The following is a 51300-nucleotide window of genomic DNA, read 5'->3' as shown; positions in this document are numbered from 1 at the left end:
CAGAACCAAATGGGATCACTTGTTCTTTCTACTTCGCTGTACCCTAAACTTATTCCCGGGTGCCTACATGCAACCTGTTCGTTTTCTCAGAAAACAGAGGTGCCTTCCCCCACTCCCTCCGCCCCCATGCATTGTCCCCACCTCGGGGCCCAGGCCATCCAGCCCTCTTGTCTCTCCCTGTGACTCCTCAGTCTTACATTGACCTCCTTCGCTCTTTATTAAAGTATGTTTTTAGGTCTCCCTAACCTGTTTTTCTCTCATCTATCTTTTTTCCTTAATTATTTTCACTGGCCACTTTTTAAGACTGATGCTGCCTGCTCTGCAAAGCAATGCTTTTTTTTTTTTTTTTAAAGCAATGCTTTTAAAGCTGTTTCTTCTATCAGCCTAGCCTTTCTAGCCCTGGTGGGCCTCTGTGGCAGATAATAACCTCTTTTTGGAGCTTTCAGATTCTTGTTTCAGGTCTAAACAGTGCTTTCATCCCTCAGTTCATTTACAGATCAAAGAGAATATTTTTCAGTTAATTTTTTATTAGGAAGAAATCCAAATACCCTGAACGGAATATCAGCTAGTTTACAATTACAAGCTTAGCCATTTTCCTACGTTCCCACTGATCCATCATTCTCTTGTTCTTAAGGGATTACTGAGATTGATCCAGGGAAGGTACTTGCAAGAACTTTCCTAAAGTAGATGACAGTTCTTTCAAAATCAATAAATACTTGTGTTAGTGCCTGAGACAAAGAAGGAAATAATCACCTGTAATCCTATCTCCCAGAGATTATTTCTGCCATTCAGAGCCCTCCAACACATGATCAGGAGCAGGTTTTTGAAGTGTTTTGATCTTTAAGTTTGAAATAGGACTGTCTAAAAGTATGTTTGAGTTTTGAAGGGCTGTAATGAAACTTCTGAGTAGGTATCTCATGGGTCTGAAACACAGGAGAGATCTGAGCTGAAGATACAAATTTGGGAGTCATTAGCATTTAGTTGGCCTCGTTGGAGGCCAAACCATCGGAGTAAGTGGGGTAGGGAGAGTAGGGAGTAGGTAAAGTGGTTAAACTGGAGAGCCTCAGATGGTGCCATGAAGACAGTCCACATTCAGGGCATGGGCAGAGGAAGAAGAGCTTTCCCTACAGGGTTGGGAGGAAGGCCAGGAAAACACAGTATCCAGGGGAGATGAGAATGGAATTAAGTGTCCGATGCTTCCAAGAGGTAAAGGAAAATAAGTCTCAACTATTTCATTGAATTTTGCCATAATGGTAAGTATATGTTTACAGTTCCGTTGCCCCTGAAAGATGGAGACTTTTCAAGGGTTTGGCCCTTAAGGGTATGACGTTAGTCATCTTTGGTGAGACAGTACTGAGTTGTGTCTCTACAACGTGGACTCTGGCATCAGCATCCCGTATCTACTGTGTAATAAATAGCCATGTGACCGCTAGCGAGTTACTTAATGTCTCTGTGCCTCCGTTATCTGTGATATCTGTGACACGTGACGGTGATGGTGTCTGCTTCATAGAGGAGTGAACGTTGTAAAGTGCAGAAAAGTGCCTGGCTCACTGTAAACACTACATGGTGTTTGTTGGAGGTGAACTGGATGCGGTAATAGTATCACTTTTAGCCCAATGCCTGGCATTTAACAGGTATTTTAACATGAAAATTCAACAACTTGTGACTGCAAAGCAGTGGATTTGCTGTGGCTAGTACAGTCCCAGTCATTTTAAACTCTACCAGCATATACAGAATATAATCGTGCCAGGCCAGAGGAAGAACTCAGGGGACTGAGAATTCGCTGCATGTAGCTTTTAAACTGTGTAAAACTCAGATAGGAACTTGAACCCACATGCCGAGACTTGAACCCAGCCTAAATCCTGATTGGGACTGAACCCAGCCAAAACCCACAGTCTTCCAACTGAGATCACACACCTGCTTTCGGGACTTACTGAAGTTCAGGTTCTTGATGTCTCATTGCAGAAAGAATTCAGTGAGAGAGAAAGTGATGGGTAAGTAGTGGATTTATTTAGAGAGAAACACACTGCACAGAGTGTGGGCCATCTCAGAAGGTGAGAAAGGCACCAGGGTATGGGGCTGTCAGTTTTTATAGGGGTGGATAATTTCATAGGCTAATGAGTGGGAGGAGTATTCCAGCTATTTAGGGAAGGGGCGGGGATTTCCAGGAATGGGGCCAGCACCCACTTTTTGATCCTTATGGATCCTTGGAACTGTCATGGCGCCTGTGGGTGTGTCATTTAGCTTGCTGATGTGTTACGGTGAGTGTATACTGAGGCTCAAGGTGTAGTGGAAGTCGACTTGTCTGCCATCTTGGACCCATTTGGTTCTAATCAGTTTATGTCATGTCCTCAGGCTATGTTATTCTTTCAAAGGTTGTGCCTGCCCCTTTCCCTCCTGTTTCACTGGCAGAGTATAGCACTCTAAGCAAAGACTGTGTGAGCCGGGAAGGTGTGTGATGTGTTCTGTGTGGGTGAGGCTGAGGGCTGGAAGGGATGTTGTCAAGAGGACTGGAGAGGCCAGGCCAGGTCTTGCAGGCAGGATGAGGAGTTTTGTATTATTAAACCCAGAGAAGCCTTTGAGTGATTTTAAACCATGACTTGATCCAATTTGTGTTTTGAAATCCCTTTTGCTGCTACAAAAGACTTTCTTCCTCTCTAGTTGTAAAACACTTAGGATAGATTTAATATATTAAATAAAAGAAACTGATTTCTTAGCCCTAAATACTAAGATCTTTGAGTTGTTTGCCAGAAAGAGTTCCTGCGTTAAGAATCTACATCAGTTTACATCTTAGATATCAGAAACTTGAGTTATAAAAATAAAATGATTTACGTCTAAAATTTTTCATTTCGTGTCAGAGGGATAGTCTTAAAACTTAAGTCTGAAATCCTTCTTCTGCCTGCTGGAATCAGATTACCTTCACTCCCTGTTGTGACTGTTGGTGTATCTGAAAAGTGATAGCCTGAATGTTGATGTACTATGCATGCAATTTCCACAGGAATTTGTCTTTTCCCATTTGTTCCATTTTAAAAAGAAATGGCCTTTTATGGTCCTAGTTGCATTAAAAGCAGTCACAGGGTGTTTCTTTGAATTAGAAGTGCGTTCTCTGTTGCACGATAAATTTCTTTCTTGTAATTCTGATTGTGAGCAACATCTTAGATTTCAGTTACTTCATTTCAGTAAGTATTTGCGTGCCTACTCTGTGCCAGGCACCGTTTAGCATCTCGGGCTGCCTTGTGAACTAAACAAAGATCCCTACCTTTGAGGAGTTTATATTCCAGTGGGAGGAGGCAGATGGCAAATAATAAGCGTAATTAATATCTTTATGATACTACTAATAAATATAACTAGTGTACTGGGGGTGGTATGTGCTATGAAATTAAAAGTAGAGCAGTTGATGCAGTGAGTGAGGAGCCTGCAGCTTCAGATACGGTGGTCAGGGTAGCATCATTGAGAAGGTCTGACGAGCAAAGGATTGGAAACTTGTGCGGATTTGCGGGGGGGCGGGGGCGGGGGCGGGGGGGGGGGGGGAGGTGAGGTGGTGAAGATCCAGCAGAAGGAACAATCATACAAAGAAAGGCCCCAAGGCCAGAGTGCTCCAGGCCTGTTTGAGGAACAGTAAAGAAGCCAGCAGGTCTAGAGGGAGGGAGGGAGTTCCTCAGCCTTTTAGGAACAGGCATCTCAGTCAAATTCAAAAGTTCATAAGCCAAAATAAGTGAATAAATTAGGGAAAGAATTTTCATTCTGTGAATGCTCTGCAGGTAGTAATCTATAAATACCCTGACTCATGTCTTAACTTGATTTAGGTAATTCCAAAGTAACATGAAAGTTTCTTAAATTCATTTCAAAGGGCAACTAAACAAGCAAAAAATCTCTTTTTCTGTGAATGAGAAACTGATGTTAGAGCACAAGCTCATATATGACCTAGCATTTAGTAAAAGCTGAAAATTTACCTTTCCAATTTAGAGATCTCAGGTTAAAAGCCAAAGGCTTTGTTTTACAGCAAAGGATGGCAAAGGTGCCAAATGCACGTATCTCCAAGAGGGGCAGTGACGGGGGTGAAGATTGGGCCGAGTCTGGGAGAAACTGCCCTGTAAGAGTAGGTTTGGTCACCTCCCTTATTTCTTTCAAGCTCAGTTGCTCCAGATCCTTTTTTAACATTTTCATTTGGTGATCTATATTTTCTGTTCTTTGACTCAGTGAGATTTTCCATGTGTTTCTTAAGTTTGCGACCTAAATCAGGCACACTACTTTCATAAGGTCCTGTTACCAAATCAGGTCTGGCTGCTGGCCACTCAGAAATCAATTAAGAAAGAGAGAAATATTGGTAGAAAGGAAAGTTGCTTTTAATTATAGAATGCCTGCAATCTGCAGAGATGGTGGACTCAGTGTCCCCCCAAAACCATCTCCAAAGATTCTGATTGGCTGTGAAAGTTCTTAAAGGGAAAAAGGGAAGTAATCCCAGTCAGTCATTCACGTAGCGGGTCACAGTCATCGACATCCCACTGTGTGCAGGCTTGCTGATGTCTTGTGATGATCCCTCCCCGCCCCCCTCCCCAGCTGTGCAGCGTGTGGGAATCTTATTCCCCCACCAGGGATTGAACCTGGGCCATGGCGGTGAAAGCGCCAAGTCCTAACCACTGGACTGCCAGGGAATTCCCTTGATTTTTCTTTAGATGCTATCGTGTTCACAGTTTGTTCGCCAGATTACTGAAGGGGAAGCTGGGGATGAGATCTGGTTATCTGTTACTTATTCTTCATTTCTACTCCTTTGATCTATGGAAAGAACCAACAGACTAGGATTAGGCAAGGTATCACGTGGTCAAAAGATCTGAAAGGTGTACTAGGGCTGGAGATGAGCAGAGCTGGGGTGGGGGGAGCGGGGGGCGCTGGGGGCTGGTTTAAGGTTAGTGACAAGGCAAAGAGACCTCCTGCAGAGAGCTCTTTCCTGCCAAATGCTGCTTACAAATCCCCACTTGTCAGAACATCATTCCATTTCTGTGGGATCATGGGCAAAGGTCTGTCTTCTGTAACTTCTTCCTGCTGACTTCCTGTAGGGTGTCGTATTCTTAGAGTGGAAGATGTTGACATGGGTCTGTAGCATCTCTTTTCTTACAGTTGTAGTTGCCCGTTTCCATACAGGGGCAGAACAAGCTACAATTATTTTGATGCCCACAAAGATGCAGATTATTTTCAGCAGTAGTGTTAATCCCATTCTCTTAAAGTCAGTTCTTGGCGCTGTGCTAGCCGTAGATTCCGTACTGCTCAAGATGGAGTGGTTTGTCACAACTGCAGTCTGGCCATCATGCAGTCAGCCTTTCCCCTCTGGTGGCAGTTACGGTGTCTGTAAAACCACTCAGGAACATGCATCAGACACTGAGTCTGTAACTCTATTGTCCTAATTGTTAGCTGCTTGAACCTGCTCCTTTGTGACTCAGAGGCCTGGGAGACTTCAACTTCTCTACAGACAAGAGGCAGGAGACGGGGAGGGGCGTTTGTACTTGGGCGGGGTTGGGGTGCAGGTTATGTGATCAATACTAATATAGAAGAATGCTGCCACAGTTGCACGCATGTCAAGTGTATTGTGTTGGTGTGTATATTCAGTATCATCTTTGTTTTGCATATACAGTATTCTTTATAAAGAACCAGGCTTAGTTTATCCAGGAAGGTGTTCTGCCGTACTTGCCCATAACTGATCTTTTCCCATGTTTCTGAATTTTATTTTTCAGAGTATCCTTTTGTGGTTTCTTAAACTTCTTTCTTACTGATTCCTTTCCCAATTTGTCATGGTTGTTTCATACTTGAGTCCTCTCTGCGAAATTGCTGTTTATTGTTTTGAGTTTAGTTTCCCATGAGGTTAAATATGAGGTATGATCACTAAAGAAAATGCTGAGAAGCACACGTCTTTGACTGTCTGAAACAAAACATTCTACATTCATCTCACAGTAAAAAAGGAAAATGGTACAGGTTAATATAACTGAGTTAGACGGGCCCTAGAAAAATTTGCAAGGCCTTTTCTCTCCTTCCTTTAGGACTGCATAAGCATCACCCCAAAAGGTAATGGTCTGCCCTCTTTTTCTTTTTTTTTTTTTGCAGTACGCGGGCCTCTCACTGCTGTGGCCTCTCCCGTTGCGGAGCACAGGCTCAGCGGCCATGGCTCACGGGCTCAGCGGCTCCCCGTGTCCCCTGCATCGGCAGGCGGATTCTCAACCACTGCGCCATCAGGGAAGCCCTGCCCTCTTTTTCTTTGAAAGGAAATGCCATGACCTCTGCAGACCTCCAGTTCCATTGCCATCCTGAGTGGGAAGTTCAGGAGCGAGCACTTCATAGACATTTAATCTCTGTTGAATGACAGAATGAAAAGATTGAATGCACTCACAGCAAGCTTTTTGCGAAATCCCTCTTTACTGGGTATTTTGATAATTGAGTTTTAAACATAATTAAGAGCCCAAGATGGGTGTCTATTCAGTTCTTTTTTATCCGTTATGTCAGTTTAAGATAGTGTGCAAAGACAGGTCTATTTTGTGTATCCTTCCTATATTCTGTCCTTGGTTTTACTGTGAACGGGTTTTGGATTACATGGCCACAATGGACTTTTGAGATGTCTCACACGGTGTTGACAGTTCACTTAATCACTATTAACATTCAGCTACACTTGAAGTTTTTAACCATAACATTTGCCAAGCTCCGTGTCAAAATGCAACTTGAAAACAATTTTTTCAAACTCAGTGCTGTTTAAGTCAGAAATCCTCAAGAAAGTAAAAAGGAGTGGAAACTAGGTGGGATATTCTTACTAAACATTTTAATTTTTATTATGACAGGAAAGTCTTCCCTTTACAACTTGTCAAATTTCAGCTCATAGAGAAATCCTCTATAATGGTGACATGGCCTGAGCTCGCCCAGACTTGAAGGAACCTATGTCTGTATGTGGCACATTGTGTGTCCTCTTGGTGGCATGAGAAGCAAGCAGTTGAGGGTCCAGCCATTCATAATTCACACTGTCTTAATAGGGGACTTCAGTTTTCAAGGACTGGCTAGAATGTAAAATCTTACCCTTGAAGATTTGTTTAATCTTATTTTTAATGAATTGCCTGGGTCACTTGTGATGAAATTGTTTGTATCATCGTACTACTTGATACATGGAAAATATTATTTTTTAATAAAGACCATATTTCTTTTTTTTATAAATTTATTTTATTTATGTATTTTTGGCTGCGTTGCTACGCACAGGCTTTCTCTAGTTGCAGCGAGCGGGGGCTGCTCTTCGTTGCAGTGCTCAGGCTTCTCATTGCAGTGGCTAGTCTTGTTGCGGAGCATGGGCTGTAGGCGCAAGGGCTTCAGTAGTTGTGGCTCGCGGGCTCTAGAGTTCAGGCTCAGTAGTTGTGGCGCACGGGCTTAGTTGCTCTGCGGCATGTGGGATCTTCCCGGACCAGGGATTGAACCTGTGTCCCCTGCATTGGCAGGAGGATTCTTAACCACTGCACCACCAGGGAATTCCCCATGGAAAATATTTTTATTAAATATTTTTAAAGTCTCCTTCCTTAGCAACATGTGTCATTGTTTTCAGGATATACTGTCTCAGATACAAGCTTCTCAGAAGCTTCACAGGAGGGAAAGCAGTGACAAAGAAGGAATTTATTAGTTATCATTCTTTGCATGGTAAAATCATGCAACTTCAATCACCAACTTCTAATTCAAAGCAGATTTTAATTTGGATGTTCCATTTACTCCTTATTGAAACACTTTTGTTCCCTGTACATGCTGTGTTACTTTGGTCTTATAATTGAAAATAAATCTCAGCTCTTGAGCCTGGAATACCAGTGTAGTTTATTTTGGGACTTGAGTTAAAAGGCTTTCTGGAATTTGTGATTATACGTCTCAATCCTTAAAGTCTTTCCAGAAACCCTGTATCTTATGAGTTCATTCTCACATTTTTCATTGATAGGTCATTGTTTGCTGGTGAAATCCCAAGAATAAGTGGTATCAATCTGGCATTTTGTCAGTGACTGTATTAAAGCAAATTTTCAGGAAATGAGTGTGATACAGATCTTATCTAACAGAAGGTAGAGGGTGTCAGGCACATACAATTGAGGGATAAAAGTAGGAGCAAACTAGGTTAACCAGAGGTAGAGGAAAGATTTCAAGACTGGGGTACACAGAGGGATCACATCCTGGCACATCTAGATACAGTTCTTATATATCAGTTCCATTTCTTTGTATGAATGAGAAGGAAGAAAATGGAAATTTTGTTTTATTCAAAACAAATAGGATAGGCTGCAATCTACATTATAGAACTGAATTCATCAACTGCCTTAGTAAACTATTTTAGTTAATTTGTTACATTGTCAACAAGCTTGTCGGGTGCTCTTTTGTAGTACCTTACACTGGCTATCTTTTTCTTCTTTCGTCTCCCATAGTTGCTAAAAAAAACAGATGAGTTGAAATTAGTCCAAAAGCCACAATCAGAGGGGCTTGGTTTCTTCCAAGTTGGAGGATGACTGTCTTTTCCCTTAAAAAACAAAGTTAACCCTTTTCTATGTTTATGATAGAGAAATAAACCAGTCTCTATTTCAGTCACTGTTTTATTTTATTTTTATTTTTAATGGAAGAGGGGAAAGCTTGCTATAAATACAACTGATCTTTTAAAACAAGAAATGTACCATCTTTGCAAGCTAGTCATTTGTAGATCTTTTATTTCCAGGCAAAAATGCCATCATTAGAACTTTTCTCTCCTTTTTATTCCATCCACCCATATCTGAAAGTGTATTATTCTGTGTTCCTTCTGGCATGTCAGTGGTTTGTTTGGGCTGAAGACCACACACTGGAAGCACAGGGAGACCCCCGGATCAGCGTGAGGAGAGCGGCTGGGAGACCCCACTCTCATCCCTCCATGAAGAAAGCAGCCAGATTTTGCCACCTTCGCTAGCACCAAGATGTTGTGAAAGGAGGAGCTGGAATTCTTTCATGTTTTCAAATCTACAACTGCTAGTTTATATGATCTTAATTTCATTCATATAACCAATCCTTTTTCTCTTATCTTTTCCATGTTTCTTAATGGATTTTTCCTAGAACACTTGCCTTGATTTTCCCCTTTTTCACCCATCAGATATAAGCATTCTATTTCTTGCCAAGCCGACAGATTTCAAAGTAGAAGTATCCTATCTGATATGAAGACTTAGGCCTTAAAAAGTTTGTTAATGAGGTTACTTGTCTTGGCATTTACCGAACATCTAACTTTTATTTTGCTGAACTCTGTTGGCCTTAAAGGATTTCTCAGTGGCTTATTAGCAGTAATTGGGGTAATGAAGACACTGGCACAGGTAATTGCCTTTGTTTTCTTGTGGCAGAAAAGCTTTTTCCACCTCTGCTAAGTCCCACTAAAATGAAAACTCAAATAGTGATCACATAAAGAAATTAACGTGTGAACTAGTTGCTGCATATTAGGAATTCTGTGCAAGGTTTTCGCAATTAGCTTAGAACCTCTAAAGCAGTACCTGCAGATTGTTTAGAGTAAACAATGGGGTAAAATAGATTTTTTTTTCCTGAAATAACACTCTAAAAGGAATAAGATACGGTTTATGCTTAGATGTCACTGAGGTATACATGTAAGATTGTATCATATGAGGCATCTTTTAGACTGAAGAAAAGATGTTATCCTGTTCGAAAACAGAATGAATGTATGGTCAGATTTAATGTGGGCATATTGAATTACCTCTCGCTCAGTTCCTAAGAGGACCGAGAACATTCCAGTAACAACTTGTCAAGAGTTGTCGGCCATATTTAATTCTCTTAAATTATGTAGATGGAATGGACCTTCATAACAGTTGGCTCTGTAAAGAAAAAAATTAAAAAGCTTAGTATTCAGGTGTTGACACTAAGAATTGACCATCTGTCAGAAAAGAGAATCCAGCAGAATGACCTTGCATACTTTCCAGGAGAAAATGATGGGACCGATCTAGGGCTCTGGTAGGTGGTTGGTGGTGGGAGGTACGTGACAAGTAGTGCTTATCACCGGAAGAAAATGGCTTCATTCAGCTCCTGAATTTAGCCAACTGCCATGATTGCATCAGCAAAGCACCTAATCACGTAGCCGCTACGAAGCATCACAATTATTTCAAGTAAATCTGCTTTCTAGAATGGGGGAGCTCCGTTCTTTGAAAGTTTGGGACTGTAAATTAAAAACGGGGGGGAAAAAGCTGAGAAGCTAATACTTGGAGAATGTTTTTAGGTTGTAATAGTGCGATTAAGAGCATGAACTTGGAAGGCAGATCGCCTTGGTTTGAATTATGGTACCCAGCCTTTCCGTGCCTCAGTTTTCTCATCACTAAAATGGGGCAGTAATAGTACTTCATAAGGTTATGGGGATAACATGAGTTAATATTTGTAAATAGTGCTTGGCACGTGGTAAGCACTATATAAGAGTTAAAACTCTGGTTTAGTAGCTGAATTAAACATTGGATTATGAAGATGTCCATCTTCAAAACTTAATGAACATTAAATTAACTTTCCTCTATGTTTTACTTTCAGCTTTCTCAAGACACAGTGTTTTCTACATGAGTGTAGTTTGTCCAGATTGCAGATGGGTTTATAGAGCCGTATTTAAGGAAAGAGCATAAGCATATACACTTTTCATTGTGTTCTTTTAAAAAACATCCCCAAACTGCTGGGTTGTCGCATATGTGGTAGAAATTCCCACTCCTGCCACGACTTCTCCAGTCTAGAGCATAGGTAGACTTCAGAGAAATAAAAACCTCATGGAAATATTTTAATGGCAGTTAACGCCTAACTCTTGGTATTGGTACCTGGGAAGCTGTGAGACTGTAATAAGTGATGTGTACATGTAAAAGAAGGGAGTGTGGCATGTGGTGTGCATCCTTTATTTAGCAAAACGTTGGACTGTGGGGAAATGGTTTGTATTTCAGTTAGGTGTTCCCTGTTTGTCTCATCATAAGAGTCCCCTGAAGATTGTGGAGATTCTCGTTCAGTAATTGAGGAGTAGAGCCTGGGAACATATGCTATCTTTTAAATTAACTAATAGACTTTATCTTTAAGAACATATACTTTTAACAAGCATCTCAGATGATTATGAAGGTAGGGCAAGGTTTATTGAGTTAAGTAGTTCGTCTGTCTTCTCTTGAGCCCCAGCTTTCTCACCAACAGAACCAAAGATTTGACTGGAAAGATGGTCTACTTCCTCACTCACTGTTAGGATTTTGTGATCCCTATTTTCCAAGTGATTATGATACCAAAGAATTCCAGTATGTGTGATGGAATATGAGTTGAGGAAATTAGCCTTCTCTTTACCAGAAAAACTAATTCAGCAAACTTCTAAAAATGTCTTAAGAAAGAAAAAAGCTTTCTGATAAAACAGCAAGCTTCAAGTAATTATTAGTAGTTTGGTATCTAAGTACTGACAATGTAAGGTAATAAAACATCCAGGGACTTCCCTGGTGGTGCAGTGGTTAAGAATCTGCCAGCCAATGCAGGGGACACGGGTTTGAGTCCTGGTCCAGGAAGATCCCACCCACCGCGGAGCAACTAAGCCCGTGCGCCACAGCTGCTGAGCCTGTGCTCTAGAGCCCGTGAGCCACAATTACTGAGCCCACGTGCCACAGCTACGGAAGCCCGCACGCCTAGAGCCCGTGCTCCGCAACAGGAGAAGCCACCGCAATGAGAAGTACGCGCGCGGCAATGAAGAGTAGCCCCCGCTCACCACAACTAGAGAAAGCCCACACGCAGCAACGAAGACCTAACACAGCCAACAATAAATAAATAAATATAAATTTTTTTAAAAAGTCCAAAAATCTGGCAATATGTATTGTCTTCTGTTTATTGGGGGGGACAATATTTAATGTATTGCTATTTTAGAATTAACAGTCCTTATATTTAGCAAGTTTAGTAAACTTTTGAGCAGTTAAAACTTCTCTTTATTGGTCTTATTCTAATCCACGATAATTCTTTCACTTTGTCTAGTTATCACCTGAATATAATTGCTTGGTAATACCTTTCCCATTCTTCATAGTGTCTCAGAACCCAGTCTTTGTTTTGCTAGAGAGTCATGCCTCACTGCCCGTGAGGACACAGTTGTCCAGCAACAAGGGATGTTCAGCAATCAGCAAATTAGTATTGATTATTCTATTCTTGAGCCAGTGATTTCTTTAGGTGAAAGTAAAGGATAATTGGGGGCATTTAGCACACTTACCCGTGGGTTAATTTTAAATCTTTTTTTTTTTTTTTTTTTAATTTATTTTTGGCTGTTTTGGGTCTTTGTTGCTGTGCCCAGGCTTTCTCTAGTTGCGGAGAGTGGGATCTTCTCTTTGCTGCGGTATGTGAACTACTCATTGCGGTGGCTTCTCTTGTTGCGGAGCACGGGCTCTAGGTGCATGGGCTTCAGTAGTTGTGGCACGCGGGCTCAGTAGTTGTGGTGCACGGGCTTAGTTGCTCCGTGACATGTGGCATCTTCCTGGGCCAGGATCGAACCCCTGTCCCCTGCATTGGCAGGCAGATTCTTAACCGCTGTGCCACCAGGGAAATCCTCGTGGGTTATTTTTATCCTCAAAGTCTTCCCCAGGCCTGTCTCATGGGAGAATAGCAGGTATTTCTTAGGCTCCACAAAGTGATGGCCAACAATTGACATGAGTTGATGTTGGTTTTGTTTGGTTTTGGAGGGGGAGGGGAAGCCTTCAGAACTTATATATATCTGTATACTTTGGATAACAATATAGAGCTCCAAAGTCATAATTTTGAGGTTACTTTCCTTTGGATGAATTTAATTCCTTAAATTTGGGACACATTAATTAATGAATTTCCGTTAAGCCGGTTATACCTCTAGAACACTTTTTAGGATGTACAGCTTATTAAAACTGTTTAACGCATGTGCTATTTTGAATGATACACTTTACACATCTAACTGTGGTCCGTGGTGTTCAATCTCTTTTAGAAACTGGATGGCTTCTACAGGGAGCCAGGCCTCGGATATAGACCAGATTTGGGAGCTCTTGAGTGATGGCGCACCTCCCACCAAAAAGCCCAGGTAAACAAGGGAAGGGGATCCGAGGAACAGAGGAAATCACCACTGATGGTAGATAATGAAAAATAACAAACTTACCCTACATCCCAGTTGGCATCACTAATTAATATTGGCCTTCATATAAAAATTATTTTTATTTTGCATTTAATTTCCGTTTTTTGTCAAGATCAGAAATGTATATAATTTTTTTTTTTTTGTGGTACGCGGGCCTCTCACTGTTGTGGCCTCTCCCGTTGCGGAGCACAGGCTCCAGACGCGCAGGCTCAGCGGCCATGGCTCACGGGCCTAGCCGCTCCGCAGCATGTGGGATCTTCCCAGACCAGGGCACGAACCCGTGTCCCCTGCATCGGCAGGCGGACTCTCAACCACTGCGCCACCAAGGAAGCCCAGAAATGTATATAATTTTAAAAGACAGTTCTTTAAGGCTCATGGTGCCTCACCTCCTCCTCAGAGGTAATCACTTTCAACTTTGTCTGTTTCTTCTAATATTTACATCCAGATTTTTAATACTGTATGTGTACTGCTGTTTCTTCGTTTTGGGTTTTACCTGTTTCTAATTATGGAAGGTAAGGATTAGGCTTGCTGTCCTGAGTCCTCCCCTCATCCATGCCCAGCTGCCCTCCCCAAACACACCATAGACTCTCCTCACAGCCTCCTAGTGTGTTTTATATCACAATTTTTGGTTTAATATTTACATTGTATGACTGTATAAATAGTATTCATAGCTGAGCCTAATGTGTTATTACGTTTCTTTCCTTGTCCATTTTTTCCTCCAGGTTATTAAAGATTGTCTTTTTTTTTGGTTTGCTTTGTTTTCTTTGAACCTATCAATTTAAATTCAAACTCTGTGATAGAGCGTAAATCTCCTAATCTGCTGACACACGTCAGTAATGTGCAAGTTTAAAGCTGCTCCATGGGTCCTTCCCTCTGGGCGGTTGTGCTCCAGGCCTGCCACATTGCTGCTGTCTGCCGTTTTCCTTTCCTGTCACCCTGGGAATTCCTTTCACATCTCTCCTGTATTGGATCCTCTGTTTCCTGGATCTTATGTCTTCCTTTTTGGTGTACTCCTTCATTTTGCTGAAAAACATCTCGTTAGCTTCCTTAGTAAGGATTCAGAGGAGAAAAGTTTTGGGAGACATTTGAAAATGTCTTTATCGTACTCTTACATTGATGATTTGGCTGAGTGTAGAACTTTAGATACAGACTCATTTTCCTTACAGCTAATGAAATCATTGCCCATTCTTTGCTAACATCGTAAGTGTTCCTGCCACAATAGCCACTCTCTTCTAATTCCTAGTCCTTTGTATTATATGACCTCTTTTTCTTTTCTCATTAGAAACTTGTAAGTATGGTTATTTTATTCTCAGTAATCTGAAATTTCACAGTGATACATCTTCATATGAATCTGGATATCAGGTAACGCTTTCAAGCAGGCTACTAATAATTTCACTTTGGAGGAATTTTCCTGGGTTACTTATTTGATAATTTCCTTTACAGTTCTTTCTGTATTCTGTCTTTGTAGAATTCTTGGTATTCAGATGTTGGGCCTTTTGGATAAGTCTCTAATTTTCTTACAGCTTTCTATCACCTTTGTTTTTATCATTCTGCTTTCTCAGAGATTTTCTCAGTTGTATCTCCCAACCTTATGAATTTTTTATTTCTGTCTTTTTTTATAGAAATAAGAAATCTTTTCGTTTGCCCAGTTTTTTTTTATAGCATCCTGTTCTGTTGCACAGATGCCATTTAAAAAAAAAATCTATGTCAGGATGTCACTGTTTCCTTTTCAGTTTTTCTCCCCTTTCCCGGATTGTCTCTTATTTCCCCCAAGTTCCTTTCTATCTGCTAGTTTGTTTGGGTTTAACTCTCATGCTCGGGATTTTGTTCAAAGGTAAGGTGACCCTTATTTTTCTGCTCATATTTAAGAGAAAACACTGAAAAGCCAATGGAGACTCTGTGTGTGACGAGGGGCTTGGTGGCTGGTGGGCCTCCCTGTGGTTAACAAGCATGGGCCAGGTTCCACAGCGTGCCGGACTCTGTGGGTCTTTTCTCTCATGCTGGCCATTTTCCCCAAAGGGAACTCCTCCCATCTCCTGACCCCACGAGGTTAAGGTGCAGGCATAAGGTTGACTGCCAACGTCCGGGAGTCTTCCTTTAGGAGAGGGGGGCAGGGGAGAGTCTCATATTTCTCATACAGAATGTACACAGTCCCCCTCCCCAAGCTGTGCACGGTGTTCTCAGATACAGAACCCTCTGGTGGAAGCTCTCTGGAGGACAGACCTCCTGTCCTAGAGTTCTGACCATTTCTGACACAGCCTTGCAGTGAATTGACCCTCCACCTTCAGCTGTGCCTGAACATTTCCAAGCTTCTGCAGAGGGGATCAGCTCCTACTTGACCGCTTCTAAAATCTATTGACCTCTTTCGTCTACTTTTCCTATTTTTGTCATCTTTTCCTATTCTGCTTTTTATGAATGTATGCCTTCTTAAAAAATTACTACTACTTAGTGTTTTAGGAAGAACCAGAGGTGAAACATAACTGTTAAATTTTTCCCTTTTAACTGGAAGTCTTAAATTTGGAAAAATCACATCTCAGATCTATAATGTATGAGGTAAAGAATTCAAATAGTACAGCACATTCAAATGGAAAGCAAAAATCCCTGTTCTCCTCAGTCCCCAGAGTTAACCACTATTTACAGTTCTTATGAATACTTCTAGAAATTTATTTTTCTTTTCCATTATGGTTTATTAAAGGATATTGAATATAGTTCCCTGTACTGTACAATAGGACTTGTTTATTCATACTATGTGCAGTAGTTTGCATCTGCTAGTCCCTCCCTTCTAGAAATTTTAAGTATATGTTTGTGTGCGCTTCACTTTCTTGATCCCCTTGAACTGAAATGCATTTTTCACTGTTTGCTTCTAATGTCTATTATCAGTCTTCCCCAGCAGACTAAGCTTTTGCGGCCAGGGACTCCATGTGTATGGTGCTTTATGAGTTTTTCATGGAATTGGGAATAGGGAAGGCAGTTCTAGAGGTGGTTTCTTCAAAACCAGCTTTCTCAAGGCTAAAAGTACCTTTCCCTTCTTGCATTATGCCAACATGCATATCCTTTTTCTGTTCATTGTATTATGTGAGCAAAAGGTCGAGAAGGGCAGTTTCTTAGGAAAACACATGCCATCAGCATGTGTTTAAATTAAAGTGCATAAACATATTTCAAACAGATTTTAATATAGTTTCAGGATGAAGGGGGCGTGGAGAAACAAAAATTTGTACCAAAACACAAAAATTATCTCACACAGAAGTCAGGACAGAACTCAGTGTTTATCACGGGAAGAAAGGAATGTTTTTCACCTTCCGTCATATCCGTTGAATAGTTGTTTCTTTATTTAGGTATGTAAGGCTTTTGTGTTTTCAGAATTTTGTTGGCCACTATTTTTTTTTTTTTTTCCCTGCTTGAGGATATCTAGAACAAAGCCGAAGGCAAATGTGTTCCCATATTTGACTATCTCATACTCAGCTTTAGTCATGTTCATTTTCGTCTTTGTGTTCACAAACTCTGGGCTTACGTTTTTTTTATTGGCTTTTCTTTCATCTCCTGTTTTGCATTTCTCAACAATAGGAATTTCACATGTGGGGGGTTTCTTTTCTCTCTGGAATCCAAATCAAATCAGACATGTTTTTTGAAATTTATGTTTGTTTAAAATATAGTTTAGTTATCAAAACTCAACTGAGTGGTGATAGTTGGACCTTTTCCTGATATTGGGTTTTCTTACGTTGAGAGGACTACAAAGGAGAAGATCGGTCTTCCGATGGCTCTTTAGGATTTCCACAGTAGGGTTATTACTTTCTCAACACGTACTGGCACTACTGTGCTCACACTACTTTGGAAAGGCATCAAGCCTGTGCTTGTCATCTTTGCGGCTGTAGGAGTTAGAGCTGAAAACCGTGGCTTTGGATGGTCTTTGTGCCTCGTGTCTGTTGGACGTTCCCAGTCCTCTCATTTGTTTGACTTTTTCAGGAAGCTGCTCCCAAGCCTGAAAACGAAGAAGCCTCGGGAGCTCGTGCTGGTGATTGGAACAGGCATCAGTGCTGCGGTCGCACCCCAGGTCCCAGCCCTGAAATCCTGGAAGGGGTTGATTCAGGCCTTACTGGATGCGGCCATTGATTTTGATCTTCTAGAAGATGAGGAGAGCAAAAAATTTCAGAAATGTCTCCATGAAGACAAGAACCTTGTCCATGTTGCCCATGACCTCATCCAGAAACTCTCTCCTGTGAGTACCCTTGTGTGAGCCCTGGCATTCGATCTTTCCTAAAACCAGACACACATGCTGAATGCAATAAGGAGATTTATGTTTCTGGCCTATAGATTTGCATAACATTTGGCTCTTCTGCAAAATGTCAGTTTATGGACCCGAATCATGGTAGTTACCTTGACCTCATTTCAGTGTGTTGTGGTGGTGGTGGTGCGGGGGGGTTGGTGATGATGGTGATGATAATGTTGTTGAGGCCTTTATTTGTACAAAATGAGACCACTGTCCCATTATTGCTGTGTTTTAAATTTACTTTTTCTACACTCACTACTATAAAAGCTGTGTTCCCTGGCATCCATGCCTTTCAGGGAACCTCAGAAAGATTAGAGATAATTCTTATTTTGTGGATGAAGCAGTGCCAGTTTTTAATGTTCCTTTTAAAGGCAGTCATACATATATATATATATATATATATATGGGATTTTGCTGCGTTTTAGCAAACTGAGCTGGAAATCAATTCCTGAATGATTTAAGGGCCTCTTTGTCTTGCTTCGTTTTAAAAATATCTTAAAAATCAGGATTCACTTAAGATATATTTGGAAATAGTAGAGTTAGCCAAAGCATATTTTAAAGCTTAATGAATTAAGTGCACCTTGAAAAAAAATGTAACTCTTACGCCTTAAAAAGTCAATTATCAGAGTTGATTTTTCCCCCTACGCCCTAGGGCCTATAGGAAAGAAGTGTCATTAAGTGTTAACCTGAAAGGCATTTAAAAGTATTGATAATTCCCTCCTAGATCATGACTCATTCAAAAACTTAGGACCTTTTACTTGTCTTTTCATTTCTTTGTGCTTAATTGGGGTAAAATGTTACGAACCTAGAACAGTATAAAAAATTAATAGACTTTAAACAGCTCATGGGACCTCCATCTCATACCATATACAAAAATTAGCTCAGTGGATTAAAGACCTAAATGTAAGAGCTAAAAACTATAAAACTCTTAGAAGAAAACGTAGTTTTAAAGCTTCATGACCTTGGATCTGGCAGTAGCTTTTTAATCATGACACCAAAAGCACAAGAATCAAAAGAAAACATACATAAACTGCACTTCACCAAAGTTGTAAAAACTACTAGGCTCGCTGAGCATTATCAGAAAGTGAGAAGACAGCCCCCAGAATGGGAGAAGATGTTGACAATTCGTATATCTGATAAGGGTGTAGTGTCCAGAATGTATTAAAAAAACTCTTATAACTTAATAAAAATGCAAGTAATCCAGTTTTTTCAGTTTAATTTGTTTTTGAAGTATAGTTGATTTGCAGCGTTGTATTAGTCTCTGGTGTACAGCAAAATGATTCAGTTATACATATATTCTTTTTCACATTCTTTTCCATTGTAGCTTATTACAAGATATCGAATATAGTTCCCTGTGCTATACAGTAGGACCTTGTTGTTTATCTGTCTTATATAGTAATTCGTATCCACTAATGCCAAACTCCTAATTTATCCCTCCCATGCTTTGCCCTTTGGTAACCATAAGCTTGTTTTCTATGTCTCTGAGCCTGTTTCTGTTTTGTAAATTAATTCATTTGTATCATTTTTTAGATTCCGTATGTAAGTGATGTCATATGACGTTTGTCTTTCTCTGTCTGACCTACTTACTATGGTAATCTCTAGGTCTATCCATGTTGCTGCAGATGGCATTATCTCATCCTTTTTTATGGCCGAGTAGTATCATTGTGTATATGTACCACATCTTCTTTATCCATTCATCTGTGGATGGACATTTAGGTTGCTTCCATGTCTTGACTATTGTAAATAGTGCTGCTGTGAACATAGGGGTGCGTGTGTCTTTTTGAATTAGAGTTTTCTCCAGATATACCCAGGAGTGGGATTGCTGGGTCATATATATGGTAGCTCTATTTGAGGAACCTCCATACTGTTTTCCATAGTGGCTGCACCAGTTTACGTTCCCACCCCCACCCTCTCCAGCATTTAAAATAATCCAGTTTTTAAATGGCAAAGGATTTGAATAGACATTTCTCCAAGGAAGATATACAAATAACCAATAAGTGTATGAAAAGATGCTTGACGTCATTAGTCATTAGAAAAATGCAAATCGGAAACTATGTCAGATACCACTTTACACACACTGGGATAGCTAGAATCAAAGAGTTAGGTAATAAATGTTGACGAGGCTGTGGAGAAACTGTAACCCTCGTACGCTGCTGGGATTGTGAAGCGGTGCAGACAGGATGGAAAATAGCCTGGCCGTTTCTCAAACAAATAGAGTTGTCATATGACCCAACGATTCCACTTGTGCATACACACACACACACACACACACACACACACACCCAAGAGAAATGAAAGTGTGTGTCCACACAAAAACTTATAAACAGATCTTATAACATTACTCATAATAGACGAAAGCTGGAAATAGTGCAGATGTCCATCAGCTGTCAAAGAGATAAACAAAATGGGGCATATTCACACAATAGACTATTACTTGCCAATAAAAAGGAATCAAGTACTGATACATGGTGCAATGTGAATGAACCTTTAAAACATTATGCTGAGAGGAAGCCAATCACAAAAGACCACATGTTAGAGGATTCCACTCATACGAAATGTCCAGAGTAGGGAAATCTGTTAGAGCAGAAAGTAGTTTAGTAGTTGCCTAGGACTGGAGCAGGGATTGAGGGCAGGAGGGTGATAGTTAAAGGGATGGGATTTCTTTTTGAGATGAACATTTTCTAAAATTGACTGTGATGGGGAGTTCCCTGGTGGCCTAGTGGTTAGGATTTCGGGCTTTCACTGCTGCAGCTGGGGTTTAATCCCTGGTCGGGGTACCGAGAACCTGCAAGCCGCGTGGCACAGCCAAAAAAAAAAAAAAAAATTGACTGTGGTGACAGTTGCACATATCTGTGGATATACAAATAACCACTGAATTGTATGTTATGTGAACCATATCTCAATAAAGCTGTTAAAAATAAAGGTAAGAGGATGGAAAAGCTGTATGATTCAAACAGTAGTCAATGAAAGTGAGGGTGGCTGTGTTAATATCTGTGAAGTACACTTGAGAGAAAAGAAGAAGAAAGCATAATTTTTTAATGTTCAAACAAATACAAAATTGTTGTCGTATAAAAAGGTAATTAAAGAGTATATAGACCCAAAATATAAGGGAAAAGTATTAAAGAAGTGTGTCAGCCCGGTAATAAAAATGTTGTCTGTCTGGGGGAAAAAAGAAAGAAAGAGCTCATGAGGGCAAAGAGTGCTGTATTAGTCCAGCAAGTCTTGTCTGCCTGGTGCCGTGCCACTTGGCTGTACCCTTCATTCATCCTTTGAAAAGGTCTCCTGAGACTAGAAAGCATGACCTTGCTAGGTGGGTTAGTTATGATTGAAAGTAATGAGAGGATTTAAAGTCAGTGTCAATAAATGTATACTAACCAGACATCAAACTGGAGTCACTAATTATCTTTGGATGAAGATTTAGTATTCACCTTAAAGTGTAGTCGTAGTGTCAGTTCCAATAGAGTAGCAATTATCAAACTCTCTGGTCTCAAGACCCCTATATACGCCTAAAAATTACTGAGAATCTCAAACAGCTCTTGTTTATGTGGGTTATGTCTATTCATATTCACTTTTTTGAAAATTAAAACTGAGACATTTTTTAAATGTTAAATTCATTTAAAAATAATAATAAGCCTGTTACATGCTAACATAAACAACGTGCTCATCAAAAGCAACTATGTTTTCCAAAAACAAAAATAAATTAGTGAGAAGAGTGGTATCATTTCACGTTTTGCAAATCTCTTCAATGTCTGGCTTAATTGAAAATGGATTCTCATATCTGTTTACGTAGTCAGTCAGGTGTCTTTGTGAGGTTTTGGTTTGACTATTCAAAAAAATCAGGGCTTACAGGTACATACTTGGAAAAGAGAAAAGTATTTTAATAGTCTTTTTGGATAATGTAGATACTCGTTGTTGATACTACACCAAAAATTCAGTAAGTGATGGCTTCCTAAAGATTAATAGCCATAAAGAATCTGATATCAGATCATATCCATGTTATTGGTGATATGGAATCTGAACTTCCCTTATGCTGTTGCATTAAGATCCATGATCCATCTTCTACCCATGCATGGTTTTGTAACATTACCCATTGGGAAAATACTGCTTCACTGAGGTGTACGTATCTTCTAGATTTTGACACATTTCATTACACCATCCGAAAAAATTGCATCCATTAATATCACCACCAATCTCATCACAAAGGTATTTGGAAGCTGTCAAGCTCATGGTGGCAGATAAAAGTTTTCTAAAAGTCTGATTTTTGCTTGAAAGCTCAGCTTTCATCATTGGCAACAATGGCAGGGATCATTGGCTAGTTTTTCCTCGAAATGACAGGCTCACTTCATTTATTTTTGCAAGAATGCTGAGAATACTCAAATCTGAATAGTCATAGTTTGTCTGCCAGTCATTCTTTCAAGTAAAAATGATGTTTGATGAAAAAAAGGTGGCTAGTTCAGTTTAAAACTCAAAATAATCACGTGAGTGTCTGGCCTCAAGACCCCCATCAGGGAAGTGCTTTGTGTGTACTTCCTGTTTTTCTTTACACAGAATATTAGGACATGTACTTGAGGGTCAGTATTTAGTACAATTAATACTTTTTACTGCTTCATTTTACAGGACATTCTTAAGTGAAACTGGCATTCTTTTCTTACTGTAAGTCTTTGGTAGTGAAGAGTACTACCGTGATTACTGGCACAGCTGGGTTCCACTGTGCCTGTGTCCTGATTCATGCCAAGGCACCAGCAGTTTTACCTGCCATTGCTTTTGTACCATCAGTGTAAATATTAATACAGTTTGAAAGACAAATATCGCCTTAATACCATTATGAAAATAATTTTGACTTTGCAGACCCCTTAAAGAATCTTAGGAGGGCTTCCCTGGTGGCACAGTGGTTAAGAATCCACCTGCCAACGCAGGGGACATGGGTTCGAGCCCTGGTCCGGGAATATCCCACATGCCACGGAGCAGCTAAGCCCGTGCGCCACAACTACTGAGCCTGCGCTCTAGAGGCCGTGAGCCACAAATACTGAGCCCACGAGCCGCAACTACTGAAGCCTGCGCGCCTAGAGCCCGTGCTGCACAGCAAGAGAAGCCACCGCAATGAGAAGCCCGCGCACGGCAATGCCCGAAGAGTAGCCCCCGCTCGCCGCAACTACAGAAAGCCCGCGCGCAGCAACGAAGACCCAACGCAGCCAAAAATAAATAAGTAAAGAAATAAATTACTTAAAAAAAAAAGAATCTTAGGAATCCACGGGATCCATGGGCCACATTTTGAAAACCACTCCAATAGGGGATATGTAAGGAAAAAATATAGGCAACCCAAAGGCTTAAAAGAGAGACACACACATAACACACATTTGGGGAAATATGAAGACTCTCTGAGTATTTGCTATTAAGGAATTAATATTATTGCATTTTTTTAGGTGTGATAGTGGTTTTGCAGACTGTTTTTTATATGTAAATGGGAATCCTTATCTTTAAGGAAACTGTTTAAGTGTCTGAATGATATGATGCCTGGGAATTCCTTCAGAAAAAATTCAGTGAAGGGGGTGGGATATGGTGGAGGGGAGTTTAGGTTAAACAGGATTGGCCATGTGTGATAATTGTTGAAATTGGTACTTGGGAGCAGGGGGGTTGGGGGGAAGCACTGTGCAAGCGGGGAGAGATGAGACTCTCCTTTTTACTTTTGTGTGTCTTTGAAAATGTTCTTTTTTGGGGTTTTTTTTTGTTGTTGGTTTTTTTGGTTTATTTTTTAAGAATCTAACAAACAACAGTAACATGACAGGGTTAATAGGCCCATCTACTGAGCCAGTTTCTTACAGTAGGGAAATGCCATTGCAAAAATTTTGCGTTTCAGAACTGGAAAGACTGTGCCATTTTTAAAGGCACTGGAACCCTGGGCAAATCACTTAAGGTCCCAGAATCTATTTTTGCACCTGTAAAACTGGGATAATGCTACTTATCCCACTTGAAGAATAAGTGAGAAAATGTATGGGAAGTGTCTGGCACATAGTAAATGCACTGTAAATGTTAATAACCTTGGTGAAAATGAGTCAGGATTTTTTTGTAGTTTTTACTATGTCTGGGATCAGAAGGATGGGAGTTACAGGGTAGGAGGAAATGAAGCAACATTGGATTCAGTTCACTGTTTTAAATGAATGAGAAAATGTCCATAAATATGTGTGGGAGTTTGGTATTTCCTTTTGACCTTGGAACCTCCTTGTTTGTTTTCATTCTTTTGTCTTTACTTAGGCCATTTGTGGGAAATTCAGTTCTCGGGTCACCTGTTTCAAGAGAGAAGAAGTTGATTTTAAGTCTGAGGAAGTCCATGCAGCTATAGAAGCCGCTTTCCTTCCTGTCTGTGTTGATATGCAAAATGTAACAACTGAAAGAGGACCCAAAGATAGTTAGCTAAAATAAGTGGCTCATGACTTTTATTTCCAGACTTTATTTAACCTTCTGTATTTCTTTTCTTAGAAGCAAGGAGGTATATCCCACACCCATGCTTACCTGTTCGTATACCCAGGTGTTTATCTGTGTGCATGGTAATTAAACTGGTGCTGGCTTGTTAGTGTTGTTTAACCGTGAGTGTATGAATCAGAGTACAAAATGAAGGTATGAAAGATGAGGAAGTTCTTAAAGTCACCGTATTCTTTAATTTTAAACTTAATTTTCATTTTTGGAATGGGTATTGTATTGTTTATACACATTGCACAAATACAAAATGATATAAAAGGTGTACATCCACCATGGCATCTCACTCGCACCCATGGCTTTGTCTGCCTCCTTTCCCCGACTTGCCCCCAGTTGGTCACCACCCTTTTTGAGTATCCTTCCAGTGTTCTTTTCTGTAAAAACAAGCAAATAGGATTCTATTTATTCTTATTTCATTGCTTCCACCCCCATGTCAACAGGTAGCATTCTAGACATACTGCTGTGTACTTGTTTGTTTTACGTGACAGTATATCCTGGACATCTTTCCATACCAGTTTCCTGTATATGGATACTTGGCTTATTTCCAGTCTTTTACTGTCACAGGTAACAGAGCAGTGATAATGTTGCATATGTCATTTTATTTGTTTGCAATTACGTCTGTGGGATATATTCCCAGAAATGAGATTGCAAAATTATAGGGTACATGGATCGTAATGTTGATGGACATTAAAGGGGCACCATATTTTTTATAACAAATCTAGAACAGTGCCTGGCATTCAATAGTAGTTGACTCTTGCATGTAGTGAAATTCAGTTTCTTCACTGTTCGTTTCTGATCAGATTGTCCATTCTGATTAAGTGCTAGAGTCCCTACTTGGTTGCCTGTGGGCTGCTAATATGTGACGTAATAATTTATGCCATGATGTAAAGAGAGCGGACAGAAGTTGAAAAACGTGACCCACATTCTTAGCCACATAAATCGTGGGCTGTTCCATCTAGTTAGCCCTAGAAAGGAGTCTGAGCCCACTGACAACAGGGTACAGTGAGAAGCCTGTCTTGTGGTAAATGTAGCATAGAACAGCGATCGACAGAACTAGACAAACTTCTGGGTGTGTCATCACCAGGCAGAGGTACTGTTTCACCTCTGTGCTCTCATTTTTCTCCTGTGAAAATAATTTACCATTCACTTGGAAGGTATAATGAAAAAATGGATAATTTTGTAAAATACTTTGAAAAAAATAGGAAGCACATTTGGCAAATTGAAGTGTGCTTTATGAATCTACTTACGTGGTTCCGGTTCCGTGGAAACAGATCTTTATCGGCGCATGGTGCTATTAGAAAGGTATACAAGGCAAACCAGGAGGGTAGGGAGACTGCTTTGAGGATAACAGGAGGATTATGGCTAGTCTGCTATCTAGCAGCTAATTGCAGTTACTTGGAGTTTGAATGGGGAATAATGGGGCCTTTAAGAGCTGATTCTTGCTTAGATGTTATCTAATGGGATGGTGTTGCAAGAATAAGATAGGGATCGGATATTTTTCATAGCACACTGCATAGTTACTTTCCTGTTTCACATTCCTTTTGTCCTAGGGATCACTTTGCCTTTTAAGTTAGAAAGCCAACTTCCCACTTGAGATTGGTATTATATTTCCTCATTAGTTCTCAGGGATATTTACATGTAGTATTCAAAACAAACCCGGGAAAACAGTTATCTAAATGAACCATTTGTTAAGAAATAGGGAGTCTGTTCAGAACTGATTAGTTTTGGTATTTTTAACAGTTGCAAAATAAAGATTTTTGGTAACCATTATCGTGTACTGAATATTCTCCCTAGCAGCCTTGTAAACAAGTGGCTGAATTATGCCAGGGAAAAAAACAGGCAGGGGGAAGGTAAGCAGTCTGTCCTAAATCCATCAGCATCTGTGAAAAGCACCTAGGATTAGAAAAAGACATGTTAAACCACATTTAGAGCTGTCTTTTAGTGGTTATTCCCTAGATAAGGAAAGTTTAACAGAAAGTATTCTTACCTGAGGCCTGCTCAAAGGGTAGTTGGAGCTGTGCTTTCTGCCCCGGTTTTCCTTTAGTCTGGACAGTAGTCACCTCTCCTCGCCATGCCCATCTTCTTCATTCTATAAAAATGCCTATTTAGAGAGCGTGTGCTTCTTTGCATATGATGTAGTAGTGTGGGTGCGGATCACTTGCTGTGTGCTCAAGTGTGGGGCTGGCAGCTGGCCTGTATACTCCTGTTTTCCTTATTAGAACCCTGTGAGGGAGACAGTATTTTACTTTTTTTTTTTTTTTTTTTAATGTTTTGGCCATGCTGCGCGGCATGTGGGATCTTAGTTCCCCGTCCAGGGGTCAAACCCGTGTCTCCTGCAGTGGAAGCACAGAGTCTTAACCACTGGACCGCCAGGGAAGTCCCAGAGACAGTTTAAGTGCAAAGCACTCTTCAAAAAGTTGCTGTTATTTAATGAAAACAAATGACCTACCAAAATGCTAGAACTAACTTATCTCTCTTATATCCCTCCCCAGCGTACTAGTAATGTTCGATCCACATTTTTCAAGGACTGTTTATATGAAGTATTTGATGACTTGGAGTCAAAGATGGAAGATTCCGGTAAACAGCTCCTTCAGTCAGTTCTCCACCTGATGGAAAATGGAGCCCTGGTGTTAACTACAAATTTTGACAATCTCCTGGAACTGTATGCAGCAGATCAGGGAAAGCAACTCGAATCCCTGGACCTTACTGATGAGAAGAAGGTAAAAAGTGAAGGGTTAGTTTCTCTCTTCAGGCCAGTGGATTGTATCCTCGTGACGAATACTGTTTTCTGGTTGGGATATTGTATAGTACTGGCATTTATGGAGAGGTAGAAAGGGAGACTGTTATCCCTGGTTGGATTTTAGTTTTTTGAGCTAAAAATCAATGTACATTTAAAAGCACAGATCTTAAAAGTGTTCAGTTCTGTGAGTTTTGACAGTTTCACCCGATTTTAAGCAAGATTACAGGAAGCCATTTGAACTGTGAAATCTAAATCTTTTAACACTAGATAATATCAGGTGGGTGCAGTATTGATTTAGAGTTCTCGGTTAGGATATATTCTTCGTGGCATCTGTTGGAAATGTAGGGAAGCTACTTTTTGATGTCTGAAGAGCACGTTTCAAGCCAGATGACAGCTGGGTTGAGATTAGTATTCAAAGGACACCTCAGCAGACTTCTTTTTTTAATGTAGCCCATACTATACCTAAGCCATCTCCCATAATATGGAATTACAGATGTCCATCTATATCATCTAATGAGAGAAGGCTTTTATTAGAATGGTCGCAAGAGGTTGTAATTTGAAATCTAGCACTAATGGGATATTCTGTAGATAACACCATTTAATTGATGAAATGCACTGAAGCCATAAAAGGGAAAATGTTTTCATTGCCATAAAAAGGTGTCAGAGACTTAATGATTGAAGAAGGAGGGGGGAGAAAAACCAAACAGATTATAAACTGCCACAGGGTCTCATTTGTCCTGCCCTGTAGTTTTTGTAATTTGCCTTCATACTTCGTTTTCCTGGGAGCCTGCCTTTGTGTCCCACTTAGAGCCCAGCTAAGTAGAGTTTGAAGAGACAAATGACTCCCCCACGGGCACTCATGTCACAGTACTGCCTCTGCCAGAGCAGTAGCTATAATGCCAGTCTTGTGATTTTGCTGACCTTGAAGTCGAGTCGTAAAAGGAAATCCAATTTAGAGAAATGGTGCCGAAAAGACTGGTTTTCTCTGGCTGGAGTGTTTTCTACCTGCTGCCTCCATGCTTTGTATGGCCAGCTCCTTCTTCACCTGCAAGTCTTCACTTACGAATCACTTCCTCTGAGAGGTCTTCTGTGACCATCCTAATTAAGAAAGGACCCACCCTTATTTTTTGGTTCATATTTTCAATGAAGCACTTGATATAACTTTCCATTTTCATCTTGGTTTGTTTGTTTTCTGCCTGTTTGCCCCAGAGGAATAGCAACCCCATTTGGACAGGAACCATGTCAGCCCTTCTTACCCTAATGCCTAAGATAGTACTGGGTACATAGTAGGTGCTCAGTAAATATTTTTTGAATTTATAAATGTTTGAATGAAATTTTAAAATGAATGGCAAGAAACAGCTTCCATGCTGTTTCTGATACAATCTCCAAAGATCATGACCAGCATCAAAAGCATAAGGGCCTTTTTAAAGTTACGGGTATCAATCAGACTTGAAATTTTCCTTCTCATTTTCACCCTGGAGTCTCAAGATTTGCTTTGTATTTTAGTCCACATTAGGGGCAGTATTGAAGTTGAAGGGTTAAAGCCATTGACTGGCAGTCAGAATAGAGCCTGGTAATACTCGAATTCTAAATCTCTGTGCCTCCTGACCGTTTTTCCCTAATCCATACCTTATTTCTCTAGAATGTTAATAAATTTATACTGTCTCAAGTCCTTGGGAAAATGGAAGCATGGGATCCAGTCGGCCCTTATTATCATTGTCATCTAAATAATCGTTCTTCATTGGTAGCCTTTTAGGTAACTCGGAGGTGACTGAAGTGATTCTTCTATCGCTTATCAATTGCTGCACAAGAAATTACCCTGAAAACTTTGTGGTTTAAAACAATGTTTTATTTGCCCGTGATAATGTGAATTTGCTACTTGAGCTGGGCTGATCGGCTCAGCTGGACAGTTCTGCTGGTTTTGCAAGTGACACACATGGCTGCAGTCCTCTGGGGGCCAGACTAGGTGGTGTTAGATGGCCTTGCTTGCATGTCTGTTGGTGCAGGCAGTCGGCTGGGCCATCAGGCTTCTTCACATGGTAGCTGGGTTCCACAAGCAGCAAAAGAGAAAGAAGACTCATTGTGCCAACATTTTCCAAGCTTCTGCTCTTGTCTGCTAATGCCCCGTCGGCTAAAGCAAGCCATGTGGCCAAGCCTGGAGTAAGTGTGAAAGGGGACTAGACCAGGGCATCGATACAAGGTTTGACCTCTCGGGGATCCTTCCTGAAATGGTCATCCAGAGCTGTCATGTCTGTCACCAGTGGAAAGAGCCCTGTGGTTCCTGCAAATTATGACAAACAAATTCTAATTTTTGCTTGTTACTTTCAAAGAGAAATCACCAGACTTGCTGCCCTCATTCCTAACAGTCATGCCTGAAGTAGAAAGGGAGCCCACGTCGGGTGGCCACATTCTTGGCCTGTGGTATCAGGAAGCTGGAGAGTTATGTCAGAAGCCTAGTCCTCAGAAGAGCCTCTTACCCATTGGGACCTTGAAGCAAGTGCTCAGCCCTGCCCGCCTGGCTGAGCTGTGTTTGTGTTGTGCAGGTCCTCGAGTGGGCTCAGGAGAAGCGGAAGCTGAGCGTCTTGCACATTCATGGGGTCTACACCAACCCTAGTGGCATTGTCCTTCACCCAGCTGGATATCAGAATGTGCTCAGGAACACTGAAGTTATGGTGAGTGGTGCTGACCTTGCCGCTCTCGGGAAAACCTTCCTGGGAAACCTCTAAATACACCACTGGTCTTCCAGGGATAACAGTTTCTTCTCATTAATGAAAATTGGAAGGCCGGTACTTCCCGGGGGGTCCAGTGGTTAAGACTCTGTGCTTCCAATGCAAGGGGCTCGGGTTCTGTCCCTGGTCGGGGAGCTAAGATCCCACGTGCCATATGGCAAGGCGGAAAAAAAAAAAAAAAGGAAGGCCAAGCATTCTTTCCTGTGCTTCTTAACTTGTGGGTGTACATGCCATCTTTGGAAATGTCAGACATCTCTTCAGGTGTCAAACTCTGAGGTTTTACTTTGTTCTTGATTGACTCCCAGCAGATGGCACTCTGTTATTGGTGTCATTTTCACATACAGAGAAGACTTACTGCCCTTCGTCGTTTGGTATATATAGTGTTAATGGCCCTCTCTATGCCAAAACTAATTTATGCAGCTGTTCACTGACCAATCACTACTAGGGCATACATTCTAAAGAGATTTTATATAAATGGTGATGGTTTTATATTGAATCATCACACTTATTCACTTATTGCTCACTGGAAAACATAGAGAAAAATTTGGATAGGGTGATAAAATGGAGGCTTTCTTTGTGAAAAAAGACCAAGAAAATGTGGTGTTTTCTAAAGCATAAGGGTAGCTTTTTTCACCTGTTCTTTCCCTGACATGTGTTATAGCTGCATCTGTCATCACTATCATTTCTAATATTTTTATATTTATATATGTGTAGTGTGTGAGATACATATATATACACACACACATGTATATAAATGTATATATTAATATTCTAAGTGTCAGGCTTTCTTTGAGCAAATCTGGTGATGGAATTCTCTAGTTATCCACGGCTTATTCTGTTAAGCAAAAAAGGCACATATGCTCAAGAAAATGGGAAGAGTAAGCTATACTGAAGACTACTCATTGCCTTATGGCCTCTGGACACATAGATCTAAAAAATAAACTGTAAGGCATAGACCAGAGAGCCTGCAGGAGAATTCCAGGTAAAGATACAGTTTTAGGACAGTCATCAAGTTAACAATAATAAACAACGAGGAGGTCAGACTCCTTCACGGGGATGCATCTCCTCTCTTAAATGCTGGTTAATCGGTCATCACAGTCTGCTAAATGCAGCAGTTATGACCTGTTGACTCTTGTTTCAGACATGTCTTCACATGTCATTAATATGTTTCTTTTCCTACAAGAGAGAGATTCAGAAGCTCTATGAAAACAAGTCGTTCCTTTTCCTGGGCTGTGGTTGGACTGTGGATGACACCACTTTCCAAGCCCTTTTTCTGGAGGCTGTCAAGCACAAATCTGACCTAGAACATTTCATGCTGGTTCGGAGAGGAGATGTGGACGAGTTCAAGAAGCTTCGAGAAAACATGCTGGACAAAGGGATTAAAGTCATCTCCTATGGAAATGAATATGCTGACCTTCCAGAGTATTTCAAGCGACTGACATGTGAGATCTCCACAAGGGGAAGGTCAGGTAAGATGCGTTTTGAGACTGAGAGGGGTCGGAGGGCAACCGCTCTTCAGCCTCTTATGTGTTTGTGGTGGGTAAAGTCATCACCGATGAGGAATATAATCCTAACCAGATTATGAAGGGAGATGGCGGCTAGTCTTCAGATTAATCAGTGAAATGCAATTAGAATTTAGATTTCAAAATAGAGAAGAATGATAACTCCCTTTCGGCTAAGGCCGTGAGGAAAGGAATAAATACATTCATGTAGTATTGGTGAAAAGGTAAAGTTAGTACAACTTTTCTGAAGGGGAGATTTGGAATATGTTCAGAAGTTTAAAACCTTTGACCCAGAAATCCCACTTGATACAGTTTATCTCAGGAGAAGTTTCTCCTAAGGAGATCACGGGATACTTGCACAATTATACCACACAGTTGCGCAAAGATACAAGTGTAGGGATGTAATCAGTGTTGTAGATAAATGGCAAAAATTGGAAGCAATCTAAAACGTTCCAGAAAATGGGGGATTCTGTAAATACACCATTTATTAATTGATGAAATACATAAGAAGCCATAAAAGAAAAAATACTTTTACTGGCCAAAATAATGTCAGAGATATAATACTGTGCGTGACAAAAGAAAAAAGTTTGTAAAATGCCACCATGGTCAGTCCCTGGCATACAAAATTGTAGATATAGTCTATTTTTGTGTGCTTGTATGAGAAATATCTGGAATGAAGTTTACTAAATTAACTGTGGTTATCTCTATGAAGTAGGATTTAATGTGTTTTTTTTAATATTTTGTTTCTGTGTTAGCATTTTCTATGATTATGCGTTGTCTTTATAAACAGAAAAATAAAAAACACACTTTGAAAATGCTATTTGGAAACTGTTATGGTGGAATTGAAGTCAGAGGTTAGGGGTACCACTCACTTGACATTTTACCTCCAGGTTCTAACAGGAAAGCCAAATGGGGATAAAAAAAAGGTTGTTTATTAATGGCTCCAGGCAAGTTCTCAGTTAATCTACAAAATGCAAAACCTTTCGGTATAGCTAAATTGGAGAATGCTTTTTAAAATCTCAGTTTGAATAAAGCCGGGCCTCAGGGTATGGCCATTCTGACTCACCACACAGTTCCAAAGGAACTTTCCTGCTGTATGTAGAATATGTTCTTGAAAAGTCATGTGCCAGTATTCATTTTCATTGTCGATCTGAATACATGTTAGGGAGCCTGTTAAGGTACAGGTAATTTAGTAGATTAAATTGATCTATTAATTAATTTATTAATCTATTAGTAGATTAATAGATTGATTTAATTGTCCTGTACCCAGTAATCAATCCCAGGTTTCTCTTCTGAATCAGATTGCTTCAAGTGGAATTCTCCTGTGATGAGAAATTCCATAAGCTCTTATTATCCATGGCTGTATTTCGATGGAACAAGGTCTGTAAAAGGCATCACCATAACTGAACACTGAAAACTAAGTCTACCCTTTTTCCAGAAGACTTTTTAAAAAAACCCTTAAAAAGACAAAGCTTCTGGTTTATCTCTTTTGTGAAAACAATTTGCTATTCTTTCTTGCGGGTATGTTTTCTGCTGTCCTGCAGTGTTCCAGATTCTTCTGCTGTTTGCCCACACATAGGACTCTCAGTAGGCTTTTTCCACTGGGCAAGGAGTACATAGCCAAGCTCTACTTATTTCTTTTCATCTGCGTTCTGAGCTATTCCACCCGGGGAAGATGCTAGGGTGGAAAAGAACAAAATCCTGCTGGACAGCTGTTCCTCTTACACTGTGTCTTTTCTTGACAAAAACCATCAGAAGTATTGTGGAGCAGCACAGACTCTTTCATTAGCTGCATGGGCTTCCTAACAGAGCAGCTCTTCTCAAAGTTATCACTCATTAAGGTATTGTGAATTGTTAAAAATCAAGGATTTTCAGTGTGGCCAGGGGCTTTATTAGAATGGTCAGCTAAGTTTGTGATCTAAAATCTAGCGGAGCGGTTTTAGGTTAAAAACACTTTTTTGTTTTGAGACAGGTCAAGCTTACCTTCCGTCCGTGGTTATGTTTTGATTCTCTATAGAGAAATACCGATGAGAGGTCCGAGGTCTTTTGCTGATGTTTTCTTTTTTTAACCCTGGCCTCTTGCTGTGTGCCTTGCATTGTGCTGTGTACTCGCTTTTGCATAGTGAGAATTACTTGGGTTCAAAAGATTCTGTAGGATCCCGGTACATTTATTTCAGAAAAACCAAGTAATGGGGAAAGGAAAATAATTCTTTTATAATTCATTACTGTAACAGAAGCAGTTACTTTGGTATATTTCAGGTAAGTTTTCCTTGTGCATTTCTTCATGGCTGTAAACAAAGTACACATACACTCCTGGTACTTCTTTTTTTTTTTAATTAATTAATTAACTTATTTTTGGCTGCATTAGGTCTTTGTTGCTGCATGTGGGCTTTCTCCAATTGTGGCGAGCAGGGGCTACTCTTCGTTGCAGTGCGCGGGCTTCTTATTGTGGTGGCTTCTCTTGTTGCAGAGCATGGGCTCTAGGAACGTGGGCTTCAGTAGTTGTGGCTCGTGGGCTCTAGAGCACTGGCTCAGTAGTTGCGGTGCATGGGCTTAGTTGCTCGCGGCATGTGGGATCTTCCCGGACCAGGGCTCGAACCCATGTCCCCTGCATTGGCAGGCGGATTCTTAACCACTGTGCCACCAGGGAAGCCCCCTGGTCCTTTTTTTTATTCAGTGATACATCATACATTTTCCCACATGGCTGCAGTCTTCATAACCAGTATTTTTTTTTTAATTTTTTTTCATATGGACCTTTTTTTTTTAATTTAAAATGTAACCTTTTATTTATTTATTTTGAATTTTATTTTATTTATATTTTATACAGCAGGTTCTTATTAGTTATCTATTTTATACATACTAGTGTAGATGTGTCAATCCCAATCTCCCAATTCATCCCACCACCACCCCCCGCGGCTTTCCCCCCTTGGTGTCCATACGTTTGTTCTCTACATCTTTGTGTCTGTTTCTGCCCTGAAAACTGGTTCATCTGGACCGTTTTTCTAGGTTCCACATACATGTGTTAATATAGTACGATATTTGTTTTTCTCTTTCTGACTTACTTCACTCTGTATGACAGTCTCTAGATCCATCCACGTCTCTACAAATGACCCAATTTCACTCCTTTTTATGGCTGAGTAATAGTACTCCATTGTATATATGTACCACATCTTCTTTATTCGTCTGTCGATGGGCATTTAGGTTGCTTCCATGACCTGGCTATTGTAAATAGTGCTGCATTGAACATTGTGGTGCATGTGTCTTTTTGAATTACGGTTTTCTCTGCGTATATGCCCAGTAGTGGGATTGCTGGGTCATATGGTAATTCTATTTTTAGTTTTTTAAGGAGCCTCCATACTGTTCTCCATAGTGGCTGTATCAATTTACATTCTCACCAACAGTGCAGGAGGGTTCCCTTTTCTCCACACCCTCTCCAGCATTTGTCGTTTGTAGATTTTCTGATGATGCCCATTCTAACTGGTGTGAGGTGATACCTCATTGTACTTTTGATTTGCATTTCTCTGATTAGTGATGCTGAGCAGCTTTTCATGTGCTTCTTGGCCATCTGTATGTCTTCTTTGGAGAAATGTCTATTTAGGTCTTCTGCCCATTTTTGGATTGGGTTGTTTGTTTTTTTAATATTGAGCTGCATGAGCTGTTTATATATTTTGGAGATTAATCCTTTGTCCATGGATTCATGTGCAAATATTTTCTCTCATTCTGAGGGTTGTCTTTTCGTCTTGTTCGTAGTTTCCTTTGCTGTGCAAAAGCTTTTAAGTTTCATTAGGTCCCATTTATTTTTGTTTTTATTTCCATTACTCTAGGAGCTGAATCAAAAAATATCTTGCTGTGATTTATGTCAAAGAGTGTTCTTCCTATGTTTTCCTCTAAGAGTTTTATAGTGTCCGGTCTTACATTTAGGTCTCTAATCCATTTTGAGTTTATTTTTGTGTTATGGTGTTAGGGAGTGTTCTAATTTCATTCTTTTACATGTAGCTGTCCAGGTTTCCCAGCACCACTTATTGGAGAGACTGTCTTTTCTCCACTGTATATCCTTGCCTCCCTTGTCATAGATTAGTTAACCATAGGTGCGTGGGTTTATCTCTGGGCTTTCTATCCTGTTCCATTGATCTATATTTCTGTTTTTGTGCCAGTACCATATTGTCTTGATTACCGTAGCTTTGTAGTATAGTCTGAAGTCAGGGAGTCTGATTCCTCCAGCTCTTTTTTTTTCCCTCAAGACTGCTTTGGCTATTCGGGGTCTTTTGTGTCTCCATACAAATTTTAAGATTTTTTGTTGTGGTTCTGTAAAAAATGCCCATAACCAGTGTTTTTAATGACTGTGTTATAATCCAGTGTGGATGTCACAGTTACCTAATTATTCCCCTATGTTAGGCAGTATCTAGTTTTTTCTATTGTAAGCACTGTTGTGATGAATGGTACAGTTTTTCCTTTTGCCAGTAGGATGGGTTCTCAGTATAATTACTAGGTCAAAGGGCATGAACATTTTAGTGGTTGATAAATATTGCTAAAGTGCCTTCCAAGAGAGGAATACCAATTTGTGTGTTTGGGTGCTGTCTTTTGTTTATATTCTAATTGGCCATGTTTCTGATTGCTATTCTTTCCTCCCGTGTGTTCAGATTTAAACCTCTTCCTATACATTATCTATCCCAGTGCTGTCCCATAGAATTTTCTGCAATGATAGGAATATTCTGTAATCTTCTCTGTCCAGTACTGTATCCACAAGCCGCATGCGACCATTGAGCATTTGAAGTGCGGTCAGTGTGACTGAGGAACAGATTTTTTTTTCTCCTGGCCGCACCACTTGGCTTGCGGGATCTTAGTCCCCCACCCAGGGATTGAACCCAGGTCCCCGCAGTGGAAGCTTGGAGTCCTGACCACTGGACCACCAGGGAGTTCCCTGAGGAACAGAATTTTTAATTTAATTTAAAACTAAACAGCACATGTGGCCAGTGGGACGGCACAGCTCTAAACCCATTTTATACCGTGGGCGTGTCTGCTACTTTTCACTCTTCTACTTGGTTGAATTTGCCTCCTTGCACGCTGCTTCCTGACCCCAGCTGGAGTAGTTCTTTTTACCTAAACTTGGCCTTCTGGACTAGTTAGGGACAGCAAGCACACTTGTTTTGTTCACAAGTAATGTCCGTGTACTCAGGGACCTCACTGCTTCCCTGTTGTTTAATACAACAGCGTGAAGACTAACTGGCTTACTGTCCTGCCTAATGTGTGCGTTCCTAAACGGCGTCCTTCTTAGTCAGACCATGTACTTTCATCTCTCTTCAGTTGGTTGCTTTTCTATTATTAATAGTTTTAGCTTTTCAGCCAAATATCTGATATTGGTGTATGTTCTGTTTAGCAGGGATGGTAAGAGAAGGCCAGCTAAATGGCTCAGAAGGCCAGCTAAATGGCTCATCGACAGCACACAGTGAAATGAGAGGTATACTGTTTCCTGTTCTACTATGTGTCAGTTTGTCAGCAGAAAATGCTTTCCCAGAACTTAGTTAAGACCTTGGAGAACCTCTCCTACCTGTTAAAGCGTCTGTATTTTCCCACCAAGTCTGTTACGAGTTTCCTAGTATCTTGTGTCTTGTCTTCTGAAGGGTTAAGCTTGACTTAAATTTCTGCAGCTTTAGATGTGTAAACCTGTTTTGTGAAACTTCACTAACTCTCTCCCTTCTCTCTCTCCACAGACTGTAGTACATGAGAGGGCTAGAGGAATCACCACCATTAGACCAAGCTGTAAGGGCCTACCGTGGACAGTGTTTAACAAGTAAACTCACAAGAACCCAAAACAGCTCCTAGGAACTACCAGATCGCAGAGGTTGAAGGCCGGGGTTAGTGGGCGGGTGTCGCAGCTTACCCCTTCGTGCCGTGCCGGCTGCTTCCTGATCCTCTGCGGCCCGTTCCAGTTCAATACCCAAGTGACAAGGGACCCGGAGGTCGCCCCGCCCCGCCCCCAGGCTGGACAGGCCTATGTCCACACAGCAGATCCACGGGAAATCTCTACCGACCGTGGCCACAGCTCTGCATGAAGGACTCGGGATCTAGATGCCACGGGATCGCCGCGGCCCTTGTTGCAGTTTTGTACTCTATACTTGGTTTTTCAATTAAGCTTAATGGCATTTTTAAAACATGGCTTGAAGCTCTAGTTTTCTAGATCTTTTACAGTGTACAGTCTTTTACATAATTGAGCTGTATTAAAAGCTTGTTCATTTACTTCCCAGGGCCCCAGCTCTACTTTGAGTCACTCTAGAAAACTCCTAACCTGCAAAGATACAAGCCGAATTTAAAATTTAAAAGTTCTCTTCTTTCACCTTGGGGGAAGGTGATCTCATTCTTGGGACAACTACTTATTTTTACCTGATGCCTCAGCATTATCAATTCCTGTTTCCCTTCTTACCGTAACTGCTAGAACTACAGTGTGATGTAGGATTTTAGTTTTGAATCCTCCTGTAACATAACTCCAAGACCTAAAAGGCAATTTATTTATGAAATTTATTTTCTTATATAAATTATGTATTTCTCTGGGCAGACAGCCTTCACCTTATTGCACTAATAGCACATCTGTAATACCAAGCTACAGGACAAGTCTTAACAAGGTCTGTATTCAACGTAGCACTTGTCTACCAGGCACTGTAGAGGATGAGGAAAAGCCAGGATCCATCCCAGGTGAAGAAGGGGCAGGGGGCGGTGTGTCTCCTCTTCTGACAGTTGGTTTTCTCCCGGGAAGGGGAACATGCAAAGTTATGTCTGGATTCTGGAAGTGGGAGGAGATCTTGGAGGCCGAGAAGCCCAATGCAGCACTGCAGCTCGGCTCCCTTCATCTCTGAGGGAGGCAGGGACTCCTCTTTCACTCATCTGTAACACATCACTGTGGCCTAGCTGATGCTTCGGGGAAACGGGGCCAGGGGTCATCCTGGAATCAGCAGCAACTAAGGACAGGCCATACACTGCCACAGTGTGGGGGTGTCGTCCCGGCCCCAGGGACCGGAAAGCTGTGTATATCCTAGGGGGAGGTGCCACTCAGGACCCAGAGCTGGCTCTGGAAGTCTCTTTATCTAATGGAGCAGGGGATGATGCTCGGACGTCCCCATGACCACACTTAACTAGCAAAGCTCTGGTGCTGGATCTTCTAACCATTGGTCAAAGCTGTAATGAGACCGAGTCTGTAGGCAGAATGAAGGGATGCCTGAGTGAGTAGGAAGGGGGAGGAGCATGGGGCTGGGGGCGGGTAATGGGCAGTGACCGTAACATGATTAGGCCCTCCTTGCAGAGGGAGGCTGGGCTGAACAGGGAGTGGGGTTAGGAGGGGCTGCAAGCCCTCGCCTGGAGCTCCCTCACTCTGCCTTTGAACTACACTGAAGACAAGTTGCTCACATACTCTAAAGCACATTCTTGATACAGGGATGGGGGCTTTGGGGGGAAGCGGTGATTTGGTATTGGCCAAGAGCCACGTTAAGCCTTCATGAGGGCAGCCACCACGGCCTTGGCGTTGAGACTGCGTAGGTCACAGTAGGTCTGGCCGGTGCCCACAAAGACGATGGGTTTGCTTGTGATATAGGTCATAGAAATAGCAGCTCCCACCTGAAGCAGAGAAAGGGGATACCCAGTCAACGCCAGGCCACTCCTTTTCACCCCCTAAGCAACAGGAGGCTTTGGAGCCAGTGTGCCCTTAGAGCCTCCGCTCCCTTGTGAAGGATGGCCGTTCCCCTCTCCCAGTCCCACTCTGCCCTGTGTCGTCCATATTTACCTTGTCATCGATGGTATCAAATTTGGTAAGGACAATGCCATCAATGAGCCGAGGTGTCTGGGCCATAGAATGGTCAGCCAAGGCCCTGTTGAACTTGACCTGGAAAGGAGGAACATGACATTAAGTATAAGATGCACCTAAAGTGGCCAAAGCTGAGGCTGGAAAGAGAACCAAGCCCTAGCCCTCACCAGCTGGTCCACGGCCTCATTGCCTACTAAGGCCTCCCCCACAAACAGCACCAAGTCGGGTGTGTTGACAGTAATGAGCTTGGCCAGGGCAGTCATCAGAGGGGCATTGTCCTGCATGCGGCCAGCTGTGTCCACCAGCACCACATCAAAGCCTTGGTTACGTGCTAGAGAGAAAAAAAGTGGTCAAGTCAAAACTCCTGGACTGTCACGTTTCCAGCTTTCCTCTCAGGAAGTCCCAAACTGGCCATATTAGAAGTCTACCTGTTTATTTCCTTAGGTTACAAGGTAGTGTAAGAAAAAATTCCCATACTCAGCCATCAAGCATATTTAGGAAAAGGATGGCAGTAGGTAAAGGTGACCAAATAGAGATAAACAAATATACTAGGTTTGCCTGCAACTACACTCGTTACCCCAGAGCAGATCACGGCATGTCACTAGTCCTGACCTGTTACTGCGCAGGAAGTTGGTGGTAGGGTAACCCCGGTCCTCTGCAAGTTCCAAGAGAACCCAAGGAGAAAAGGGGCCCAGACAAGCCCCCCAGCTTTCTGTGCACTGTACCAAAGGCAATGGCTTCCATGGCGATGCCAGCAGCATCCTTGCCGTAGCCCTTCTCAAACAACTGCACCATGGCGCGGCCACCGTGATTCTCGGGGGGGTGCAGGGCGCGCAAACGTCGGGTGTGCGTCCGCAGCTGCTCCACAGCCCCGGCACGGAATGTATCACAGGCAGCAATGAGGACACTGAAGCCATTCTCTAACAGCCAGAAGGAAATCTGCAAAAGAGGCAAAGAAAACTGTCACCTAGACCCAGAGGTGCCAGGAAATGCAGAGTGAAGAAATGATGTCAGAGCCGGGCTGCGGAACTGCACCGACCTTGGCAAGGTTAGTAGACTTCCCCACGCCATTCACACCACAGAAGGTGACCACGTAAGGGCGCTGATGACGCTGGGCATCCATGATATCCCGGAGCATGTCCACACGGCGCTGCGGCTGCAGGATCTGCACCAGGGACTCTTGGAGAGCTAGCTTTACGGTGGAAGTCACCGCTGAGGTGGGGGCAGAGGTGTATCAGTGAAGCCCAAGTAATGTGCTCCGGGAATGCCCAGCCCCTTTCTGAGCTAAGGGAACTGGGAGCCTGCCCAGGAATCCTAAGCACTTTACAAGTATTAGTTCATTTTAATCCTCCTAACTTAGAGGCCATCACCACCCAAAATCCAAGTTACAAAATAGAAACGTAGATGTTACGGGATTCGTCAAAAGTCACACACCTAGTAAGAACGGAGGTGGACGCGGTGGCCTTCTGGGGTGTGTGATGCCCACCCAAGCACTTCCAGGTCCAGGGAGATACTTACTGCTGAACGTCCCCATCACCTTCCCTTCCAGCTTGTTCGCAACAGATTCACAGAGTTGGACCGCAATGTCTGCTGCCACGTTCTTAGCTGAGAAGAGGGGGAAAGGCGTGGCATGAGTGCTCCAGCAGCAGGGAACACCCCCTATGGTACAGCCATTCTGCCCCCACCGTCCCCACCCCAGAAACACGAGTCCACCGGTTCCTGACTCACCAATGAGATGATCACGCATCTTGTCCAGCACAGATTCCATGTCTTCACGACTCAAGCTCTTGGAACCCACAAGGCCCTTCAGCATCCCAAACATGCCACCCAGAGTCCCCTTGGTAGCACTGCAGGCACAGAAGGTTACAGATGCACATATGGCCAGCAGGCAGCAGTCAAGTCTCCTCAGTTCTGGAGCCACACCCACCAGCCACCAGCTCGGATCTCCTACCTAGGTTTGGTGGAGTTTTGAGCGGCCCCTTCGTCATCTGAGCTGCTGCAGTCCAGATCCTGAAGCTGCCTCCCAGACCCAGTCCCTCGAATCTGGAGGGTATGCGGAAAAGGAGGAGATGGGATCAAGAACACGATGGGCTGTGGGGGGAAAAGCCTGGATTTACCCTGTCTACACTGCTCCACCTCTTCGATTCAGGAAGCTCCAAATGTAACTCACCCCTCGCGCCAAGGAGTCAAGAGTACTGCCCTCCTCATCTCTCCTTCCTCCCCCGTTTCTTATTAACATTGGCCTTCACTCTGGCCCTGCTGCCTCTTACCAAGTTGATGTCCTCAGGCGGGGCGCCCTCGGGGGCCCCATTGGCGGTAGGAGCGCTATAGTCCAGGACTTCCTTGTTGACAGAGCCACCCAGTGCCCACACCCGGGGCGCTTTTTTGCCCTTCTCCTTGGGAGCATCTGACTTACTGGACTTGCTGCAAAGGGTTACAGCACAAAGGGTTCCGATGAAGAAGCAGGAGACGAAACATCCACCCCAGAGACAAGGACTCCCTCGCCCCCAACATGTCTAGATAGCAGTACGTATGGCAAAAGCTGGAATGCTCACCTGGACTTCTCCATACCCCTCCCATGCTTCTGAATGAACTCTTCTCGCTTCCTGCGGATCAGTTCCTCTTTGGAAAGTTCTATCCCATTCTCAGGCCCCACTGGGAGACCTGACTTTTCTGCAGGGACTGCTTTGCTGGTAGCCGAAGGGCCATCAGAACCTGTCAAGGAGAAAACTCACTGGGGAAAAAAAGACCAAATTCCAACAAAACAGACAAATAGGGAAAAGCCTTCCAAATCATTAAGACGAAACTAGGAACAAACATCTAGGGGATCGCGAGGACCGGGGACGATGGTGAGGGTGGTGGGCACCGGAGCGAGGGAAGGGCAGGGAACCACTCCAGCCCACCTTAACGACTTTTCATGCCCCCAGGTGTCCAAGTTCAAGCTCACCTTCCTTCTTGGCCCCCTTGTTTTTTTTGCTGTTCTTGGCTTTTTCCTTAGGTTTTTCACCCCGTGTCTCAATCATGGACCTCACAGGTTTCTTGGCCTTTTCAGAATCTTCAAATTTCTTCATGGTTGTGGGAGCACGGACCTTACTGCTCTCCTCCGCTTCACTAAAGAGAAAAGGGAACAGTCCAAATGCAGGAGAAGGGCCCTCACACCCAGAGGATAACCAGAACCGAGCAGCAAACTCAGGAGTGCCTTTCAATCCACAACATACTGCCGTCCACCCGCCCTCGGGAAGGAAGGAAGCTCAAGTCACAGAGACTATTTTGCAGAGGGGAGGCCTCTCACCGAAGGAGCCGCAGAAAGTCATTCTGGAAATCAAAAGTGCCATTCAGTAGACTTAAGGCACTTTGCTGTTGGATCTCAGTGCGGTACTTGTCACGAAACAGCCGGTGCACATCGTCTATCAACTTGTCTACGTACGTCAGTGTTAGGATCTTCTGAAAACCTACCTGTTTAGGGAAAGAAACAGAGCCAAGAGATCTGCTCACATGCTAGCCCAGAACAGAGGGAAGCCAACTCAGCCTAGCCCTTCAGAGACTGGCTCAGCCACCTGGCAGGTTTCCCTGACCTAGGAGCAGCCAAGCCCTCTGACTGGGCCCGAGAGCTTCTCCCCTTTCCCCCTCCACCCTCCGTGTCTTCTCAGTTACTTCATCATAAACACTGGGTACAATTAATCAGGGTTTTCTGAATAATCAGGACTCCGTGGTGACTATAATCATTGCCCCTCTAAAATACCCCCACTTACCACAAACACCAGCTCAAACTGGTTGTCCAGTTTATACTTGAGCGTGAGTGCCTCATGGGTGAAGGAGTTGTTACCTCCCCTTTCCTGGAAAAAGAGTATGTCTCAGAGTTCAGACTGTCCCAACACCTAGACTTGGGCCTCTCCAGGATTGCCTTTGGAGGAGAACTAGACACTCCCCCAAACTCAAACCTGTCCCCAGGGCAAGAAGATTCAGGGGAGCTGCTCTTCAGCATTCCTCCTGCGAGAAAAGGAGACACCGAGCTTGGGGGAAAGGGGCAAAGAGGTGGGAGGGGAGGACACGTGCGAGCCAGATGGGAAGGAGTCCTCATCTCATATAAACAATCAGACTTACTAGCAGCTGTACACTATCTACAGTTTTTAAAGGCCGTTTGTCCAGCCATTATCTCACCCGGCCTTCGAAACAACAGAAAACCAAGCTGCTGGGGGCGAATGGAGGGAACGACGCTAAGTCTCAATAGACTACGGATTCCGGCCAGAGTCCCAGAAAGAGGAGGGGGAGGGGACAGCGCAAAGTTGCGGGATGGTCTGATGGGGGCGGGAGAAAAAAGTGGAGTCACAGTTACGAGTGAGCGGCCGGTTTGAGGTGGGCCGACGGGGTGGGAGGGAGGCGCGGGATCAGTCGAGGGGGGACTAGGGACCGGGTCAGGGGGACAAGCCCAGAGTTCTGATCCCGCGGGGGCAGTACCTGCAGCAACACGGAACGAATCAACGCGTTAACTGGCCCGGTGCATGAGTCGCTCACGCCCTGGAAGCACCAGAGCACTAGCCCGCCTTTGGAGAAAATGGTGAAGAAGTCGAGCATGGCGGCAGCGGGAAAAGAGCCGGGGCCGGCGCCGGGAACTCAGGTCGCGATGGCCCCCGCTTCCTGCTGCGCCAAGCGCGGGACACGTCACACCAGCGGCCCCGGAAACCTGCTCAGCCGCACTTCCGTTCAGCGCAGTAGCCTGGGTCCCTCCCTAGCTCGGCCAGCGGACGCGTAGGTCTGACGTAACGCCGGGTACGCCAATGGCGGGTGGGGGCGGGCCTGGGCGGGGCTCTCAGGCAGTCAAGGGACAGTACGGCCGCCTATAGGGTGGAGGGGTGGGGCCCGGAGGGGCCGCTGGCCAATGGGCGCGCTCGAATGAACTGCAGGCGACGCGTAGCAGTGACGGCGGGCTGGGACCTTGCCGGGGTAGGGTACCCCTATCCTAGCTGCCGAGAGCCCCAGGGCCATGCTTCGGAGGGCGCTGCGGCTCGGCTTGGGCCCGGGCCTCTTGGGCCGGGGGCTAGGCACACACAGAGAAGGCTCTACTCTGGGTAAAGCTGAGGGCAGCGGAGGGTATCGTGGTTCTGGGGTGTTCCCAATCTCCAGCCATGTGACCTTCAGGACTCGAGGTCCCGGTCCGCGTTGGGAAGACAGTGGGTCGCTGGGAGCAGGAGGTAACCTTGCCTGCCGGAGCTTGTAGAGGCTGGACAGGGGTATGGATCCCAGGGTTGCCCTTCTCAGGTGACATATCCCAGATCCTTCTGTGCTTGAACTTACCACCAGAATAGCAGCCAGGCAGATTCATTGGTGGCACAGAAGTGCATGAAGTCCTGCTCGCGTGCAGGATGCTGTGCTTAGTGTTGTGGCCGTGAAGGAGGAAAGAAGAGAAAGAGAGGATTCGATATATGTCCTGCAGGTGCCTGAAGTGTAGCTGGAGAGGGAAGGCTTTAGTAGACCGGTTCAAGACTGGAGAGAACCCAACTCGGAGGATACCCTGCACTGCCAGTGCCAGTGGCTAGTGTAATTATAGCAGTACATGGAACAGGTGGGAACGGAGATCAGCTTTGAAAGATGATGTTTACTGGCTCAAGGAAAGCATGAGTTCCAGGTTCTGGGGAACTGAGCAAAGGTTAGGAGGAGAAAAGTACTGTTCTTGTGCAAGGAATTAGCAAAGGCCATCCAGATAGAGAGTTTGAGTAGTAGTATGAAATGTACTCAGGACAGGTAAGGTTAAGTCCAGATCAAAGAAGGATTCGAATGCAGGGAAGAGTTTGAACTTTGAATTGGAGACAGTGAGAGAAGACTCGGAGATTCGTGAGTTAGGTGTGAAAGACAAAAGGATTCATGAATTCAAGACATTTGTTGAGCACTTAGGATGTGCCAGGTACTGTTCTAGACTGGAGATTCTATGGAGAAGGTAGACATAGTACAGCATGAAGCAATCACAGATAAACTCAAAGTTGCAAGTGTGTTGCATGCTGCAAAAGAGCGGTTCATGGAGCTATGAGATAGCATGACAGGAGAACTTGGCATAGTCTAGGGGGTCAGGAAAGAAGGCATCCCTGAGAAGATGATAACTGAGCTGAGATCTAAAGGAAGCAAGGAGTTAACTGGGCAAAGAAGTGGGCACAGAGTTTCAAAGCAGGGAGAACACCTGTGTGGATCCCCTGTGGCAGGAATGAAGGGGCTGAGGCTGGAGGGTTCGGGGAGGACAGGGCAAACAGGAGCCAGATCATACAGTGTCTCGCAGGCCACGTGAAAGATTTTGGACTTTTATCCTTAGGGTAATGGAAACCCGCTGGAGGGTTTTAAGCAAGAGAGTGTGTGATTAAATTAGTGTTTAGAAAAGATCATTCTAGCCGTGATATAGAAAAGAAGTTGGGGGGGTTAGACAAGAGGGGAATGAGTGGAAACAGGAGCTTTTAACAGTTTAGGTGGGAGAGACATCATGGTTTGGTCTAGGGCAGTGGTGGTAGAGATGGGGAAAAAAGGGTACAGATTGGGGAGATTGGGGAGATGTTTAAGAGGCAAAGTCGTCAGGACTTGATAACAGACTACATGAATGTAGGTTTGCTGTTGGTGATGGATATCCAGGATAAGGTGCCACTCAGAGGTCCGTGCTTCAGAAGGCAGTGCGGCTCTAGGTGTGCCGGGATCTCTTGGTCCAGGAGCCTGGGCTCAGGGGAGAGAGAGGTCTGCACAGGAGATAAATACGTGTAAGTCCCCTAGCCAGTGGAGAGAACAGAGAGTGTCAGTTTTAGGAAGTTGAATCTTGCAGTGCTGGGTATAATGCACTCAAAGGAAGTGAGACTCTGGTGTAGAGAACATGAAGCCAAGCTGTGGAGTGCTGCTGGGTGCGAGCTGACCTCGTGAGAAGGAATGGCAGTGAGGACTGAACACTCGGTGTTCCGTTTAGCCCACCTTTTCCTGTGCCCATCCTCTAACACACACCCCGCTCCGCCTCCTGGAAAGGAGATATATGGCTCTCTTTGACCATAACTGTATCCCACAGACTGGCATGGAAAGGTGTCGGAGATTAAGAAGAAGATCCAGTCCGTCCTTCCTGGAGGGGCCTGGAGTCCGCTATGTGACACCAGCCACCTGCCCCCTGAACACTCCGATGTGGTGATTGTTGGCGGTGGGGTGCTTGGCCTGTCCGTAGCCTATTGGCTGAAGAGGCTGGAGAAGCGGCAAGGTGCCATTCGGGTGCTGGTGGTGGAGCGGGACCACACGGTGAGGTCTGGGGTGGGGCAGAGTCAGGAGTGGGGTGCAGACTTGTATTTTCTTAAGGACTCGAGGGGAGGAGAGAAGAGGAAAGACCTCAGTGTTTGCAGGGCCAAAGGGCAGGGACTGTGCTTTGGCCCTTGTTGAGAAATAGCCCCATGTGCTTCCTCCCTCAAACCAGAGACCTTGACAATAAGGTTTTTGCTTTGGGAAGCAAATTTCACAACGTTGTATGTCTTGAGATCTTGGAGGTCTGGCCTGCATTCAAGCTGTGGTTAACACAAACAGCTGTCACGACGCCCTTGTAGGTTACGTTACTTCTGAGGTTTCTGCTCTTTAACTGTTCCTGTTTAGCACTGCCAGCTAGTCACGAATCTTGCTCCTTTGGCCACATCCCTCTGTTTTCCACGTCAGTCTCCTGCCTTGTACTTCCAGGCCATTACCATTTGTATGACGGCGCCCAGCCCTTTTTAGTTGACTGAGCCTCTCTGCTCTGTGTATCTTCTAATAAGAATTTTAATAGCTATTGTCCTTGTTGACTTGCATATAGGTTTCTGCAAGTTTAGATTATAAACTTGCAAGTAGGACTCCCCTTTAACTTTGGGCACGTGGGACTTCCCTGGCAGTCCAGTGGTTAAGACTCCACACTTCCACTGCAGGTGGCCCAGGTTCCATCTCTGGTCAGGGAACTAAGATCCGCAAGCAGCAGCGTGGCCAAAAAAAAAATAACTTTGGGTATGTGACTCTCACCCTCCAGTACGGTATTCTGCTCACATGGAACAGGGCCCACATCGCCTTCTCTTGTCTTTCCACAGTATTCCCAGGCCTCCACCGTGCTTTCTGTGGGTGGGATTCGTCAGCAGTTCTCATTGCCTGAGAACATCCAGCTCTCCCTCTTTTCGGTTGAATTTCTCCGGAACATCAATGTACGTGCTGTGAGATTTGGGGGTGGGGTGGTGACCTCTCCTTTAGCCCAGAGAGGGGAGCAGCCCAGCTGGCTGGGCGAGCATATGGGCAGCTAGGAGTTGGAACCCCCGGTTTTCTTCCCAGCGGCGGTGCCCGGAGAGAGCTTCCCTCTGGGTCGGGGTACCAAGCCCGGGGGCTGTGGTGAGAAAGCTAGGAAAGCTCTCCCTCCCTTCTTGAAGTCAGCTTCTTGGAGGAACTTTTCTTTGCACACAGGAGTACCTGGCCGTGGTCGATGACCCTCCCCTGGACCTCCAGTTCAACCCCTCTGGTTACCTCTTTCTGGCTTCAGAGGAGGGGGCTACGATCATGGAAAACAACGTGAAAGTGCAGAGGTGGGCACCCGGCACGGCTGCCATGCTGCGTCTCAGCTGCCCGCACACAGTGGGCTCTGACTCACTTTAGGAGCCGGGGTGACGGAGCCAACGAGACAGGCCCTGCTCCCTAGGAGCTCAGTCTGTCAGGAAGATGCGCACGGGCAGACCTCCGAAGCCCTGTGCTAAGTGCTGTAACACAGACACGGACAAAGCACTACCGCGGTGGTTCCTAAATTCCCAGGTGATGAGAACCACCCAGGACACATCCCTCCTAATAAGTCAGGATCTCTGGGGAGGGGCCCACAAATCTGCAAATGTTTTCTCTAAGAGCCAAGCTCGTAGGCTTTGCCGGCCATACCGGGACTCGTGTAAAAGGCTGTGGGTCTCATGACCCGTCAGTCAGGACTATCATCTGAGCCTGTGAGCTCATCACTGGGCCCCAACGCCCCATCTGTCACCCTGGGCTCTAATCCCGGCCCGGGTTCACACCTCCTCACTGCTAGATTGCTCCCCAGCACCATGCCAGGGTCTCCTCCACCCTCCTCTCGTCCAGGCCATCCTGCCCCCGTATGGCTGCGCAGGCAGCCTGATCTCTGTGCCTGAGACCCTTTAGCAGAACCTTCTACGAGTTTCACTAGTGACATCAGGTCACATCCTAAATGCATTATAAATGTTAACTTGTTTAATCATCAGAACATGCCCATTTTACATGTGAGAAAACTGAGGCCCCCGGAGCTAGTAAGTGGTGGCGCTGGGACTTGAACCAGGCAGTCCGCCTTGTGAGTGTGTCCTTTTAGCGCATACAATGCTGCCTTTGGGCATGAGGGTCCCAGAAGGAGACAGTTGTGCTGGTGAGCAGGATTGTTCTAGGAGGTGGACAGGAAGGCTGTCCTGGGCAGAAGGAGTGGAGGGAACAGAGTGACCCGCCCTGTTGTGAAAGCACGAGGAACAGTTAGCGGGTGATAAAGTGTTTAGCGTGGCCAAAGGGAGGCTAGAGTGTCATAAAGGAAACGGGGGTCAGATGCTGAAGAGCCTTGACTAGGAGCTTGCTCTTTTCCAGGAAGCAAGGAGGATACATGGGGAGTTGGGGGCAGAGGAGTGACATGAAGGAGTTGACTTGTGGAGCCGGGGCCCATACTTCTCCCCCCATACACTCATCCAGCACACATACGTAGACCCGCACATTTCTCCAGGCAGGAAGGAGCCAAAGTTTGTCTGATGTCTCCGGAGCAGCTTCAGAAGAAGTTTCCCTGGATAAACACGGAGGGAGTGGCTTTGGCATCTTATGGTGAGGCTTGCTTGCAGAGGGTGTCAGGGGTTGAGGGGCACCTCAGGTTAGGAGTCTCAGCACCCCGCAGCCAAGTCAAGGAGGAACGCTTCCCTCCTGGCTGGCAGGGCCTCCCCCGGGCCAGGCCGGCTCTCTGTCCTTCCGCAGGATCTGACTCTGGTGCAGTTGGTCAATGTGACTCCCCAGCTTATGAGCCCTAAAGAAGAGTTAGGGGTGCAGGAGAGACAACAGGAGAGGAGGGTCCTAGCCCACCTTCACACATCCTCTTTCTCCTCACAGGGTTGGAGAACGAAGGTTGGTTTGACCCCTGGTGTCTGCTCCAGGGGCTTCGGCGAAAGGTCCAGTCCATGGGGGTCCTTTTCTGCCACGGAGAGGTGACACGTGCGTCTGCGGCCCCGTGTCCACTGCTTGTGACCTCTGCCAGCCAGGACGCCAGCCCAGACAGGGTCTTACCTTCACGCACAGGCTGAGCAAGGCCTGTGCTTTCTCAGGATAGGGAGTTCTCCCCTGGGGACTGGTCCTGGGCATCCTGACCCTGGCTCCTAACTGCATTTGGCCGTGACTCGTGATCTGCTTGAAGATTTTGGCACCCTCCTGTCCTGTGCGGCCAAGTTCATCCCGGTTACCCTGTCTCTTTGCTTCAGTGTCTGTGGGAAAGCTTCTAGCCTTCCAGCTTTCTTTCCTCATGAAACCAGTGGAATCTCCATCTCCTTCCTCTTTGAGGCCTCAAGGGCTTATTTTCTTTCCTTTTTCATGCAGGTTTCGTCTCTTCATCTAACCACATGGAGACCGCCATCGGGGAGAAGGTGACTTTGAAAAGGATCCACGAAGTCCATGTAAGTTCCCAGCCTAGGTGTCTCCTTTATTAAATGAGAAACGTAACAGCTGTCATTTTGATCTTCTGCTACCCACTTCCAGTGTGGGTAAACTGAGGCTCAGGAAGAATTGGACTGCTCCCTCCGCCCCCCTCTCTGGTGCCCATAGGTGAAGGTGGACCACAGCCAGGAGTACCAGCCCGTGGAATGCGCCATAGTGGTCAATGCAGCGGGGGCCTGGTCTGGGCGAATCGCAGAGCTGGCTGGCATTGGGAAGGGGCTGCCTGGTACTCTTCAGGGCACCAAGCTGCCCGTGGAGCCGAGGAAAAGGTGACTTGCCCAGGGCCGTGGAGCGGGGTGGGGGTGAGAGGAGAGTCGGGGAGGGGAGTTGCTGTTCTCGCCGCTTCTAACGCCGCTGGTCACGGCAGGTATGTGTACTTGTGGCACTGCCCCCAGGGACCAGGCCTGGAGGCTCCGCTTGTCGCAGACCCCAGCGGAGCCTATTTCCGCCGGGAAGGACTCGGCAACAACTACCTGGGCGGCTGTAGCCCCACTGAGGTGAGCTCTGTGGGGTCGGGGTGCCGGGGAGAAGACAGAGACCGGGTATTGCTGAGCAGTCAGGCTTCTTTGGCGGGCCCAGTGCTGGTACTGATGTCATGGTCCCCTCTGGCTTTGACTTGGGGTCTCTTCCCCCCATCCGCCACTTACCAAGTGGACAGATTAAAGAGGCCAGCGAGGCCTGGGTCTGACGTGTGTCCCGGGCAACGTAAGCCTTGTCCCTACCTCTGCCCGCAGGAGGAGGAACCAGACCCAGGGAACCTGGAAGTGGACCATGATTTCTTCCAGGAGAAGGTGTGGCCCTATCTGGCCCAGAGGGTACCAGCTTTTGAGACTTTAAAGGTAACTGGAAGGAGACAGATGACCCCGGAGCATCTGGGCCCTGTCAGGGCCCCCACCTTGCAGGACCCGCAGGCGCGCTCAGCGGTGGCGGAGGGTACCGTGCGCCGACCCCAGCCGGGAGTGGGTGGGGCGGAGCGCAGGGCAGCCCTCCCGACGCACAGCGTCCTGTGCCCCGCAGGTGCGGCGCGCTTGGGCTGGCTACTACGACTACAACACCTTTGACCAGAATGGCGTGGTGGGCCCTCACCCCCTCGTCGTCAACATGTACTTTGCGACAGGCTTCAGTGGCCACGGGCTCCAGCAGGCCCCCGCCGTGGGCCGGGCTGTGGCAGAGGTGATGCTGGAGGGCCACTTCCAGACCATCAACCTGAGCCCCTTCCTCTTCAACCGCTTTTACTTGGGAGAGAAGGCCCAAGAGCACTGTATCATCTGAGCCTGTGAGCTCTTCGCCGGGCCCCGACCCCGGCCCACGCTCACACCGCCTCACTGCTAGATTACTCCCCAGCACCATGCCAGGGTCTCCTCCGCCCCCTTCTCGTCCAGGCCATCGTGCCCCTGTATGGCTGGGCAGGCGGGCCAACCACTGCCTAAGGCCCAGGCTGACAGAGAACGATGGGGTGGGACCCCAGGACTGATCATGGCCCAGGCTGATGCCACCCACCAGGAGCCCAGCCGGACAGAACACCTCAGAGGACCTGAGCACCATGGCCCAGGACTGGCTCCTTCGTGGGACCGACCCAGAAAGACTGCCTCTGCCCCTCTCGGCAGAGCCCAGGCAGGGTGCATTCTGGGGCAGCCTGGCCCAGGTCTATGGACTTGTCTACTTACCCTATTCATCGATCAAGAAATGTGATGAAGGCCTTCCTTTCAGTCTTCTGTCCCTTCCTCTTTTCACCTCACGTTACTCCACTTGCCTTTGATAGCGGGCTGGGAGAAGCACAGGAGTGCTCTTAAATCCTGGGCGTTAGGCATCTGGTTTGCACGTTAGTGCCTCCTTTTCCTGAGTTCCTGACCCGGGGGCGGGGGGGGGACTGTGGAGGGAAGGAAGGCGTTCATTCATCAATTCATTATGTATTCAGTTCCAACTCTCGGCAGGCCCAGGGCTACATATCAGAGATATACCAGCAGGCGAAGCATGGCATGTGTTCTCCCTGGAGAGTTCTCACCTTTGCCCGGCCCCTCGCCCC

At 44.5% G+C, this 51300-nt stretch overlaps 3 protein-coding genes across 11 annotated transcripts; 2 read left to right on the top strand and 1 right to left on the bottom strand.

The window, feature by feature from the left end:
- The first annotated feature begins 12947 nt into the window (after nucleotides 1-12947).
- On the top strand, nucleotides 12948-36521 carry FAM118B (family with sequence similarity 118 member B). The gene is made up of 7 exons (XM_065881621.1): nucleotides 12948-13033; nucleotides 17048-17300; nucleotides 26318-26545; nucleotides 29109-29237; nucleotides 30478-30763; nucleotides 36177-36254; nucleotides 36508-36521. Exons 1-7 carry the CDS (start codon nucleotides 12948-12950, stop codon nucleotides 36519-36521), a joined length of 1074 nt encoding a protein of 357 aa, XP_065737693.1.
- A 772-nt stretch (nucleotides 36522-37293) lies between these two features.
- Nucleotides 37294-43254, bottom strand: SRPRA (SRP receptor subunit alpha). Of its 2 annotated transcripts, XM_065881640.1 has the most exons (14): nucleotides 43047-43254; nucleotides 42341-42424; nucleotides 41881-42044; nucleotides 41536-41699; nucleotides 41144-41303; nucleotides 40859-41012; nucleotides 40540-40631; nucleotides 40317-40435; nucleotides 40107-40193; nucleotides 39628-39800; nucleotides 39314-39527; nucleotides 38756-38919; nucleotides 38568-38666; nucleotides 37294-38401 (listed from the first exon to the last, which is right to left on the bottom strand). In XM_065881640.1, the coding sequence occupies exons 1-14, from the start codon at nucleotides 43161-43163 to the stop codon at nucleotides 38273-38275; spliced, it is 1920 nt and encodes a 639-aa protein (XP_065737712.1). In that variant the 5' UTR covers nucleotides 43164-43254; the 3' UTR covers nucleotides 37294-38272. The 2 variants fall into 2 exon arrangements, with proteins under 2 accessions (XP_065737712.1, XP_065737713.1); XM_065881641.1 differs by lacking the exon at nucleotides 42341-42424 and having other exon boundaries at nucleotides 38273-38401; nucleotides 43047-43163.
- A 215-nt stretch (nucleotides 43255-43469) lies between these two features.
- Nucleotides 43470-50970, top strand: FOXRED1 (FAD dependent oxidoreductase domain containing 1). Of its 8 annotated transcripts, none has more exons than XM_065881463.1 (11): nucleotides 43470-43657; nucleotides 45619-45839; nucleotides 46646-46756; nucleotides 47010-47128; nucleotides 48304-48398; nucleotides 48678-48779; nucleotides 49158-49234; nucleotides 49383-49543; nucleotides 49642-49771; nucleotides 50009-50113; nucleotides 50292-50970. In XM_065881463.1, exons 1-11 carry the CDS (start codon nucleotides 43573-43575, stop codon nucleotides 50544-50546), a joined length of 1461 nt encoding a protein of 486 aa, XP_065737535.1. In that variant the 5' UTR covers nucleotides 43470-43572; the 3' UTR covers nucleotides 50547-50970. The 8 variants fall into 8 exon arrangements, with proteins under 8 accessions (XP_065737535.1, XP_065737537.1, XP_065737538.1 ...); XM_065881465.1 differs by having other exon boundaries at nucleotides 43573-43657; nucleotides 47013-47128; nucleotides 50292-50546; XM_065881466.1 differs by having other exon boundaries at nucleotides 43573-43657; nucleotides 50012-50113; nucleotides 50292-50546.
- The last annotated feature ends 330 nt before the right edge of the window (nucleotides 50971-51300 follow it).

This window comes from Phocoena phocoena, chromosome 8 (assembly GCF_963924675.1).
Source record: "Phocoena phocoena chromosome 8, mPhoPho1.1, whole genome shotgun sequence".
Lineage (NCBI taxonomy): Eukaryota > Metazoa > Chordata > Mammalia > Artiodactyla > Phocoenidae > Phocoena > Phocoena phocoena.
The sequence above is the reverse complement of the archived record's forward strand: the minus strand, read 5'-3'. Positions and strand labels throughout refer to the sequence as shown.

Excerpts from the sequence above, each read along its gene's own strand:
- FAM118B (XM_065881621.1), top strand. The coding sequence starts at position 12,948 with ATGGCTTCTACAGGGAGCCAGGCCTCGGATATAGACCAGATTTGGGAG. Across the intron at positions 17,301-26,317 it reads TCATCCAGAAACTCTCTCCT|CGTACTAGTAATGTTCGATC; the intron begins GTGAGTACCCTT and ends ATCCCTCCCCAG. Across the intron at positions 30,764-36,176 it reads CTCCACAAGGGGAAGGTCAG|GGATGGTAAGAGAAGGCCAG; the intron begins GTAAGATGCGTT and ends TCTGTTTAGCAG.
- SRPRA (XM_065881640.1), bottom strand. The coding sequence starts at position 43,163 with ATGCTCGACTTCTTCACCATTTTCTCCAAAGGCGGGCTAGTGCTCTGG. Across the intron at positions 41,013-41,143 it reads AGGGGTATGGAGAAGTCCAG|CAAGTCCAGTAAGTCAGATG; the intron begins GTGAGCATTCCA and ends AACCCTTTGCAG. Across the intron at positions 39,528-39,627 it reads AGTCTACTAACCTTGCCAAG|ATTTCCTTCTGGCTGTTAGA; the intron begins GTCGGTGCAGTT and ends CCTCTTTTGCAG.
- FOXRED1 (XM_065881462.1), top strand. The coding sequence starts at position 43,573 with ATGCTTCGGAGGGCGCTGCGGCTCGGCTTGGGCCCGGGCCTCTTGGGC. Across the intron at positions 48,780-49,157 it reads CTGCCACGGAGAGGTGACAC|GTTTCGTCTCTTCATCTAAC; the intron begins GTGCGTCTGCGG and ends TTTTTCATGCAG. Across the intron at positions 50,114-50,291 it reads CAGCTTTTGAGACTTTAAAG|GTGCGGCGCGCTTGGGCTGG; the intron begins GTAACTGGAAGG and ends TGTGCCCCGCAG.